Source organism: Vulpes vulpes, chromosome 10 (assembly GCF_048418805.1).
Source record: "Vulpes vulpes isolate BD-2025 chromosome 10, VulVul3, whole genome shotgun sequence".
Taxonomy (NCBI): Eukaryota; Metazoa; Chordata; class Mammalia; order Carnivora; family Canidae; genus Vulpes; species Vulpes vulpes.
Window position 1 is genome coordinate 7,556,829 of NC_132789.1, and position 52,367 is coordinate 7,609,195.

The window sequence follows — 52,367 nt, forward strand, 5'->3', positions numbered from 1 at the left end:
ATGATCTCAGGGTCCTGGAATCGAGCCCCACATCAGGCTCCCTGCTCAGGGGTGAGCCTGTTTCTCCCTCTCCCTCTGCTGCTCTCCCTGCCTTTCCCCCTGCTTGTGCTATTTCAAATAAATAAATAAATAAAATCATTAAAAAAAGATTTATCTTAGAAAGGGAAATGGCTTCCTCTTTACATTTCTGTATGAGCCTTTCTTTACTGAGCAGAGGCATCAACAATTCAGCCCAACACAACTGTGGCCAGTAAGTTGAAGCTGATCTGAACACCTTCTAGGGCAAGCAATGAACACCTTCATTGACAAGCAATGAATTGACAAGCAATGAATGTCATGATATTCAGGGGACTCACACAAGAAGTACATTCCCAGAGGCCACATGTGGTTCCCCTGGAAACACAGAGTTTACAGTGTTAGCACCTGCCCCCTGCCCCCAGTAGGGCATGTACTTATGTTAAAGTTGAGATATCAGGGCCCCTAGACAGGACCTCCCATCCTGGGGTTCTCACTGTGGTCCAAATAATTCCCTTGAGTTCTTGGCTTAAGAAGGACTACTTGAGGCCATCAGTTCCAAACTGCTTCTGCACGTCGGTGAACTGTGTGGACATCTGGACATGTTTGTGGGAAGTGCAATACCTGATCTCACCCTGCTGTTAGGGTGGGTCTTGGACTTAGAATCCAAATTCAAAGGGCTGTTTGGGAAGAGAGCAAGGGGAGCTTTCCTTCAGAAAGAAAGGAAAGCTTCCAGAACAGTTCTGAAAAAAACGAGACCAGTAATGCTCTCTCCTCTCCTCCTCTGAGCCTCCCAGTACTGAGGTTTTGTTTTTCGCTGTTGTTAAAAAAAAAAAAAAAAAAAGTCAGTATCAGGCACCTGGGTGAAAGGTTGAATGTCTGACTCTTGGTTTCCGCTCAGGTCACAATCTCGGGGTCCTAGGATCGAACTCTGCTCTGAGATTCTCTCTCCCTCTGCCTCTGCCCCTCCCACTCGTGCTCTCTTTCTTTCTTTCTTATAAATAAATATTTAAAAAATTCAGTATGCTCCATTCAGTAATTAAAACTTTAATTCTTTTTCAATCACTCCCTATCCTCACCCAGGCCTTTGTCTGGAAGGGTTCTACACAAGAAAGACAAAAGCATTTTCACAGGAAAAAAACCACAACATTTTAATGCAACTTATCCAGGAAGACTCCTTAGGTTCAGGAAATAGGGCAAAACCCTGTTTTTTTCAAAAATGTTCAAAATGGACTTATATGACTCTCCACCCCTTTTGCCCTGAGCATGGATCTGATGAGTCCCCTAGAAAAGATAATGTCTATTGGGGGGACAGCTGCATTTAGCAGACAGCCCCACTAAGGTGCGTGCAGGAGAAAGCCAGGAAGGAGAGTCAGGTGATGAGTTCACTGATGGAAATTAGAGCTAAACAAAAAGTCAAATACAAAATCCACAGCCCTGAGATGTCCCCCATCTGTCAGGAGTGGGTGGGAGGGTCACAGTCCTTGTGACATGCCCTCGCCCAACCTCCTGCTTTGGGCAGGAGTCTCAATTAGGAATGCAGCAAGTCTGCGCCAGAAATAGCCAATCAGCAGCTGGGTTTTAACTTGTGCCATCAGAAAGCAAACCTTTCATCACAGACATCTGCCAACAACCAGACAGTCCAGCAGCATCCGTAATGCTTTCACAGCATATGCTCCACAGAGGGGTGTCCCAAATCTGCCCAGTTCACCGAGTGCAGTGATTTCACCTGATTTTAGCTCCACAGGGCTGTGATGAGGCTGGAACAGCAGCAGGTGTCAGCTTGGAGGCGGAGCTGGGCAACCCGGGTCTGTGAATTCAGGATTCCAAAAGTCAGTGGTGAAAAGAAATGTAACTAAGTAAGATGCTGATGGATACACTGATTAGCTTGATTGTGGCAAACATTTATATATGATCAGTAGGACCCCATGCAGCAGGGTGAGATAGATGATAGATAGATAGATCTCAAAACATCACATTGTATAGCTTTATAGGCACTTTTTAAAGGCTATTTTTATTTGTCAGTTACACCTCAATAAAGCTGAGGGGGAAAAGGCACTGGCTTTTCTTCTGCTGCAGCCAAGTGAGACAGCTTTCCTAACCCTTTCTGTCATAACGGTCTTAGAGCCAAAGTGGATGCCCTCAAAAATATGCTTCTCACAGTCAGGCAATTTCACAAGAGCTCATTAGCAACTTTAAAAACCTGCTTTTTCAAGCCCCAAAAGTGTATCTCCATTTAGAGATTACCTCCCCTTCTCAGTTACCTTTTTCTCCCCCCAGAAGCTCCAAAAGGCAAAAATCATAGTAAGAAATCATTAGTTACAGAATATTATTTGGTTTTCAACACTCAAAAGATTTCAAATTCCAGGGGTACCTGGGTAGCTCAGTGGTTAAGCATCTGCCTTCAGCTCAGGTCGTGATCCCAGGGTCCCGGGATCGAGTCCCATATCAGGCTTCCCAGAGGGAGCCTGCTTCTCTCTCTGCCTATGTCTTTGCCTCTCTCTGTGTGTGTCTCATGAATAAATAAATAAAATCTTAAAAAAAAAAAAAGATTTCAAATTCCAAGCTGTCCACATGGCAAAATTCAGGAAAGTTACATCCCATTGACTTTTTTTTTCTTTCCTTCTTTTTTTTTTTTTTTTTTTTTTTTTTTTTGTGTGTGTGTGTGTGTGTGTGTGTGTGGTGGGGAGGGCAGAGGGACTCTCTAATTGGGACAATCCCTCTGGCACTTATGAAATTATTGGCATATAACACTTTACATCAATTTTAACCATACATCCAAATATAATAGCTATGAAATACAAAGGTATTTTAAAAATTCCTTCTCCTTAAAAAAAAAAATTCCTTCCCCTTAGATATTTGCAAATGACCTATCAGATAAAGGGCTAGTTTCCAAGATCTATAAAGAACTTATTAAACTCAACACCAAAGAAACAAACAATTCAATCATGAAATGGGCAAAAGACATGAACAGAAATCTCACAGAGGAAGACATGGACATGGCCAACAAGCACGTAGGAAAATGCTCTGCATCACTGGCCATCAGGGAAATACAAATCAAAACCACAATGAGATACCACCTCACACCAGTGAGAATGGGGAAAATTAACAAGACAGGAAACAACAAATGTTGGAGAGGATGCGGAGAAAGGGGAACCCTCTTGCACCGTTGGTGGGAATGTGAACTGGTGCAGCCACTCTGGAAAACTGTGTGGAGGTTCCTCAAAGAGTTAAAAATAGATGTGCCCAGGATGCCTGGGTGGCTCAGCAGTTGAGCATCTGCTTTTGGCCCAAGGCGTAATCCTAGAGACCCAGGATCGAGTCCCACATCGGGCTCCCTGCATAGAGCCTGCTTCTCCCTCTGCCTGTGTCTCTGCCTGCCTCTCTGTGTCTCTCATGAATAAATAAAATCTTTAAAAAACATTTGCTGAATTTAAAAAAAATAGATGTGCCCTATGACCCAGCAATTGCACTACTGGGGATTTACCCCAAAGATACAGATGCATTGAAATGGCAGGACACCTGCACCCCCAATGTTTATAGCAGCAATGTCTACAATAGCCAAACTGTGGAAGGAGCCTCGGTGTCCATCGACACATAAATGGATAAAGAAGATGTGGTCTATATATACAATGGAATATTCCTCAGCCATTAGAAACGATGAATACCCACCATTTGCTTCAGCATGGATGGAACTGGAGGGTATTATGCTGAGTGAAGTAAGTCAATTGGAGAAGGACAAACATTATATGGTTTCACTCATATGGGGAATATAAGAAATAGTGAACGGGATTATAGGAGAAAGGAGGGAAAATGAGTGTGAAAAGTGAAAAATTAGAAAGGGTGATAAAACATGAGAGACTCCTAACTCTGGGAAATGAACAAGGGGTAGTGGAAGGGAGGCAGGCGGGGGGATGGGGTAACTGGGTGACAGGCACTGAGGAGGGCGCTTGACGGGATGAGCACTGGGTGTTATACTATATGTTGGCAAATCGAACTTCAATTAAAAAATATTTTTTAAAAATTCCTTCTCCTTGAGCAGCCCTGGTGGCCCAGCGGTTTAGCATCTCCTTCGGCCTGGGGTGTGACCCTGGAAACCCGGGATCGAGTCCCACATCGGGCTTTCTGCCTGGAGCCTGCTTCGCCCTCTGCCTGTGTCTGTGCCTCTCTCTCTCTCTGTCTGTCATGAATAAATAAATAAATAAATAAATAAATAAATAAATAAATAAATAAATCTTTAAAAAAAATTCCTTCTCCTTTATTTTCATTGCAAATTTACTTAAACTCCTAGCAGTAAATTCAGCATCTGTGGAGTGGGGGTGGGGCCAGCAGTAGCTGGACTACCCCACCTACACCTTCTCTTTCCCCTCTGATTTGTCTAAAGCGTTGCTCCAGGTCTGAGAACTGATTTAACATTTTCACTCCCATTTGGAGGAAAGAATAATACAAACTTTTGACATTTGGGGTCCAACCAAAGCCCACCATTGGAAATGTTTGGGCTCTTTCTCCTCTTGCCTTGAGGATAAAACAAAAATCAAAAGCAGCACTCCCACTGAGATTTCCCCCACCCCCAATGTAATACTTTTTAAAGATTTATTAGAGAGAGAGAGAGAGAGAGAGAACATGAGCAGGTGGAGGGGCAGAGAGAGGGGAAGAGAGAATCTCAAGCACATTCCCCACTGAGCACAGAACCCCATGCTGGGCTCAATCTCCTGACCCCAAGATTGTGACCTGAGCTGAAACCAAGAGTCAGACATTCAAATAACTCAGACACTCAAATGACTGAGCCACTCAGGCACCCCCCTCTCCCTGCCAATGCAGCCAAAAGAGGCAAAGGGATCCAGCTCCTCAACTCTCATGTGGTACCATCTATTGAGTGTCAAATCCCAGAAGTAATTTTACTTCTTACAACATCTTCATCTGCAGCTCAAGCTACTGCCATGCACCATGGGTAACTGCACAGCCACCCAGGCACCAAAGCTTGGCTGACCATTCCAGAATGTCATGCAGGGCCCCCTGCCCCATGTTCCCTGCACAGGTACCAAGTGCTCAGCAAGGGCTTTGGAGAAGGGCTCAGAGCCAATGCCACCTTTGTCATGGTTCCAAGGAAAGAAGCTAGCCAGTGCTTACACAGCTAGGAATCTCATATTCATCTCTTTGAAAGGATGTCAGTGAGTCAGGATCCATTGAGCAAATCCTGTTGCTGCCATCACAGTGTTAGGGGTTCCTAAGCCCACTCCCATGTTCGTTAATGTGCTAGGAAGACTCACAGGACCCAGCATATGATCATGCTCATGCCATGCCTAAGATGTGTTACAGCTAAAGGACACAGAGCAAAATTAGCCCAGGGAAAAGCACATGGTTGAAGTTCAGAAGAGACCAGCTACATGATGCCAAGGGTCTTCTCTGGGTGGGATCACATAGGATACACTAATTTCCTCCAGCAAGGGTGTGTGTGGAATATTGTCTACAAAGGAAATTTGCCTGAGCCTCAGACACCAGGGTTTTTACTGGGGGCTGGTCACATAGACTCTTGCACAGCACATACCCAGATCCCAGACTCCCAGAAAGAAGGCACATGTTCAACATAAAGCACATGGCTTGTAGGAATAGTTTACACACAAGGAAACACTCTTGTCATTTCTGGGGATGCTGGGAACCTTCCTGAAATCCAAGTTGCTCAGTGCCAACAAAGGCTCAACCTTGCAAATAGGCCTTTCTGTGACCAGCAGCCTCCAGCCCGCAGCATTCATTCTTTTCTGCATGCTGGGGCACAGTGGAGGATGAGTCCAAGGGGTGCATCTGAAGGGAGGGCTCCAGAAGCAAGGTCTCTAGAACCCAGCTCCCTGCTCAGGCTGGACAGAAGGTGGTAACTGAGGAACAAGGAGCAGAGACAGCCATACCCAGCTGCTACTGACCTGTCATCCTACCGGGCCCAGCCTAAGGAGAATCTAGGAGGGAACATGGGGGCCCCCAGAGATGGGGCCCTGCAGGTTCTCCCTCCCTGGTTTCTGCCTGCCGTCATAAGAAGCACCTAGGAGTATATCCAGAGTGTGCCTGAGATCCTCAGTGTTTCTGGAAGCAAAGTCCAGAGGGCAGGACAAAGCCGCCAGCCTGGCCAGCTGAGCCAGACACTCACCTTCAGCACTCTGAGGCTGCCGATAACCTGCTCCCTGGATTTGGTAAACATTGACTATGTGCCTAGGACACCAGCCAGGCCAGGCTCCAGGAGGGAGGTTCAAGTTGGCCCCTGGGAACAAGGGGACGGCATGTTCCTTCTCACCTGGGAGGCTGAGTAGGCTGCACAGAGCCCTTCTCCACTGGTGGAAGCTTCTGGCCTGCGAGCTCCACTCTGGGCTACCTTCACACTGGTTTTCTCAATTGGAAACCTTGACACCGGGGGCTGAGGTGGACATTGAGGGCAGGCTGGCAAGGCACCCCCAGGAGGGGCAGAATAAGGAGGGGGGACACCTTGCCAGCTTCCAGACTTGCCCAGAAAACAGAAGAGAGAAGCTGGGAGAAGTTGTCTGGACTGGTGGAGCGAGATCCAACTTCAAAAGCAAATAGGCCAGAGTCTGGGTCTCTATTTGTATCAGCTCTGCAACCTTGCGGACACATATACATTCCCTTCCCTGGGCATTAGTCTCCCCATCCGTCCAGTGGGAACACGAACATCTACGTGCATGGAAGGCAGTGTGGCAATTAGAAGCGTGGGTTGTGGAGTCAGAATAACCTGGTTCACAACCCAGCTCTACTATGCCTCTTGCTAACTACATGGCCTGGGAAAGTTCTCTAACTGTCCTGAGCCCATCCTCCAGGGTTGCACGGCAGGGCTTAGCTGAACCTCAGACCTGTGGCTGGGACTGCTGACAGGGCTCCCTGGGGAAGACGGCAACTTGAGAGCAGCTCAGGAGGCCTGGCAGGGTTTGCTGTGGGAGGTGGGAAGCAGGAGCCTCCTCCCTGGCACAAGTCCCTCTCTGCTCCCTGGCAGGGAGGGAAAGGCAGGAGAGGAAAGACAGAAGGGAAGAAGAGAGTGGCCTCAGGCACTTTCTTGCTCTTTGTTACTTTTTCTCATCTGAAATGTGGGAATGTTGGACCAAATGATCCTTGAAGTCACTCCTAGACACGCTGATCTGTTTTTCCATATTAAAAAAAAAAAAAAAAAAAGGCCAGTGCAGGACATTTTGGGAGCCCAAGTGATGCAAGAGGGTAGAGGTCATACATAACACAGTCGTGGGTCAAGACTGTAAGCATCAGAGGCTGGAAAAAGTTTCCAGGCAATGACGATAGTCAGAAAGTCAGTTCCCTGGAAAGAGGGCAGGATGGGTCAGCAACAGAGTTTCTGGGGACTTGGGGTGGAGCAAGAGGCAGGGGGCTGTCCTGGAACCCTCAGGCGAATGCCATGGCTGGCCAGCAGTCACCATTCCATCTTTCTTTTTATAAGATTTTATTTATTTATTTGAGAGAGTGTGAGAGAGAGAGCGCACCGGCAGGGGGAGGGGTAGAGAGGAAGAAGCAGACTCCTCCTTGAGCAGGGAGCTGACACAGGACTCCATCCCAGGACTCTGGGATCATGACCTGAGCCAAAGGCAGACACTTAACTGACTGAACCACCCAGGCACCCCACTATTCCATCATTTAGGAATGTGAAACCTGAGGACTCGGGTGTGGGGTTTCCGGGAGAGCCCTGGCGTTCCTCTCGGAGCCTTCTGCTCTACCTTCTACCACTCTGCAGATACTGAGAACCTGGCACAGAGGGCAGGGCCATAACCTCTTTCCCATTACTCAGTCTGACAACACCAAGGTCCCCTATTCTCTATCAGCTGCCCAAAGCCCTAAAGAAACATAAGTAATCATAACCAACATTAGCAGAGATCTTCCTGTGTGCCAGTCTCTATTCCAAAGACTTATGTTTTATCTCACTTAATCCCAACCATACTATTATTGCTTCCATTTTACACAAGGGGAAACTGAGGCTCAGGGGGGTTCCATGACTTTCCCCAGTCACATAGTATATGGCAGGCCCAGGATTCAAACCCCCAACCCATACCTCTAACCACTATGGAGTAGGACCCTTTTAACTAATTATAAACCACATACTCACTCTTCAAACAGGGCTTCAAGACCAGTCCCTAATTCCCTCTCAAATTCTCCCTAAACAACAATTCTACAGCCACTACTGCACTCTGTGTGGCCTTGATTTCTGAGCTTTGAATTCTGGAGAGCAGAGATCACAGTCCCAACTTGGGGTCCTGGAGTGTGCCCTTGGCTCTTTGCCTTGGCTCTACCTCACTGGCTAGCAAGCCTGGGAGAGTCCCTCCCCTGCTCTGGTGACAACATCACCTTGTCCACTGAGATGGCAGCTGGATCAGAGGCTCCGAAGCCTAGGAGCTTTCATGGTTGGATCAGGTCCCGCCCACCCCTAGGAAGGCCAGGAGGCCAGGGGCGGGATCTGCTCTGTGTTAAATACTTCTGTCCAGCACTCCACTGGCCTCTTGTCCCAGTCTTAGAGGAGGACGTTTGACCAAGATTAATCATGGTAAGTGCCTGCTTGGGGCCATGGAAGCCTCCCCCAGTGATGATCTGAAGTGAAACTTCCAAAGTGCCTTATGTCTGAGCTTCCAAGTCTTACTGTCCTTTTCTTTCTCCTTAGACGACTTACAGCGACAAAGGAAAGAAGGTAAGCAGGAGGGGGAAATGTGGGGTCAGGGCAAAGAGTAGAAAAGGAATTTCAATAGGTATGTGATATCCAAGAGTCACACTCAGGTTCATCTGTGCTCACCCCCTCGTTCCCCTGAGATTGAGCTGGACTCAACCCGGTTCTCCTAAGAAAAACGTTACCTCTTCTTAAATTCCTGCCAATCTCTTAATCCTGTCTACAAGTTCTTTCTAGATTTTTAAAAAATTATTTATTTATTTATTTATTAATGAGAGACACAGAGAGAGAGGCAGAGACATAGGCAGAGGGAGAGAAGCAGGCTCCTTGCAGGGAGCCTGATGTGGGACTCAATCTCCAGACCCAGGATCACACCCTGAGCCAAAGGCAGATACTCAACCGCTGAGCCACCCAGGCGTCCCACTAGATTTTTTTTTATGTGTAACCTCTACTCACAATGTGGGGCTCAAGCTCATGACCCCAAGATCAAGAGTCACATGCTCTACTAACTGAGCCTGCCAGGTGCCCCTGGAAGATCTTTCTAAGGTCTAACTTAAATCCGTGTTGCTGTACCATATAGCAGTTCCCCTCTATGAAATCTGGGCATGCCTCCTAAGGGGGCTTTCCAATCCCAAACACCCAGGGGCTTGGTTTCTACATGAGAAACATCTTTTGAGGCTTGACAAGGCTGCAGGGTGTTTGGCTTCTCAGTTTTGGAATTGAGGCTGCGACAAGGAAAGTTGTTAGGGGACACCTCTCCATCTACACTTTTCTAGGCCCACATCCAGAGACAGCCTCTCCCCTTCTCTCTTCTTGCAGCCCGAGAGAGGCCGATTTCTCCACTTCCACTCCGTGACCTTCTGGGTTGGAAATGCCAAGCAGGTAAAAGCCGGGGCCAGGTATCAGAGTAGGAGAAGGCGGGCCTCCAGCTGGGCCTGTGATTGGCCCCTGTGTGGGGAGGATCAGAGCCAGTGTTGGGACCATCCCAGGAAAAACAGTCTTTAGATACTAATTACACAATCAGGCCCTCAGACCCCAGCAGGAAACTTAATCTGACGTCAGAATGGGCCAGGGAGCGGCCTTTCCTCCCAGGATGGACTCTGTACCTGGGGCAATGGGGCAGACAGGCTGAGGGGGACCAGAGGCCCTTAGCTGAGGGCAAGGGATGCCCAGGCTGGCTCCTTGGAAACCCGGTTGCAACTCTGTGATTCAGGCTGCATCATTCTACTGCAACAAGATGGGCTTTGAACCACTAGCCTACAAGGGCCTGGAGACGGGTTCCCGGGAGGTAGTCAGCCACGTGATCAAGCAAGGCAAGGTGAGTCCCCACCCCAGGACCCCACTCGCCCAGGAGGCCAGCTCATCTGCCCCTGCTGATCTCTGAGCCTCCTAAGGGCTCTGGTGCCTCTTGAGTGAAGTGGAACAGGAGGCTGTTTCTCCAGGCCCACCTGGTTTTCTCCCAGGATGTCTGGTGAGGCTGAGGGAGCATGAGCTGAGAGCCCCCACCAACCCCTCCACTGGCACCTTTGTACAACAGATCTTAGGGATCTTCGTTTTATCTCCTTCTTAGCCTGGCCCAACACTGGCCTCACAGATGTTTCGGAGAAGTTAACAGAGGCCTCAGACATCAGACCTGAAAGTCTGAGGAATGCCCTGATCCCTAGGAACCCTGGGGCTCTCTCCCATGGGCAGCCTGAGCAACAGCTCATCTCAGCGGGGATGTTGAGGCAGAGAAGGGGCTGGAACCCACAGTCAAGGGATCCTTCCTGGCTGGGAGGAGTGATGTGATCCTAATGCCCCACTGGGGTGCTTCATGGGTGGGTGGGGAGGAGGGGCTGGGGTACACCTGCACGTGCTAACCTGAACCACCAGCTACACCTCCTTTCTCCTCTACATCTTAGATTGTGTTTGTCTTCTCCTCTGCCCTCAACCCCTGGAACAAAGGTGAGGAGGCCCAAGGGGCTCAGGGTACCAGGGAGTGAAGACACGGTATGGTGGGTAGGGTCAGGGACAAGGGAGTATGTCTGGTTCAGCAAGGATTCCCCAGCCTAGAAGGAGATAGAGCTCAAAGGCTGACAGTAGAAGTGAGGGGGGCTGTGACTCCAGTGCCATGACCTCCCCTACCGGCCACAGAGATGGGTGACCACCTGGTAAAACACGGTGATGGAGTGAAGGACATCGCATTTGAGGTGGAAGATTGTGACTACATCGTGCAGGTGAGTGTGTACGCGGGCTGCCCTCTGTCCGCCACAGGAAGCCCTGTTGGTCAGGGCTGGGGGACCCGCCGTGTTGGAGTGACAAGCCCAGACACTCGTGTGATGCACACCCAGGTTCCAGGGATGCCCTGCCCCTTGCTAGCTGCCTGCCCTCTCACTCAGCCTCAGTTTCCACATCTGTAAAATGGGGACAATCACAGCACCTACCTTACCAAGTCTGACACAGAGGAAATGCGATCATAATTACCATTTCATGAGCACGACTCTGAACCAAACACTATATTCAAGAGGCAGCTTAGAGGTTCAGAGCATAGAAGCCAGAGGCACACTGCCCAGGTCTGAAACTTACTATCTGTGAGACTTTGGGGAAGTGACTTAACTTCACCACTTACAGAATGGGGACAAGAGCAGTACCTTTCCTGTAATGCTGCTGTGAGGAAGAAGGAGTTTGGTAAATATCTTCACCTTTGCCTGACATGTGATAAGCATAGAAATACAGTAAGGTTTCACTAAATAAATGCATGAGCCAGGCATATAAGGCACCCTGCAGAGGGTCTGACATAGGTGCTCAACCAATGCCAGCTCTTATTCTTATCCAACCACCTGGTTTACAGATGGGCAAGATGAGGACTAGGAGCAGGGAAGTGTCACAAAGTGAGATAGCAGAGGTGGGATACCCCCCCACCTCCCAACTAGTTTGTCTCTCATGCGTGGACCCAACTCTGGGCCTGGGCCTCAGTTTCCCTATCTGCCAAACAGGCACAAGGCATGGGTGTCAGGGGCAACAGTAAAGCTGGCTGTCATTCATGCCCAGGGCTAGGAAAGCTGGAGGAGCCTGTGGCAGGACGAAGTAGGGGGCCATACAGCAGAGGCAGGACCATGGGGCAGCCAGCCAGGGCTCTGGGAGGGTCCAGCACCTACTGCCTCTGAGATCCATCTTCTTTGTAGAAAGCCCGGGAACAGGGTGCCAAAATCGTGCGGGAGCCCTGGATAGAGGAAGATAAGTTTGGGAAGGTGAAGCTGGCTGTGCTGCAGACGGTGAGTTTGCTTGGATGCCCCTACCACTCCCACTGTTAGCTCCTCTGAGATGCCAGAATGCCCCACACCCATCCCTCTCCCCCCCAACTCCCTAATGCCATCCCCCCCTGGTGCCTCAACACAGACATTCTTCTTCAAGTCTGACTGTCTGTAAGGCTTGGCCAGTGTGCAGAGGCTGGTGGGAGCTTCCAGTTCCTGCTGGGTGCTTCCCTTCCTCCCCTGCAAATGGAGGGGAGGGGGAAGGTGGTAATGATAGCACAGGGATGTAACCCAAGGACAGGAGCTTTGAAGGAGGGAGCAAATAGGGTCTGGGGAAGTTCCACTCTGCTCTGGCTGTGTGACTTTGGGCAAAGTACTCCACCTCTCTGGGATTCATTTAAATGAGCAAGGACTGCAGCTGGACCACCTGTGTGATCTGCAACATGCCACCTAACCTTTCTGTGCCTCCAGTTTCTTCAACCATCACTGATCCAGGTTCATTGGTTGGGCCCAAAGGCTCAAATGAGATCATTCAGCATTTAGAACAACAGTGCTTGGTATATTGCAGACACCCAGCAAAGATTCCCAAGTCTATGCTCTTGTCATACAGAGACGATCACAGGTCCCACCTCCTCAAGATAAATACAACCTAAAGATCATTAAGATGATTGAAAGAACCTTTTTTATATAGATTTAATTTTTTTTAAGATTTAATTTTTTTATGTATTTATTTAGTCATTGAGACAGAGAGAGTATGGGGAGAGGGACAACAGGACTGGCAGAGAGAGAATTTCAAACAGACTCTAAGCTGAGCACAGAGTACAACACAGGGCTCGATCTGACGACCCTGAGATCATGACCTGAGCTGAAATCAAGAGCCAGTCGCTTAACTGACTGAGCCACCCAGGCACCCCTTAAGATACAATTTTTATGTAATCTCTACACCCAACATGGGGCTTGAATTCACAGCCCCAAGATTAAGTCTTACACTTCACAGATGGAGCCAAATAGGTGCCCCAGAACCTTTTGATATAATTTGATCCAAAGCCCTCATCATTCTCACTTAGTTGACACATTTTTATTGAGCACGCATAATGAGCCAGGCACTACCCCAGGTGCTGAGGGCACCATGATGAGCAAAAACAGTGTTCCTACTCTCCAAGAGATTCTGGTCCCCTGAGGCAGGCCAACTGTCAAAGAAAGTCCCGAACAAATGACAGATTGCAATTCATTTCAGAAAGGGGAATTGACTTGCCCAAGATCACACAGAGAGTTAGGAGTTAGGGTCAGAGCCAGGTGGGAACTGTGTTGGGTACCAGAAAAGTGGCCCAGTCTTGGCAGGGAGGGGAGTTCAGGGGCCAAGCCAGGCTGTTTTCCACCCACAGTACGGGGACACTACACACACCCTGGTGGAAAAGATGAACTATACCGGCCGGTTCTTGCCTGGATTCGAAGCCCCAGCATGCGTGGACCCCCTGCTTTCCAAGCTGTGAGTGCCCCTCGGGCTGGGGAAAGGAAGGGGGATAGAGAGTCCTGAGTGCAGAGTGGAAAGTGATGCCCTGATGCTCCATGCAGACTGGGCTTCTCTGAGGGGCAGAGCATCTGGGAGCCTTCTGAGGAACTCCTAAGGGTCCCCAAGGGTGACTTGAAGAGGCGACACAGAGGCTGAGCACCAAGGCTCTTGAACCAACTACCTGGGCTCAAACCCCAGCTCTGTCATCTTTTTAAAGATTTTATTTATTTCTTTGAGAGAGACAGTGCATACTTGAGCAGGGGGAGGGGCAGAGGGAGAGGGAGAAGCAGACTACCTGCTGAGAAGGGAGCCCAATGATGTGATGTGGGGCTCAATCCCAGGACCCAGGACCCAGGACTATGACCTGAGTCAAAGGCAGATGCTTAACTGATTGAGCCACCCAGGTGGCCTATAGCTCTGTCATTTTCTAGCTATTTAACCTTCAGAGTGACTTTATTTCTCTCTGCCTCAGTTTCCCATCTGTAAAATGGGGCTAGTAATAGCGTGCAAGTTGACAGCAACGACGTCCGTCTAGTGTGTGTCATGTCACAGTGAGCTGTCACTGCGGGGAGGTGAAGATTTAGGATGTAGCCTGTCCTCATCTCCTAACAGCTTCCCACCCTACCGCTAGGCCCAGCTGCAGTCTTGAGATTATTGACCACATCGTGGGAAACCAGCCTGATCAGGAGATGGTGTCCGCCTCAGAGTGGTGAGTCCCTGGCCCAACCCCTTGCTGTAAAGGAGACAGGCCCACTCCCCAATTCTTGTCTCTAGACACCAGAGTGGGAAATGGAGCACAAGCCCTCAGCAGCTTACCCTGATGTCACTTGAGTCATCTGTTTCCTGGAGACCAGAGGCTTTCAGGCTTAAGGTGATCCACAAGTCCTCCTTCTGAGGACCCTTGGGGAAGCTTGGCACAGAGGGTGTCACAGTCCAGGGAGACCTGGAAGAAGCCTGTCACTACCCCAGATAGCACCCTTTTGCAAATGAGAAGCATGTGCCCTTCTCAAAGCACTTCTATCTGTTGGACCATTGCCAAACCACAAAGGTCTTGTTATAAGACACTTCCCTTCCACCTGAAGGAAAATTGTAATAATAAAGATACAAGTCTACAGTGTGTGTGATGTGGATGGTGGTGGGTTCCTTTCTGGAGACTAGTCAGGGGACAAATTCTGGAAGGTGGAAGTAGGGACAAGGAGCCAGTCCCTGGCTGGCACTCAGAGCCAGTGTGTCCTTACGGCCATCCCACAGGTACCTGAAGAATCTGCAGTTCCACCGTTTCTGGTCTGTAGATGACACACAGGTGCACACAGAATACAGCTCTCTGCGCTCCATCGTGGTGGCCAATTATGAGGAGTCCATCAAGATGCCCATTAATGAGCCAGCACCTGGCAAAAAGAAATCCCAGATCCAGGTGAGGTCTTACCTGGACCATGAGTGTTTGGCTAGGAAGAAGAAAGCAGGGATGAGCTTTGAAGACTCTTGGGGGAGCAGAATGTGGGTGACAGGAGCTAATGACAATGTTTTCCTTGTTTCCCTCCCACAGGAATATGTGGACTATAATGGGGGTGCTGGGGTCCAGCACATTGCTCTCAAGACCCAAGACATCATCACAGCGGTTAGAAGCCCATTCTTGGCCCTAATTTCCCTTTCAACTCAGCTCCAGAACCAATCTGCAAAATGGAGGAGAGTGGGGCAGGAGGCAGGCAGGGAGGTAGTAGCAATCCTAGGCACCCCCCACCAGCTCAGGTGGCTGACCAGGATCTCTCACTGGTTCCTAACACTCTGGTGCAGGCACAGTCCCACCCCAGAGAGTTGTGTTTCTCTGCAGATCACTGCTGGCTTTAAAAGTAGCAGGTGCCAGAGTAAGAGGAAGCCTGGATTCTAGTCCTAGTTCTGCAAGTGATTTGCCGTGTGTCCATGGAGGATTCAACACCCTCTCTGGGCTTTAGTTGCCTCACCTTGAAAATGAGGATATTAGGCTAGGAGATTGATTAGGTCCTTAGAGCCAGGTTAAATATGCTGAGTCTGTGGAACCAGCCCTTGGAGAATCTGGGTCTTGGCTATTCCTGAGGTGGCAGGATATCAGAGTGGACAAGAGCCTGGACTGTCCCACTCCGTCCTGGCCTAACCAAGAAATCACTGGACGACCTTGGCAATTTCACTCATTCATTCACCCACTCACTGGATGTGTAGTGGGCACCTACTATGTGCCAAGCACCCTTTTAGCTACTTGGGATACATCAGCCAACAAGACAAGAGTCTCTGCTCTAATGGATACAGGAAACAAAACAAGTAAAACACAAGTGTTAGGTGGCGTGAGTGCTCTGGAGGAGCACCAAGCAGGGCGATGAGAGAGGGAGGGTAAAGATATTGCACATTTAAATAGGGCCATCGTGAAGGGCCACATGGAGAAGGAGGCATCTGAGAAGGCAGAGATGGAAGGAGGGAAGCATGTGGACACGTAGGAAAAGTGCTCCAAGCAGAAGTGACAGGCAGGCAGGGGAGAGTTGAAGGCACAGCAAGGAGATCAGTGCTGCTGGAACAGAATGAGTGAGGGAGAGGGTAGGAGATGAGGTCGGGACGTGGGAGTGAAGGCAGATGGTGAGGGCTTTCAATCTGACTCTGAGACAAGACACCACCATGGGGTGAGCAAGGGAGTGACATGATTTGACTTGTCTTTTTAAATAAAATCACTCCGCAACTATGTTGAAAATAGATATTTAATCTCTTGATGCCTTGGTTTCCCTAGCTATGAAATGGGGATAGTAATTGTCCAGATATCTCAAGAAATTACTGCACAGACATAGTGAGGCAATACATGGGAAGTACTTAAGACAGACACATAATGAGAATTCCATAAATGTCAGTGATTGCTGTTCTACCAACCAAGCCTACAGGCCCCAGGCGTGGAAGGGCATGAGGTCTGGGGGGGATGCATCCTGGCAGGCAGGGAGAACTAGGATAGGCACTCCACCTCCTCCTGGCTAGGGGTGCGGAGCAGGGAGCCAGGAGACTGACCTTGACCCTTCCCTGAGACAGATTCGCCACTTGAGAGACAGAGGCATGGAGTTCTTGGCTGTTCCATCAACATACTACAAACAACTGCGGGAGAAGCTCAAGTCGGCCAAGATTCAAGTGAAGGAGAGCATTGATGTCCTGGAGGTGAGGCTAGGGCAGGAGTGGTTTTTGTTGTTGTTTTTAACAGCTTTATTGATACAAAAGGCATATAACATATAAGGCACTCTTTTAAAATGCTCACTTCCGGGCTCCTGGGTGGCTCAGTCACTTGAGCATCCATCTGCCTTTAGCTCAGGTCATGATCCTCGAGTCCAGGGACAGAGCCCCACATCAGGAGGTCTGCTTCTCCCTCACCCTCTGTCCCTCCCCCTGCTCCTTCTCTCTCAAATAAATAAATAAAATCTTTAAAAAATAAAGTGCACAATTCAATGGTTTTTAGCTATTCACTATGTTGTGCAGCTACCATCAGAATCAATTTTAGGGCAGCCCCAGTGGCTCAGCGGTTTAGCGCCGCCTTCAGCCCAGGGCGTGATCCTGGAGGCCTAGGATGGAGTCCCACGTCGGGCTCCCTGCATGGAGCCTGCTTCTCCCTCTGCCTGTGTCTCTGCCTCTCTCTCTCTGTGTGTGTCTCTCATGAATAAATAAATAAATATCTTTTTAAAACTCAATTTTAGAACATTTTTAGCACCCAAAAAGAAACCTCACACCCCTCATCACCACCCAGTGCCACCTCCCAGTGGCTCCCTGCAGCCCTAGGCAAGAATTCATCTATCTTCTGTCTCCATAGATTTTCCTATTCTGAACATGTCATATGAATGGAATCACACACTATGGGATCTTTTGTGTCTGGCTTCTCTCACTGAGCATCATATTTGCAAGGCTCATCCAGGTTGTAGCAGATGTCAGCACTTCCTTCCACTTCATGGCTTAATCATAGTCCACTGTGTGGGTATATCACAGTTTTTTAATCTACTCATCAGTTGATGGACATTGGGTTGTTTCCACTTTTTGGCGATAATTGTGAGTAATGCTGCTGTAGTCATTCGTATACAGGTTTTTGTGTGGACATATGTTTTTAATTCTCTTGGGTTTATACCTAGGAGTGGAACTGCCAGGTTGCAGGTAACCACCCTGTGTTTAACCTTTTGAGGAAGTGCCAGTTTTCCCTAGGGGCTGCAACCACTTTACATATTCCACCAACAACATAGGAGGGTCCTGATTTCCACCAGAGGATTTTAAATAGGAAGGATACGATCTGATTTGTAAAAGATCCCTTTTGGGGTGTTTGTGGGGAGGGTGGATTGTAAGGAGGCAAGCCGGAAGCAGGGGGACCTGTGCAGAGACTACTGGGGTGATCCAGGACAACCTTGATGGTGGCTTACACGCCGCGGACTGTGGCGGGAAGGTGGTAATGGGAACTTTAAGGATCTGCTTGGAGGTGTCTGGAACTGCGGGAGAATTGGGTCTTTTCTTGGCTTTCAGGTGCAGGAGCTCTTACGGGGTTTCTAAAGACTGCACCGTGTCAGAGTAGAGTGTGGACCAGCTGCCCCCCTAACCCAGCCTCCTGTATCCTACCTACCTAGGAGCTGAAAATCCTGGTAGACTACGACGAGAAAGGCTACCTCCTGCAGATCTTCACCAAGCCCATGCAGGATCGGCCGACGCTCTTCTTGGAAGTCATTCAGCGCCACAATCACCAGGTAGCAGCAATTCCCAACCAGCCCCCGAGGGCAGGCAGGTAGCCTGGCTGGCTCTGGGGCCCGCCGCTCACTCTCGTCTCTCTCCCCCTCCAGGGCTTTGGAGCCGGCAACTTCAACTCACTGTTCAAGGCTTTCGAGGAGGAGCAGGACCTGCGGGGCAACCTCACCGACTTGGAGACCAACGGGACGATGCCAGGCATGTAAGGCCCTGCGGAGACACCGAGGCCCCGCCCACCTACCGGCGTGCGGCGGGCCACGCCCCCAAGCCTGGAGCCCGCCCACCCACCGCGGACCACGCCCCCATCGGTGGGCCGCTCCCTGCGCCCGCGCTCGCGAATAAAGCCGACGGGTCCTCTGCGGGGACGTGGTGTTTGTGCCGCCCTTTGGCCTGCAGGGGGAGCTCCGGGCCCTAACGCTGCCGCACGCCTCCGAGTTCTGGTCTCAGCCCTACCGAAGCCGGGGAGGCACCGGGTGCACGCGTTTTGTGCTCAGTGGGACCGCGCGGGTCAGGGAGAATTCTGGAACCAAGGGGTGCAGAGGGATGACAGTCTAGAGGGGAAGACAGTATCATTTCACAGAGTGGCAAATGCTGTTATGAAGGTAAAGCGGTGATTGGGAGATTGTGCAAAGGTACCGCTGGGAGATGTTACAAATTTCGGTCGAGAGAAAGCCCCTCTTGGGGAGGGAGGTGAGGGAATCAGCCAAGGAAGAGCCTGCGGAGAGCACACTCAGGAAGGGTAGTAAGCCTCGAGGTGAAACCGCCCTTGACAGCATCCCCTCTGACGGCTTTACGAGAGCTAAAGATGAGCTCTCCCCAGGTTTGCTGCCCTGCGCCCACCTTGGAGAGGGGAGAGTGTCAGCCAAGGGGCTTCGGCGCACTTGCCTGCTGAGCAACCTAGGGACACGGCTCCTGGTCTGAGAAGGAGAGCAGGTGGGAGGGACCTGAGCCCTTAGGCTTCGGCCCTCCCGTTTTAAAACCGGAGAAAGGAATTGGGAGCTTCTGATACTTGTCAGATCTTCCTGCGAGTGAGTCAGCTCAGAACTGGGAGCAGACGGATCTGAGTCTAAGGAAAAATTCTAAGTTGATACAATAGGGAAATTGGGGATTTCCCCCCCCCCCCCAGCAGATTATAGAAGTCAGGGCTTCTGGGATCATGAACTTCAGAAATGAAAAGAACAGCAGTGAGAAGCCAGAGGAACAATGGCAGCCTCAGTTAAAAATACCTTCCTCTGTTTTCCCATGGCTTATGCAAAGCAGAGAAATTCTGTATCACAGAAGGTTGCAAACTGGTGGCTCATGGGCCAAATCTGGCTCACAGATGTATTTTATTTAGTCTGTATAGTTTTAAATGAATTTGAGTCATCATTTCAGAAAGTTGGGATATTTCACATACAAATTCTAGGATTCTGGTTCTTCTTGGTACAACCAAGCAGTTCTGGGCTGGCTTCTTGTGGAGCAAGAATCAGCTGGTGCCAAGTGGTGGTGCCTCCTTAGATCGCACATGGGCAGAGCAGACCCTCATTAGCTGAGCACAGACTAGGGAGCAGGATTGCCCGGGTTCACAGCCCAGATCAGCTACCTGCTAGCTGTGTGACCTTGGGCAAGCTACTTGACCTCTCAGTGCCTCAATTTTCCTTATCTGTTAAAGGGAATGGTAACAATACCCAACTCCTAGCACTGCTGTATGTTTAATAGCAGAAGTTCACATCAGTGGCTGGCATGGTGTCAGTGCTGTGTTTGCTCTTATGATTTGGGGAGAGAGAGGCCTCGGTGAGGGGTCTTTGCCAGAGTCTGCATGGCACTTCCTCCTCCCCACCCCATCCTGGTCTACATGCAGATGGCTCAAGTTGGGGCTCCCTCGTTGGCCTCCATAGCAGGACCAAAGAAGAAAGGACTTGTCCTATGGGACTGAGGAGCAGAGGGAGAGGTAGATAGATTTGAAGAAGCAGGGAGGAAAAGAACCATCTCACTGGGTGGTGGAGGGAAAATGAGAAGTCTGGGGTTTCTGGGCTTTGAGTTTAGGTAACCAGCCACAGCAGAGTAGGTGAGGGGAGGAATAGAAGTGTCATTGACTAAGGTGGAGGAAGAGGAGGAGGTTCAAGAGGGAAGATGAAGGAAAACTCAAATTTGGGCATTTCCTTTCTGTGCCTTGGGCTAGATGCCCTAGTTTGTCTTTATGTGCCCTGCAAGGCCCTACAGCATCTGCCTCCCCCTCTCCCTTACTTGGGACCTGTCAGACCTCCTTTCCCTTACTCTCCCTTCCCTCATTCAGCTACAGCCACACAGTCATCTGTGCTGGTCTTCAAATACACCAGGTGGCTTTCAGCCTCAGGACCTTTGCACTTAGGGTTCCTTCTGCCTTCAACACCCTCCCTCCAGGTGTCCATGGGGCCAGCTCCTTGATCTCCTTTGAGTTTTGCTCACATGTGGGCTAAGCAGTTTCCCCTACTGTATTCAAAATCTCATACCCTCTCAATTTATACCCCTTTCTTGTAGATATTTTTCTCCTTATCATGACATGTATTCTTCAGGTTTGCCTGGCTCACTCACAACACAATCACCTAAAGACAGGGAGTGTTTTCTCTACTCCTATGTCCCCAGTGCCTAGAGAACTGACACATAGTAGATGCTCAATATTGGTTGAATGAACGGAATAGCCAGCAGCTGCTTCCTTTTTCCTTGTTCAGTTTCACCCTCAGCTCTTCCTGTCCACATGAATCCACCCTGGGTAACATTCACCTGTCTGGAGGTACAATTCCAAAAACCAGCCTGCCACCAAAGACATCTCCTTGCAAAGTGAGGCTACAAAGAACATCCTTATACATACTGTTGCCTGCTTGAGGCTGTCAGGCTTGATTCCAGACAGTTGAACATTTGTGCCAAAGTTTATGTGCAGTTTTAACTGATTGTTAATATCTAATTATCCTCCTAAAGGTTGTGGCAATGTAAGCTTATGCTACTGATGCCCAAGTGCCCAACCCCCCCCCCGCTGGCCAATATTGGCTATTTTGTGTAGAATCTACATTTCACTAGTAAGAAGGGAGGTTGGGCATTTTTTCTAGCCACGCTGCTTATTGCTGGGGTTTGGCATCTGTCCTCAGGGGTAAGCAGACATCTAACAAACTCTCCATTGGGCCCCTTGGCCACCCTGCCACTGGATCAGGCCGATTGAGACCCATAGGGGCACAGCAGCTCTGGAATACCAGAGACATTGGATCCCGAATGCTTCTCAACTGTTATATCAGTCCCCTCCCCCTCAAATGCAAACCAGGGGCCTGTCTCCTTGAAAGGAATGGCAAACATCTTTAAGGTATGACCTTTTTCAATTTCTTCCAGTGAGAGCAATAGGATATTTGAATTTGTTTCCCAATTGCAAACCTTTAGCAGTGTCAGATCCGTAAGATTTTATGAAAAGTTGTAGAAGCAAAACTTAAAAGCAAAACAAATCTTAAAAGGTCTAGTCTGACTATACCTTGGCCCAGTACACAGAATCCACCTAATAGGCTTAGGGTTTAAGAGCCACTGGTCTGAGTGGACCACACCACGCCTAGCTCCTTGTACCACCTGAGCCTCGCCAGACCACCCTCCCTTTGAGCAGGGTGTGCCCCATCAGAAAGAAAGGAGAGGGAGAGGAGAGCAAGAGAGACGGCGTATCTGTAAGAAAAGTCAGTATATTTATGGTTTGCTTTATAAAAGTTACTATAATACAATGGTACATAGTATTGAATTCACAAAAATATGAACAAATATTTACAGCAAGACACACCCACAACGGAAACACTTCTCTTCAAAACAAGTTACATACGGATGACAGAGTCTATATGCACAAACATCCCTAAAATTTATGGGTTTTCTTCTTCGCAGGAGGAGGCAGGGTGGGAGGGACAAGAGGGAAAAAAAAAAGGCAGAAACCCCCAAGTTTTCAAAAGCAAAGATTTGTTCAATGAAAACGAAGGCATTGAAAGAAAAATGAGCCATGTTTCTGGATATGGCAAACCATTTTGGGGGTGGGGTGGGGGTTCCTGGGGACAGGGAGGATGCAGCCCCTCACCGGTCAGGCAAGGTGAGGCCAGGGGGCGGGGGGAGGCAGGCCCCCCAACCCTGGTTTCCTCACACCCCCCTCCACCTCTTCTCCAGGGAGAGGGGTGAGAATGAAGGCAGCCCCTTGGGGGCCGCACAAGTGACTTTAAATCAACCATCTCTACAAACTACACATTTCCTCATGTGAAAAATAAATATTTCCTCAGTTGCACAATTAGGCAGAAAACCGCAAACGGAAGAGAAGGTCGCCGCTATGCCCCGTCCCTCCTCTGTGTCTTAATGCCACCAATTTCATCGACCTTGAAACCCTGAAACCGGCGGGCATAATCTCAAACAGGGAGGGCGTGGGGTAAAGAAATTAAAAAAAAAAAAAAAAAACACCAAAAAAAACCCACAACAAAACCAACGACAAAAAAAAAAAATAATAATTCTTTGTACAGAATTTACATGATAACAAGCTTGACACAAGCTGAAGATACCAGAGGCTCCAGGCCTGCATCCGCAGGGTGGGGGTGGCCCCGTTGGGAGCTCTCCCGTCTGGGTGAGGAGGACTCCTGGTCACAACAGTCACTTTCCAGAAATTATTTACATGCCTGCTCTGCTGTCTGGGGTGCGAGGGACTTGCCTTGTGTGTGTGTGTGTGTGTGTGTGTGTGTATGTGTGTGTGTGTGTGTGTGTGTGTGTGAGAGAGAGAGAGAGAGAGAGAGAGAGAGAGATTTTTGGAAATACAAAGAAATGAGCAAAAAAATCTTCCCACATGTTTCTACAAGAAACAATGTTCCCGAGAAAAAGTCCTTTATGGCAGCCTATATACAGAAGTTGGTTCTGAACTTCAAAAACCTATTTCTTCCCTTCGTTTTGATTTTATGCACGCACAGGAAAAAAAAAAATCCATAGAAATAAACCTTGAAGAGGATGATGGGAAGGGAGTATAAAAGGTTAAGGAAAAAAACAAAACCTGTCAGACTTAGATCTGAGTTTTAAAATCTTTTCCAAGATTTTCCTTTCTCTGGGAGAATAATCTTCTCACTCCAAAAATAAATATGCTCTTGCCTTCTTGGGATGAGGGGGCTGCTGGCGGGTTAAGTTGGGGTGTGGGCTAAGGGCAAGCAGGTGAAGCTTATAAACGAAAAAATGCCACATGCATATGGTCAGAGACCCGTAGTGGCAGGACTGGAGGACCTGCCTGCCCTGGGAGGCCCCCCCGCCCGGGTGAAGGTGAGGGCAGGAGAGAGTAGACAGGACCTTTCCCAGTACCCCCACGCCCACACCGGGGCCTCCAGGAGGCTCCCTCATTGCTGGCATTTGAATGAGAAAGTAAACATCGAACCCAAGATTTTTTGGGGGGATGGCAGGGCATGGGGTGGCAGGGAGAGCCCAGGGGGTAGTTCCTGCCTGGGATGCGCTTGGCTCCACCAGGGTCTGCTCAGGGAAATAGCGCCCTCAGGCTGCTGGGAAAGGAATGGAAGGGGGGGGTCTTCTCCTCACTGAGTCGTCACCAGCAGAGAGGGGGCCTTGCGTAGTGTTCTGAGGTCAGAGCCCAGTGGCCAACCCCCTCCTCTCTGCAGCACCTGGCCCAGCGCCCTGGCCCGGGGGTTCCGGAACGTGGGCCGACACACCATCACACCAAGGCTTTTGCGGCCTCCCCTGAGGGTCCCCGCTCTCTGGTTCTGCTTTCACATTTCAACGGTTAAAATGTCTTTTCTTAGGACAAGGAAGAGAGCAAAGAGAAGACAAAACAACATAGCAGCATTCATAGGAAGAGGCTGGGGAGGGAGGGGGAGGAATATGAGGAAAGAGAAAGACAAGAGACAAAGAGATGGAGAGTAAGAGACATGGACAGAGAGAAGTTTACGCTGGAGTTCAACAAAAATCCTGAAGGGAGCATTTTAAAAAACCAAAGGGCTGTGGGCTGAGAGACGGAGAAGCCCTTTCCCGCTGAGGGGCTGGAGCTGCGCTGGGTCCTGGGGGTAGTGTTGGGGGCGCCAGGCCCTGACGTTGCCGCTGGGTAGGGGGCAGCACCTGAAATGGGGGTGGGAAGTGGGGCTGGGCCCCGGGCAGCCTTTTGCGGGGCGCCAGTGCAGGACCTAGTTGAGGGTCCCCCGGCAGTTCTCAGAGCCGCACAGGCAGGGGATCTTGACGTCCTCGATAGGGAACTTGTAGTCATAGGTGATCTCCTCATTGACGTTGATGTGCTGCTTCGAGTAGATGACAATCTTCTTCTGCGACTCCACTGTGATCACCTTGGCATAGCAGTTGGGCTGTGGGTGAGGCAGGAGGGGAGGGTGAGCCAATGACTCACCTGACAACCCACCCGGGCCCTTGGCCACAGGGCACCTGAACCTGACTGGGCTCCACTGGAGGCCTGATTAATCTGCAGCATGACCCCCCCGCCCCCATGCCTCCTGGCTACCCATGCTAGCCTCGACTGCTCCATCTGGGTGACAGGGACCCCTTCCTCGCCTCTGATACTAAATCAGAAAGATGATGACAATAATGATAATAAATTATTCCACAGGGCTTCAACTTCCATTTATACTACAGGTGACTCCCACAGTTAGTTTGTGGCCCAGACCTCACTTCTGAGCTCTAGAGAAGAGGTTAGCCAACTCCAGCGCTAGCTGCTTGTTTCAGCAAGCAGTTTTACTGGCACACAGCCATACCCATTCATTTACATACTATCTACAGCTGCTTTTGTTACAATGGCAGAGTAGTTGCTAAGAGATCCTCTGGGCCACAAAGCCAAAAGTATTGACTATTGGGCTCCTTAAAGGAAAGGTTTGCCAGACCCTGCTCCAGACCCAGAAATCCAAGTACCTGCTTGATGTCTGCCTTTGGCAGCTCCAGAGGCATTTTTGACTCTGTAAACTCAAACCTAAACTCAAGGGAGTGGCTCCACCATCCAGCCAGGCCTCAGCCTCCCGCACCTCCCTCTCCCAGGGCTGGATCTGGCCCCACTGCCATACCCAATGGGTTCCACCTCCAAAGGACCTAAGGATTCTGTCTACTGCTCTCCCACTCCACTGCCAGTCAGGCCCCTATCATCATTCGGTGGGCCTTAGCCGCATCCACTACCTCTTGGTGCACTGAGAAAACCTACTCCTGACCCAGTGGCCAGGGAAATCTTTCCAAAGGAACAGCAGATCCTGTCGTCCCATGACTTAAAACCTTCTAGTAGCCTGCTTGACTTTTAGAGAAACTTCTCAGCTCTGCCTGCAAGGCTGAGTGATCTGGCCACCCTAACCCTGCCAACCTCATCCTCTTACCTGCCCCCTTTCCCCCTATACTCCATCTCTACTGCCCATTTAGCTGTTCTCTCCTCCAGGGCCTCACTGAGCAGAATGTATGCTCCACTCACTGCCACCTGGGGGATTCTGTCCTAACCCTCAGATCCCATTGGAGAGGCAAGACAAAGTCCCCACTGGCCCAAGTGATGATGCAGCCATGGTTGTGAGAGCTAGCTGTGTCAGCACTCAGAGGGCCTGCACTCAGGAACACATCTGGTTCTCTCAACAACCTACAGGGAGAGACCGTTACCACCCATGTTTTACAGATCAGGAAACTGAGCTGCTGAGACATGATGTAACTAGCCTATGGACACTAGCCACATAGCGATGTCACGACTCAAAACAAGAGTTTGGCATCTTTGCTCTGGAACTAGCTGCCTGCCCCCTGTTTGAGGCTCCCCGTGGTTGTCTTCAGCATGAGAATCGTCCTCATTATCAACACTCCCTGGCCCCTGGACCAGCGCCATCCACCACCATCACTAACTAGCCACGTGTGACTATTTATGTTTAAATTAAACTAAATTAAAAGCCACATTTCAAGTGCTCACCCCCACATGCAGCTAATATTGAGTCAGTGGACGGCACAGACGCAGAGCATTTCTACCACTGCCCAAAGTGGTAGAAATTGGCCAGCACTGCCCTAGAACGAACGCTCTGAGGGTTGAGCCCAGCACAGAGGAGGAACTCTGTAACAGTGAGCTGAGCAGACTACTTCTTGAGCACTTTATCTCACTGTGCCCATTTTTCAGAACAGAAAACACCCTACCCGCCCCCATCACCCTTGGGCAACCAGAGCTTGGGAGGGAGGCCACACTGATTCTGTGCCAGAAGCTTCTGGGTCCTTCAGGCACAGGTAGGAGTGGCAGTGGACCCCTGACAGGCACTCACATTGCAGCTGTGGTTAATGAAGCGTGCAAAGTTGCCGCACTTGGTGGCATCGATGATGGTGTCATGGTCCACCCGGAACATGTAGCTGCTGCCAATACCCTCGTCCTCATAACGCTTCTCTCGCATGTCCGCGATCACCTGGCCAGGAAAAGGCCTCAGTCTGGGCTGGCCCCCCTTCTCCCACCCCTGCGCCCTGATGGCCAGGCAGTGCCTACCTGGCGGATGTTCTGACCCACATATTCGATGACCATCTCGTCAGCTGCAATGGGCTCCATGGCGAACAGGCCCCAGTCGTGAATGTGGCTCTTGCAGAATTTGAGCTTCTTCTTCCGGAACTATGGGAAGGAAGGAGCTCAGAGTTGAGAGCCCTGGTCTCTATCTCTGTCCTGCTGCCCCCCACCCCTGCTACCCTGGGCAGGGTCTAGCCTTACCTTGAGCTGGTTGAACTTGAGCAGGTCACTGTCACAGCTGCCAGTGAAGGAGGACAACAGACGGCGCTGCTCGGAACGCCGCTCTGAGCCGGCCCGAGTGGAGGCGTGAGGCTGCGCGGGGATGCTCATGCCCTGCCAAGGACAATGATGGATCAGGAGAGCTGTGGCTGCCTCAGGGGAAGCTGGCCCACTCGCCGTGGTCTGGGGTACCCGTGTCCCTAGCACATCCTTGGCGACCCTGTCTTCCCAACTTCCTTGCTCTGGGCTTGTCCGCGCCTGTCCCATCCCTACTTGTTAACTCTCTTCTTCACTTGTCCTTTTTTTTTTTTTTTTTTTCCAGAGAGAGAGAGAGAGAGGCAGAGGGAGAAGTAGGCTCCATGCAGGGAGCCTGACGTGGGACTCGATCCCGGGTCTCCGGGATCACACCCCAGGCTGCAGGCTGTGCTAAACCACTGTGCCACCGGGGCTGCCCTCACTCGTCCTTCCTGCCAGACTCTGAATGTCCTCAACATCCTCCAGGCAAACACAACAACACAACTTTCCCTTTACACTTGCTGTCTTTCCTGTCTCGGCTGGAAGATCTGAAGTACCTCCACTTTCAGGAGAGAAGATGGTGAGTGTCTATTCACCCCGACCCCTGTGGCTCTCATCATGGTCCCTTCCTTCCCTGGGCCACCTTTGTCCTCTGCCCTCCTCCCCACATGCCCTCTCCCTGGGTGAGCTCGTCTTTGCTGTGACCTTCCCTTAACACTTCCACCCTGATGACCAGAAGGCCCCCTCCCAGGTTCTCTACTGCACTCAGAAATCCAGCAGCCTAACCCCACTACCTGGGTGTTCCACAAACCGCCAAAGTCCAGCTTCCCACCTCAGTGCTGGGCATCCAGCCAGACCCAGCAATGTCCCAGCCAATTCCTTTGTCCCCTGCAGCCAATCTGGCCCCCAGTTCTGTCCTTTCGGCTTCCTAATATTCTACTATTTCTAATAGTCTTTCAGGGCAGCCCTGGTGGCCCAGCGGCTTGGGGCCGCCTTCAGTCCAGGGCGTGATCCTAGAGACCCGGGATTGAGTCCCACGTCGGGCTCCCTGCGTGAAGCCTGCTTCTCCCTCTGCCTGTGTCTCTGCCTCTCTCTCTCTCTCTCTCTCTGTGTGTCTGTCATGAATAAATAAATAAAATCTTAAAAAAAAAAAATAGTCTTTCAAACACAATTTTTTCTCACAGCAAACCCAGTCGAACCTACTTAAGTGTCTGGACTGGGAACTGCAGCAACCATGCTAGTCTCCCCTCAGGACTCCTGCAGCCAACTCTCCACAAAGCAGCCAGTGGCAGCTTTGGAAACCACGGGTTGAACCATGTCACCCACACCCATGCAGCTCACTGTCACACACAGAACACAAATCTAACCTCAACGCCACAGCCTTCAGGCCCTGATGACCTGTTCTCTGTCTCTGGCCTCAGCTAGACTTTCCTTCCCTTTTTCATGCCACCCAAGATCCTTCCCATTTCAGGGCCTTTGCACATGCTATTCACTCTGTGCATGATTTCCAGACTTGGCGAGTACCTCTCCTGTTTTAACTTTTTAAGTAGGCTCCACATCCAACATGAGGCTTGAACTCACAATCTCAAGAGTCGCATGCTCTACTAACTGAGACAGCCAGTCACCCTTCTGTTTTAAGTTTTTATCGAAGCCTTTTTCTACTTTTCTGTGGCCTCTCCCAGTTATCTGCGTGGCTCATTTCTTTACTCCGTTCAGATCTGGCTGAACTGTCACCGTCTCTGACCCCTCTGACTCGCCAATCCCTGACCTCCTTTCCTGCTTCTCCTACTTGAAATGCCATGTTTATATGTTCACTTGATTATTTCCTACCTCCCTACTAAAAGGTAAGTTCTGTAAAGGATTTTCTTTCATTCCCTACTGTAGACCCAGAACAGTGCCTAAAATCACCAGCACTCAACAGACATTTGCTGAATCTAAAAAGGAAAGAATGAACTTTCTGGAAACACAACTCCACTATCCTCACATCCCTGATGAAAAACTCAGAGGCTCCCACTTTCCATCCTCGCCTCTTTTCCAACCTAAGCAGCCTGGTGAGGGGTAACACCCTCTGTGCCAGCCCAATTCCACAACCCCTCCTATAGCCCGGCACCCCAGCTAGGAAATCCCCCTGCCACTGCAGCCTGGGTGGCTCCGGTGTGTCTAGGTGCCTGATGGCAGTACCTGGGTGTCTGTTGGGGGTTCGTCGGTGCTAGCGCGGCTGCTGTTGAGGTATCTGAGCTTGTCCTTCTTGTCGATGGTATAGAAGCCCTCACTGCGGGCACAGCCCGTCACGTGCTCACGGATGCCATCATCCCGTTTCTTTTTCTTAGCTGAAGAGAGGCTGGTGGGTGGGCGTGGGTTAAGGGCCACATGGACATTCTTAGAGAGCCCCTCCCAGTCCTTCCAGAGACCAGTCCCACTGGGCCCAGCCTCTACCCTAAGGCCTAACTCCAGGGGGTTCTTCCCACCCCTGGAACCTAAGCCACCTCCATGAGGCTGCCCACTGGCCAGCTCTGATGGACAAAACTCTGCCAGGGGTACCTAGCTGCATGGCCCTGGCTGTTTCTTAGCCATTTCCTGCCTCAGTTTCCCCATCAGTAAACTGGGGTGATAACAATGCCTCTCTGCATGATCATGTGCTTACAGACTTCCTGCAACAGAGGAAGTGTTCAGTAAATCAGTTTGACATAATGGGGGTGATGACTGCTCCAACCTGATTGTGCTGCCTGTGGTTATTACCAACTATCAGGGCAACATCATGGTTAAGAGCCCAGATTCTGAAGGCAGACTGGCCTGGGTTCAAATCTTAGCTCTGGTACTTCATAGCTGTAGGACTTCAGGTAGGTAGCTTAACCTCCCTGAGTCTCAGTTTCCATATAAGATATGAATAACGGCCCCCTACCTCACTGAGCTGTTGGGAAATTAAATGAGGTGATGAGGGGGAATAGGAAGAGTGGGCCCTGTCAGTCTCTGCTGCCAGGATGTTGTACAATCAGCCCTGAGACCTGCTAACTCTGGGGCTGAGATGAGCCTGACACAGAAGGTGTGTCTAGAAGTGCCAGTGAGGACTCCATATGGAGTCTGGTATGGTGCCAGCACAGATGCTGCTTGGTAGGAGATGGGCATTTGTGCTAGTGCCTCCACGGATGTCCTGGGAGATCGGGCCCAGAGAGGGGGATGAGGACCCCGCCCTGTCGGCTAGGATATAGGGATGGTAGACCCAGAGGGTGTCATTGAGCCAGTCCATGCCGTTGTCCTGCTGCAGCAGCCGCTCGTAGGTGACACACAGGAAGCGGATGTCCTCCTCGTCGATGCCACCGTTCCAGATGTCATACAGAATGGTCATCTCCTCAAACTCGGACCGGGGCCGGAAGAGGGGTTGTGGTGGCGAGAGTTCAGGTGAGGCTGGGGCCACCAGGTCCTCGTGGCGCTTCTTAGGCGGCCGGCGCCAGGGCCCCCGAACCTTGGCCAGGTCCATGAACTCCTCGGTGACCTCGTCACGCCCGCGAGGGCCTGGAGGGATGGCCTCGGAGGGCCACTGGTTCTCTAGCTCCTTAAAGGGCAGCTTGGTGGGCTCAACAGGGGGTGGAGGTGGGGGTGGAGGAGGCTGGGGGGGCAGAGGTGGTGGGGGTGCTGGGATCCCCGCGTTCCGGAAGTCCAGGGTTACGGCCCGGGGGTCATGGGTACTGGGAAAGACAGGGGTCTGTGGCTGACCTGGCAGGAGGAGGAGGTCCCTGCCAAGGGCAGCCCCCGCCGGTGGTCGGACCAAGGGCCCATCCAAGGAGAGCACAGCCGGCGGGGACCGCCGGGGCCTGCCCGGCTTCCTCTTGATGGGGGGTGGGCAGGGGGTCAGCGGCGCTGGCAGCAGAGGTGGCAGCTGGGCAGGGGCCCGTGTCTGGGCCCGCAGGACAGGTACGGGCAAGGCCAGGGGCAGGGGCAGGGGCAAAGGCAGGGGGAGAGGCAGGCCTGTCTCCAGGAGCACCGGGGAGGCCAGGGGGCCAGACCGCTCATCACGTCGGCCAGCTGGGAGGGGACAGACAGGCAGGAGCAGGGGCCCACCAGGCTCAGGGAAGGTGGGTGTGAAGCTGAAGTCCCGACCAGGTGTCCTCGGGAGACCCCCGCTGCTCAAGCTGGGGGACTGGGATGGGTAGGAGAAGGGGCTGCCAGGCACCTGTGGGGAACTCAGGGACAGACCGCTGCTGCCCCCTGACAGTGGGGGCTCCCCACTCGGTGTGGCTGGCACCATCTCTGTGCTCTGTGATTTGGCCAGGCTGCCACAGAGGCCGGGAGTACGCGGGGGCTGCTCCTCCGGAGGGGGCTCCAGAGGGGCAGGTGGATGTGCAGGGTCTGGGGTATCGGGCTCTGGTGGTGGGCTCGGCGGCCGGGGTGGTCGAGGGGGTGGTAGTGGCGGCTGCAGGGGTAAGGAGAGCAGCGGAGGGGGCTCCACTTCCAGGTCATCCTCTGCAAAGAGTTAGGCAAAAACCCGACTGTTACTATTCCATTCAAACAACTCTTGGTGCCTTATTTATGCTGTCCTACTATGTGCCTAATACCTGACCTCATAGTCCTCTGAGCCTCCTGGAGTTCTTTGAGTACGGGGACTGTCCCCCTATAGCTATACTACTAGTATAGTAGTAGCTATACTACTCAAGGCTTCTCTGTGCCCAGCCCAGGGTCAGGCACACAGTAGATGCTTGAAAATGAAGGTGGGATAAATGAAAGACATAGGAGACATGGTTGCTAGCTAGCATTTGGCATTATGTCCTTAGAATGGTGATGTCCTGTGGATCAAGAAAATGAGCTCTGCTACTGAATAAAATAACTTAAATAAAATAATAAAATAAAATAAAATGTAAAAATTCAACAAGTCCCTTTTCTGCAGGACTTATCAGAGCCCTTCTCCTAGCATTTATCTTCACTGTCATATAATACATTTTTTTAGCTTATCTGCTGTCATTTATCACCCAGCCCCAGAATGTAAGCTCCATGAAGGCAGCTATTTTTGTCTGTTTGGCCCACTGTTGTATTGTCAGTGCCTACAACAATATTCAAGACTGTGGTTCTATAGCCAAATAATACAGAATTAAACAAAATACAACAGGTTTTTTTGCTAAAAAACTTATCAGAGGTACAAACTAACCACACATGGTTATGTTAAGTTTAAATTAATTAAACTTAAATAATGTTACAAATTCAGTTCCACAGTGGCACTTGCCACATTTCAAGTGCTCTTAGCAACACTGTGTCTAATAGCTATGGTACTGGCCAGGGCAGACAGAGGGCATCTTTATCACTGTACAAAGTCCCACTGGATGGTATGTTAGAGCTTTTAATACACTTTGTGTAGTGCCACAGAAGTGGTGGTGCCCACAGCCCCTCTTACTTGGCCCAGCATCCCGGAGCCTCCCTCACCTGCCTGTCACTACAATGACCATGCATGCCTGCTCTCCCATCCCCCACTTTTCTGGGAGCATCCCATAGGGACTAATGGGCCAAGGACCAAACCATGGGGGGAATACTGGCACTGAGTACCTGTGACAGCAGTGGTTCCCTTAAGGGACTAGCACCTTCTGGCTAAGGTGCCAGGCTCCATGCTGGCACACTGTGTCACCTCACTTTGTCCTCCCACAGGACCCCATGGAGGAGACACTAGCCATTGATCCCATATTACAGATGAGGAAGCTGGAGCTCAGGAAGGTTCAGAGATTAACCCAAAGGAGCCTGGGCAGGACATCCTTCCTCCATCCCCACCGCCCCACTGGGGGCTGCAGGTATTACCTGGGGTGCACTCTGGGGAAGGCAGGGGTCGGGCCTCCACCTCTCCAGCAGGGGGTTCTGGAGACAGCAGCTTGGCCCCTTCCTCCTTCAGGCCTGGCTCCTCGGGGGGCTCCTTGCAGCTAGCCAGCTCCTCAACACACACAGGCAAGGAGGGCTCTTCCGGCACTGGGGTCCTCTCCTCGGGAGCTTCATCCTCAGCCTCGATGTCCACTTCCTCTTCCATGACCGAGGACTCCGTTACAGGTGCCCCTGTGGCCACATTCTCCTCAAAGTCCTCGTCAGGAGCCACAGGAGCCATACTTTCATCTGCTGCTGCCTCTTCCTCTTCCTCCTCCTCCTCCTCTTTCCTTCTCTCCAGCTCCTCTTCATCCTCTGAGGACGATGAGGAGGATTCGGAGCTTGATTCAAACTCAGAAGACTCAGAACTCTCGCTGGAGGACCCAGCTCCAGCCTTGGAGGTGGGGATGCTTACAGTCTCCTCTGGGCAGGGGACACAGGCAAGAGCCCTTCAGTATCTGCTGTGCTCCAGCTAGACACTTCACCAAAAGTCTCAAACTAGGGCCCCTGCACTGAATGGGGGCCTTAGACATCTGGGGGGGGGGGGGTACGTGTATGTGCACACACTCACATGTACTTGTGTGTGTTAACTAATCACCATTTTTAAAATTTGAGGTGAATCCACAGAATGTAAAACTAACCATTTTAAAATGAATAATTTAGTGGCATTTACTACATTCTCAGTGTTGTACAATTACCTCTAGTTTCAAAACACCCTCTGAGCTCAAGAAGAAATCCAATACCTTTAGCGTGATATCACCCCTCTATCCTCCCACCTTCAGACCCAAGCAACCACTGGTTTACTTTTCATCTCTATGGATCGACCAACTCTAGATGTGTTAATATAAACAGAATTGTACGGTATGTCACATGTGTGTGTTCTAATGACTTCACATTTTGAAGGCCCCAAAAGTATTGCTGGAAAGCTCCTCAGGCTCTGCTCTGCAGAAGGACCCCAGGCCAGACCAGGTGCCACCACCTGTGCCACTCACCTCCATCTGAGTCCACTTCTTCCTTCTCACTCGCCTCCGACAGGGCTACGTCCTCATCGTCATTCTCAGACTCATCCTGGTCCTCACTATCTTCATCGTCATCGTCATCGTCATCCTGGGGGAGAAGGATGAGAGGCCAGGATGAGCCAAAGGGGCCCCCTCACCTGGCCCATCACCCCAGGCCTCCCCAACCCGAATGTACCTTATCTGACGTAGATGAGGTTGAGGAGGAGGAGACCTGGCTTCTGGGGCCTTCCTCCTCCTCCTCTTCCTCCTCCTCCTCTTCCTCTTCCTCCTCTGCCTCCTCTTCCTCCTCAGTGCTTTCCCGCTCCTCCTTGTCGGAGGCAGAGGACGAGGGTGAGGTCGTGGAGGAACCCGAGGACGAGGATGCCGATGACGATGAGGACACTGACAGTGACTCCTTCTCGTCCTCCTCCCCACCACTGTCCAGCTCCAGCGGCCGGGCTGGCCTTCGCCGCACGCCCACTCCCTTGGGGTCCCGCTTGGTGAGCTCGCAAGGGGCGTCCGCCATGTCCCGGTCCCGTTCACGCTCTGACTCTGCAGGAGAGAAGGGTGTCCGAGCCAGGTGGAGGAAACGCCGGAGGAGACTCCCCCGTACCGGGGGTCGGGGGGGGGGTTGGGCACCTACCTTCATCTTCCTCATCCACAGAGGTTGAGGGCCGCAGGCGCTTCTGGTCACCAGCAGAGGCTGTGTCTGGTGGCTCTTTCCTTTTGACCTTGAAGGAGGGCAGGCGGATGGCCCCACGTAGCCCTATGCCCAGGCCAAGGCCTTCATAGCCCAGGCCCTCACCCTTGCCCCACGACTCCAGCAGGCATGAGGCGATGCGGTCCTTGGGCTTTGGCCTGTCCTCATCCTTGTGCTCGCCTGACTTCACCGGGGTCAGTGAGGCCTGCAGTGCCAGAGAGGAGGAGACTGTCACCCTGGTTATGGTACTGCCAGTGACTCCTGTCGGGTGGCCCTTTCTGAGAGGCCTACCCTCCCCCAAAAGTGACAGCCACATAGTAACTGATACTTCCTTCCCATAAAACTGGCTGCACTTGGTGCCCACTGCTCCAGACATTCCCTGCACCCCTCTCTGCCTCACTGAACCTCAACTTCCTCACTCACACACAAGCTAAATGCAGAAACTATGCATCCATGTCATCACAAAATAACACCCATGCTGTCCTATTGGAGCAGTGACTCTGATAACATGTCTCGGGAGGAAAGAGAGTGCTTGCTGCCCACCTGGGGAACCCCATGCACCCACGGCCTACCTTGGCCATCCGCTCTTTCTTGTCCCACCACTCGTCGAAGGCCCGGAAGGCCACTACCTCCACCATCTTGCGGTTCAGGTCACGCTTCATGATGGCCTTGAGCTCTTTGAGCACCACCAGCAAGACGCCATCCACAGTGGCCTTGTGTGGGTCCTCCTGGCGTGGCACATAGCCTGGTGGCGGCACCGATGGGTCAAACTTGGGGAGGGGTGGCCAGGGCTGCCCGCGGCCTGGTCCGCTGTTGCTCAGGGAGAACGGGCCCCGGTAGGGTGGCAGGTTGACAAACTGCAGCCCAGCTGAGGCTGCCGCTGCCGCAGCAGCCACAAAGGGTGGGTAGGGGCAAGCGCCCTGGCCAGTCATCAGACGGCTCAGCATCTGCGTTTGCATCTGGAAGGACATGGGCATGCCGCCCCACTGGCCACCCAGCACGTGGCTCATGTCCACTTGCATCACGGGAAACAGCCCTGGGGGGAAGGGTGGCAGCGGTGGCAGGATGGGTGGGGGTGGGACACCAGGCGGGGGCGCTGGGAGTGGAGGGGGGGGCACTGTCACAGCGGGGTGGGCTGGGGGGGGTGGGGGTGGGGGTGGTGGCAGAGGTGGGGGCATGGGGAAGCCTGGCTGTGGTGGGGGTGGTGGCGGGGGTGGGGGCAGTGGTGGGAAGCCAGGGGGCGGGGGCAGCGGCAGGGTTGGAGCCAGCACGGAGGGGGCTGCCACGGCCGCTGCCCCTGGGGTCACCACCATGGGTTTGGGGCAGTCGGCGCTGGTGATGGGGGCTGAGGGCATCTCATCATCCGAGATCTCCATGTCCTCGCCTGAGGACTGCTGACCCTGCAGAAAGAGCCAGGAAAGAGTGGTAAGGTGAAGCCTGGGAGGCCAAGCTGGCTTCTAGAGCCCTTCCAAACACCAGAAAGTCAGAGAAGCCTTCCATGAGACTAATGAGCAACATGGTTTCTGAGGCTCAGAATCTGGTCCCCTCCCTTATGGACTATGTGGCCTTGGTGAATCACTTAACCTCACTAAGCCCCCAGTTTCCCCATCTGCATAATGGGCATCACACTATCTGCCTCATGGTTATAAGGATCCATTCATTCACTCAACAAACATTTGTTTGGCACCTGCTGTGGGCCAGGCACTATTCTAGGTGAACAAGACAAACGGAATTCTTGCTCTCATGCAGCTAACCTTCTAAAGGGAAGAGGCAAAGGATAAGCAGAATGAAGATGTGAAATACATAGCCCACCATGGAGGAAAAGGAAGCTGGGAGGGAGACAGGGAGGTGACACTACAAATGAACACTTCTATAGTGCTTCCCACATCCAACCATCTTTCTAAGGACTTGATGTATATATTAACTCAGTCCTCAGACTGACTTTACAAGGTAGGTCTGTTATCTCCATTTTTACCAAGGAAACTGGAATGCATAAAGCTTAAGTAACTTGCCCAAGGCCACAGAGCCAGTAAGAGAGGGAACCAGGATTCAAACCAGTCAGTGGCTCCCCAGCCCGCATTCCCAGTCAGCCTGCTGTCCTCACTGCAGCAAAGAGGGCCAGGTGGCGAAGGTGATGTCTAAGTAACAAGGTTTAGCAGTATTAAGGCTGTATCAATAGGAGGTATGTCTTTATTTTCCTTAGTTACTCTTTGCATCTTGTCTTGAGGCTGCACATAGTGTGGGCCAGCATGGGGTTGAGTGTTGTGGGTATGAGGTGTTTTATTTCTTATCTGCACTGTAGCCTTGCAAGGTGGGACTTGGCTCTGATCCCTCTGACAAGTGAGGAAACAGCCAAAATCCACTGGCCTAGGAGGCACAGCCCTTCAGAAAGAAGGCTGGGACTCAGCTCAGTATGCCTGCCTGGACATGGTGCTAAGTGGACAGGGGAGGAGCCAAGGATGACCCCAGCTCTGAAATGGGCATGGACCCCTTTATACTGGGACACAAGGCTTTGGGGAGTTGAAGACACAGGCCTGGAATCAGAAGGAGGTATTTTAGTGTACATGGTAGAGATGGAGTGAAAAGGCAGGGCAGGGGTAGGGGAGATGAGAGTTGGATCACCCCCAGGCTCTAGCGTCAGGACACAGGTGAGAAGGTGGCTCAGGTCCTGCCCTAGAAGAACTTGGCTGAACAGACAAGAGCCTTTGTAGGCTGGAAGAGGCAGGGAGTACATTTGAAGGCTGAGGGGGGAGAGGTCTGTAGAGGCTATAAGGTCAGAGGTCAGATCCTCAGGAAAGGGACTGCTCAAATGGAAATGGGGGGAGCGCTGTGGGGAGGAATACCAAACTTTCAGCAGCAGGAAGCTCCGGATTTCGTCAGACCCCCTCTACACATGCAGGCATCCGCACGCGCACACACCCTCCCTCCTCTCAGGGTCCGCACGCACGGGCTGGAGGCTGCGGGCAGGCTTAATGGGATTCGCACCGACGTACCGGAGTCAGGCCGGGACAGCGCCCAGCAAGGCGAGCGCAGCACACCGAGGGTTAACCCGGCTCCGCGGCCAGCCAATCACGAGGAGACCCGGATCCGCGCTCCTCGGCCCTGCCCCTCCCTCCGGCGCCTGGGGGTGGGGGTGAGAACCAGCGGGAACTAGCCCGGCGCTGAGAACTCGCTCCAGCCGCGCCGCCCGGCCTGGCCTTGCCTTGCGGCGCCTCACTTAAGCCGTAGACAGAGTAAGGCAGGTACTTGCGCCGTCCCATTTCACAGACGATGAAACTGAGACTCAAAGAGGGAGAGTACCTTACCCAAGGTCACAGAACCCGTAAGTGACAGAGCTGGGTCTCCAGGCTCAAGGACTGGAGCCTGAACCTTTAATCACCAGCCTCTGTGAAGAAAGGGAATGGCCCTCGGCGGTACGCCCTGCTCTCCCCGGGAGTCTTCAGCCCGGGTCGGGGCTTAGGACTGCCTCCCGGTTCCGTCTGGGAACCTGGGTGCTGCTCTCCAGGCTGCCAGCAGGGGGCTCCCGAGGGCCAGCGTGGCCGTTACCAGTACTGTGGTCTTCCCAGGGCTAAAGTCCTGAGGCATCCCGACCTCACCTCTCTTGGGCCTCAGTCTCCCCCTCCCTACAATGACAAGATGGGAGAGCCCCGTCCCTCCGGTTACTCTGGGCTTCCCAGTCCTAGACGAGCCTGCCAGCATGGTAAACAAACCCCTAACCCCCGGGCAGCAGAGAGGGAAGAAAAGATAGCAAGGTCGCTAGCCCCCCACCCCTGCACACCTGTTAACTCCTTCTGCTCTGAACCCTTGGCACCAGAAACCACTTCCCTAGAAACGCCTGGAGGCCCTCTGGAGCCCCAGCCACCTGCAGTCCCCTCCTGGGCAGGCCAAGTTCCTTTCTGTTCCTCCCTGAGGCAGCCAAATCTGCCTAATCAAAGGGCCTGGGAAGGGGGGAACCCTTCTTCCTGCCACCCACGGGGCCAGAGAGCTCTGTCCAAGTCCCTGGCTGCTCATCCCCACTGGGCGCACAGGTTCCAATCCAGGCCTTCAGGAGGGCCATGACAGGTGCCTGGACCAGGAGTGGGGAGCAGAGCCAAGGAAGGTGACCTGAGCCTTCCCTCCAAGGGACTGCAGCACACAGTAGCCCCCACCTCAACCCTGAGGCTGGATATTTGGGTAATAAGACCCCAGATGAGGATCTATGAGTGAGGATGGTGAAGAACGGTCAATTTTGCCTGTTTCTGGCTGTGGCCCTCCCCCTGGGCTAACCCTTAACTCCTTCACTCCTGGAGACAGACGGAGAGGACTAAGGGAAATTTCAATGCCCTCCCTGCCCACCCGCAGCTTCCCATCTCTTTAGAGGGCACCAGATTCTAGGAGCCAGTGCTCCAGAGCTCCCCCTGGCCTAGCCTAAGAAGGCAGTCTCTAGCTAATCCCTCTTCCCAAATAAGCTTGAGCTGCAGGATCAGCCCTGACCACCCTCCAGCCACCCAACAGAGAAGGGAATCCAGAACCATTAACCACAGTCCGTACTATCTGAGGTCTCAGCAAACTCCAACCAAAGAAGCCCAAGTCAGAACTGATCCCTAGAAGATGTCTTCCCACACCTAACAGAAGACCCGACAGAACTAGGTCAATGTTTCCCTTCTCTCTATGGCTACTAGGTTGCTCAGAGCCAAACCAGCTGCTCAATCACAGCTCCTGATGCTTTTTTCATTCTCTTTTTATTCTCTGTGTTTGACCTGTTATTTTAGCTGCCCTAACCCTGTTGCTTCTGCATTTTAGCTAATCGTCCTAAGGTGATAATGTTTCAGAGGAAAGAGGGAGACACAGAGACAAAACCAATCCAAGACAGAGGTGGACAGACATGGTGGTACCTCATCCATCTTCTCTGAGGTTGGGGTCCTGTCTCCAGCCAGGTCCAAGGCTACCTCAGTTGTCTGGCCCAGAAGACCAGAAGGGTCCGGGGGGCCTGGCTCCGGAGGGGGCCGGGGCCCTGAGCCCAGGTCAAGCTCATCATCCTCATCTGAGTCAGGCAGTGGCGTGGGGCTGATATCCTCCAGGCCAGTGCTGGAGGGGCGTGAGGATGGTGGTGTGGGGCCTCGAAAGCCTGGCTGGGAGTTGGTGCCAAAGGGGGCCAGTGGGGAAAGCTGGGAGGAGGAGGAGGAAATAGGGCTGCCCTCCATCTGCAGCTCTGTATCTGAGTCCTGCTCCCGAAGGAAGGGCAGCTTGGTGCGCTGTTCCTTCAGCAGCATCTCGATGCGGGAGTCCAAGCTATCATGGGGCTTCTCCAGCCCAGCTGGGGATGATTCCAGCGTAGGCGTGCCGGGACTGTCGCAGGGTTCAGGACTCCAGCCGAAGGTGGGCCGGCCACCCAACTCCATGCTGTTGGCATCGGGAGGTGGTGGGCCAGGTGGTGTGCCCGGCTTCTCCTTGGTCAGGGGTTCGGTGGGTGGCAGGGGTGGTGGCACAGGCGCTCTCCTGAATTCCCCACTGTCGCGGGCCCCAAAGGTGGTCGTGGTGGTGGGCTCCTCGGGCGGTGGGGGGAAAGGGGGCACAGGGGTCTGATATGGAGAGAAGGTCGACTTGAAGGTGACTCCAGAAGTGGGGGTTGCTTGGGCAGGTGGCGGAGTGTGGGCGAATGTGGCCGAGTCCTGTGGTTGGGCCTTGAATGGAGGGCCACTGTTGCCTCCACTGCTGCTCACTGCCCCAAATGGGAGGTCCACGGAGCCCCTGAAGGCTGTGGGGGCCCCTGCCACTGTGGTGACCGCACAGGAGTTATGGACGTAATGATGCTCGTGGCGGCGGTTGTAGGCATCTGTGAACTTGCTTTCGTGACGCCTGGTCTTGAAGGTCACTGTGGGGTCCTGGCTGAAGAGGTAGGAGGGTGTGGGCTGACGGCTGGAGTAGCTGGAGTCCTGCGAGAAGGGGGTGCCCAGGCGCGGCGTGAGTGGCGTGCCCTGTCCGTAGGAGTTGGGTGTGTCTAGGCGGCAGCTAGAGTACGCGGTGTCCTGGGAGAAGGGGGTCCCTCCGCTATTGGGGGTGACAGAGGATGAGCCAGAGCCACAGCCCGCAGACAGGCTACCATCCTTGAGGCGCTTCAGAGCATCTGACAGCTAGGGAGGGAGAAAGAGAGGGGGAGCCATGTGTGAGGTTCTGCAGTGGAAGGAGGCTCTTCTCCCTTCTCACTCTGGGGATCTTAGAGCCAAGCTGGTCACTCTAGAACTTCAGCACGGTAAAAGGAATGGGGGAGGGGAGATGGAAGAGGAGTTTCTGGATGGTCCTAAGTTTTCTTTAATCTTAGGATAGCTGGTTATCCTCAAGGAACCTTGAGGACTTCTTATAATCCCTAAACAGAGAAAAGAGAAGATCCTGACAGCTTGGTTTGAACTGGGATTTCCTTCCTGTCTCAGATTGTCAGAAATCAGACCTTCCAGCAGGATGAACCATGGTTTGGGTAGTGAAGGGGTGGCCCTGTTCCCTCTGGTCTCCCAATGTTGTAGGAGTTTAATAGCATGACATGGTTAAAAGTGCCTAATGAACAACCTAGCAAGTCAGCAAAGACTCTTCATTCTGGAAGTGCTACTCCTGAGGATAGTTGAATTGTTGCTGGGAAAGAGCTGGATTGAGCACCTCCCCATGTAAGAGCGGTTTAGGTGGAAGGCAGTGGTTGAATAAGGAGTCAGTCTTGCTCTGGAAAGAAGGACCTATACCCTGCTTTCTAGGGGTGGGGGAAGAGCAGTACACAGGGCATTAGACACAGCAACGTTTCAGCATCACCACAGAAAGTGAGTCTTAGTAGGCTGTGGGTCTGTGGGAATCCCAGCCTAGGTGAGCCAGGCTCTGTTCCCTGCTAGGCGCTGGTCCGGCACTGGAGGTGGTGGAGTGGAGGTGGGGGGCATATCACAGGTTGGTGATGAGAGAGAGAGAGAGAGAAAGAGAGAGAGAGAGAGAGAGAGAATGTGTGTGTGTTCGTGTCAGGGGATGGGTACTGATGGTGATAAACCCACCTGCAGGGTTTCATTCACGATTGGAGAGACAGCATCCAGCTCACCCACTGGGAGGGTCTGGGGTGTGTATCGGCCCGTGACCAACAGTTCGTAGAACCGCATGCGGGTTTCCCCTGTGGGAAGGACAAGGGAAGGAGAACTGAAGGAGGCTCCAGACCCCCCAGTTTGGCTTCCTTGTGGGCCCCTGTGCCTGAAACCCCAAGCCTGGGAAACCGTGTGACCCTGACTGGGTAACCACCTCACTGAGAAGTCCTGTCTGTTCAACAAAGCTGCTAAACTGTATGAATCTTTTGACCTTAAGTCTCAGAATTTAATCCTCTGTGGGGCTGGGACTCCCCCCAAAACAGAAATGCCACCCCAACACAAAGCCTCTTCCTATCACTTGGGCCACGGCACCAGAGCAAAGAGTTAGGTTTTCTCACTTAACGGCCAGAGCCTATAGCAAATGGAGAGACCCAGGAACCCAGAGGTGACAGTTTGTTGCTAATTATCTGGGGCTAGGTGACCAGCAGAGTTTGTCCAACACACTCTAGTACCACACTACTGTGAACTCCACCTGTCCCTCCTCTGGCAGGGCTGCCCTGGCTCCCCAGCTCTGCCTGGGACTCAGTTCCACAGAGCCAGTCTGGTAACCCTTCCTCCTCAGCAGAGAGGCCTCTATAGACCAGGGGGCCCCAGATTATTGATATTTATAGAGCCCTCTGAGGCAGCTGCTTACATATGCAAAGGAGACGCATTCCTTGAGCAACACTTTACACTTTACCGGTCTCTTTCTTGAAATACAAAGTTAGTTGGCAGTCTCTGAGGGCCTCCCACTTTTTTTATTTTTTGGTCTTTTCAGAAATGAAATTTTGGTGAAAGCTGGTTACTCCTTAAAATGGGCATGTGATGGGGAGACGATTCCACATTCAATTCTCAGGGAGACATTGGACTGCAGCCACCCAAGGGATATGCAGATCTGGAAGGGTCTGTACTCCCCAGAGTGAGAAATTAAGAGAGAGGGGGGTGCTGTGGCTTAGGCAGGAACCTGGGCTTGTGCTCTGAGGAGACTCAGAACTAGGTACAGGCTTGGCAAGACTTTGTGGGATAACTGTGCCCACCCAGTTCTAGTAAGATCTTAGAGACCCAGTCAATGTACATTCATTAGTTATTAAAAGCCAAAAAGAAGGGTTTGGATTTTCCTGTTTGGATTTGATGTGCCCTGGTTGCCCCTGAACCCTGTGCTCACAGAACTCCTGGAAGCTGCCCATCTATGCCCTCCCCCGGCAGTATCTCCCAGGAGGCCCCAAGAGGCACTGGACCCACCAACAGTGCCTGCCCAGTCACAGGGCAGGCTGCTCCTCAGGGCACCCAGCACCTTCTTCTATATTGGTGGGAACTGCCCTAGAGAGGCCACAGGCGAACTTGAGGGGGATGCCCTACAGTCCTAGTCCTGAAAGCCCCTCCATTCAGCATCCAGGAGAAGCCTCCCAGGAACCTAAGGGAGGAAGAGTGGCTTCTCCAGCAACACTCTCCCAGCAGCCAGCTCAAACTGAGCACATAGCAGGATTCCGGTGCATGGGAGGTGCTGCTGTCTCTTTAAGAGAGAGGAGGGAAGGCAGAGTGTCAACCCTTGAGCACCCAGAGCAGCCCGCCCAGCTTCCGAACATCATCAATGAAACCAAACTCTGGGCCCATATTGGTTCCCACTTCCAGAGGGAAGGGATAGTATTAGGGGGGTGGAGACCCTGGATTCTTGGAGGACTCTCTTTTCAGTTGAAGGACCTACCCTTTACGTATTTAAAGGCATTCTAGTGGCTCTCCCTCAGCCCCTCACAAATAAACAAACCCTGCCTCCTTCCCTAACACAGATGGCAACACTGGGGACTACCTAAACCCAGGCCACCAGGGCTCCGAGAGGGGCCCACAGGGGTGTCAGTGGTGGGGAAGCCTCTGGGTGGTCCCTGGGGGTACATGCAGTAGCCAAGGACAGCACATTTGGTAAATTATAGCTTGTCTCCTAGCAACCGACAACACATTTAGCTCCACGTGACTCTACCCTCAGGAGGGGGCAAAGAAAAAATAGGGTTGGGGGGGCAACACTGAAAGAGGGGCTCTGGGAGGAAAGGGAGCCATAGTGACAGGGCCTGCCTCTGGCCAGGGTAGGCTGTCCTAAGGGGCCCCCACTCACCTTTGGTGTCCAGCTCCACGTGGATGATATTGCCCATGACAGAAGTGCTATGCAGGTGCTGAACTGCCTCCTTGGCTCCCCTGACCGTGGCAAAGACCACCTTGGCAATGCCCAAGTGCTTCTTGGTCTTAGGGTTGTACAAAATCTCCACCTCCTCCACCTCTCCATACTTCTTGCACATGTCCCTCAGGAAGTTTTCTCGGATGTTATCATTTAGCTTGGCAAATGTCACCTGCTTCGGAGGCACCGGGCCCACGTAGAACTCATCGATCTGGCAGTGACGAGGGGGAAGGGAGTTGGGAGAACATTGAAACGGAAGGGAAACACAACATTCCCCAGTCCCGTGCCCGTTGAAAACAATGAAGGGTGAAAAATAATTTTGGGGGGTGGAAATGCACGCGGGCGGGCCCGGGAAGCGGAGGATTAAATCGTTTGGAACGTGGAAGTCCTCTGGGTTCGAAAGGAAAGGGGAAAAAGAAACAGTTTCTCTTTCCCCACCCCCCATTCCGGCCTCCTCTCCCTGCTGCCGGGTCAGGGGCGAACCTTTGGTCTAGGAAGTTGTCCCCCTTAAGCCACAAGGCTGGGAAGGGGGGCGGGTCCTGGGGCAGAGCCGCCTGGCCCAGAGGAGCCAGGTGGGGACCCGGAGCCCCCAGCTGGGCCGGCAGGACACTGTATCAGTCCTTGATTACAGTTCCACCGAGCGTTACTCTGTTCACCGCAGCTGAGAGGGGACACCCCTCTGGCTGCCATCTCCCCCTCCCCGCCAAAACTTGCCCCGGCCGTGGCTGGCGCGGGAACTCGGAATCAGGCTGGGCTCGGTCAGGACTGGCGTTATTTTCGAACTCGGGAGTGGGGAGGGGTGGGGGAGGGCCCGCGGGGTCGGGGGGAGGGGTCCTACCTTGAATTTGGGCACCGACAACTCCAGCTCCTTGTTTTTGGTCCAGATCCCAACGACCCGGGGATCCTCGACAATTTCCACCGGGCGGTTGCTGGACATCTGTGGGGAGGAGTGGGGGGGCGGGGCGGAGTGAGAGGGCCGGTCCCACTCCCCAGGGGCAGGGACAGACCCCCCTCTCCAGGCACTTGTCAAACTCCAGGGCCGGGGACCCGGCTGACAGTTGGCCGGGTGGTCGGACGGGGGTGCCGCGGGCCCCTCGGACCTCTTGCCCCCGCCCCCGGCTCGGCTGGGGGGGATGGGGCGGCGGGGAGGCGCGCCGGCTACTCACCGCCAGGCTGAAATGCTGCCCATCGTAGCGGTACAGTTTATGATGTCCCTTTTTCAGAGCCGGGTCAATCATCAACTTGTAACTTCTCCAATGGTGGTTCCTCCTCTCGCCCGAAGGGCCGGGCTGCGGCGGGGGCTGCTGGTGGTGGTGGTGGGGGGGGTGACTGTTCTCCATGCCGTTAACCCAACCTGAAAACGAGCAAGTTGTTGTCGTCTCCGCCGCGACGGCGGCGGCGGCGGCCGCTTCTACACACACGCGAAAGAATCAAATCGTCCAGCCCCCACCCCCTCCCACCTTACCAGCGCGCCCCGAAAGGGGCTGTCTAGCTGGCTCCCCCCAAAATAAGGATAGAGCGAGAGAATAAGCCTTCCGGGAGAATTAGGAGCCCGCCCGCTCGGCCACCGTCTCGGGGCGGCAGCGGGGGGCTCCCGGGGGCCCCCGGTGCGTGCTGGCGGGGCCCGGGGCGCCCGGAGGACGCGGGCTCCGGCCCATGGTGCTCGTCCGGCCGCCCGGCCGCCCGGCGTGGCGCTCGCTCTCTCGCTCGGCCCGGCTCGCGCGCTGGGCTCGCGGCAGGCCTGGCGCCGCCCGCCCGCCCGCCCGCCCGCCGGCTCGGCCGGGGCCGGGGCCGGGGCCGGGGCCGGGGCCGGGGGCTCGGGCCGCCCGGCTGCCGCCCGCGGCCTCTCCCTCCCCGAGCCGCGCTTACATCCCCGCCGGGCGCCGGCCTCCCTGCGCCGCCAGCCAGTACATGGTGTCCCCCGCGGGAGCCGAGGCCGGGGCGGCCGGACGGGGGGCCGGGAGGGGGGGGCGCCGCCGCCGCGGCTGCCGGGCCCGGAGCTGCTGCTGCCGCCGCCGCTGCCGCTGCTGCTGCTGCTGCTGCCCGGGAGGCGGCTGGCGGCGGAGGCTCGGCTCCCAGTAGCCGCACATCCCACAATACACCGCTAAGGAGCCCGACCCGAGCGCTCACCCTCCTCCTCTTCCTCCTCCTCCTCCTCTTCCTCCTCCCCTCTCCTTCCTCGCCGCTTCCCCAGGCACTCTCCCGGCGGCGGCAGCTGCGCCGCCAAAGCCCCGGGCCCCAGCGGCCCCCCACCCCTCACTCGCGCGCTCCCACACTGCCTCCCCCCTCCCCGGGGGAAGGCCTTTTAATTTATTTATTCTGCTGGGACTTAGGTGGGGGGCTTGGCTGGCGGGGGAGGGGGGTCTCCTCCGGCTCTACCTCCCGCGGCTGGGGCTACCCTCCGAGCCGCGGCCGCCGCGGCGTGCGCCTGGGGCCTCCAAAACTGTTTCCAAACTGCCAAGACCGGAGGTGGGCGCGTGGGGGACCGGGGCAAAGGGCTGGGCTTTTTTTTGGGGGGGGGTGGGGTGGGAGGTGATTGTGTGTTTAGACGCTGGGAACCGTGGGGGGAGGCAAGACGACTCAAGGCGAGTTGCAATCGAGGTATCTCTGCTCCGGCTTCCTCTTCTGCCCCGAGACCCCCTCCCCTTTGGAGCTGAGCTAGGGAGGGGAAACCAGGATTTTTAACCAAATTAGCATTCACATTCCTGGGAGGATGTAGCCCTCGCCTGGACCTGGGTGATAGAGGCTTTTTGCTCCGTTTTTATTTTTGGAGAGGAGCGCCCTGTAATTGTCCTATACACATGCTTCCCCCCCCCCCCCTTCTTCCTCCAGCCTCCAGCAGAGGAGAGAGAGTCCCCCTTTTTTGCATTTATCTTTTCCTTCCCCTTTCTTTATTAAAGGTCCGGGAGTGGCGGCGGCCAATCAGCGCGCGGCTTCCATTTTGTGAGTTCAACTCCGAGGCTCCCGGGCTTCGCGAGGACGCATTTGCAGCCCCCTCTACCTCTCCTCTCGGGCGGCCGAGACGGAGGAGCCGCCTTGCTGGGGCTTCGTGGTGGTGTATTTTATATTGGGGCTCTTTTCGGGGTTTGTAATTTGGCCGTGGGTAGGTAATTGGCTGGAGCAGGGCGGCAGGGCGCGGCAGCCAATCAGCGCGCGGCTTCTATAGGGCTTGAGTTATTAGACGCTGATCTCAAAACATCGTTCATCAGACACCAAGGAGAGGCCAACAGATGAGGGGAGCCATTTTTCTGCAATGGAATTAAATGGCCAAGTGGGTTTTTCCTTTGTTGCAAATGGGGAATGTTTTTCCTTTGACTCCACCATCCAGTTCAGGACGCCTCAGTGTTGTGTTTAACATTTGTCAACAGGCTAAAGGACTCACAATTGGAAGAATGAAGAAGACTTTTTAAAAAGATCTGGATTTTTCCTTATGACTTGGAATCCATCTTTGTCTTGTATAACTAGGTCATAGCACACCATTAATGTCAGCAGTTAACAATTTTGAATTCCAAAAAACCTAAGTAAACGACATATTTAATTTTTTTTTCCTCTTTTTTTCTTGGGTGGGTGGGTGGGAGCTTGGAGCTGTCTTAATCTGTATTCTCTTGACTGAACAATAAATTTTTAAATATATATAGTTTCCTCTATTAAACACTTAAACCTGGCCATCTTATTAACTCCTTCTGCTCTCTTTTTAACAAGGTAATGTTTTAAATGTATAGCTGTAGGATTAGCGAAATGGCAGCAACAAAAAATTGTAAGCAGTTGTTATTCTTTTAAGTTTTTAAAAACCTTTTACATTGTAAGTACCCAATCCATTCTGTCCTTATGCAGTGCAGTTTCTATGTTAATGTTGCTGAGATGTCCTTAATTTTCTGAACCTTCATCTGCATGTATGTCTTTGTCGCTCTTGTCTAATATAAGCGTTTAAAAATGCTTCTAGACGATTTTGCTTTCTATAAAGCTAAGGTTTTAGCCTTTAAGCTTTTGAAAATGTTTACAGCAATAAATGCTAGTCAGTTTTCTTCCCAGTAACATGTACACTTTTCTTTGAAAATCGATCTATTTGAAGAAAAACAGCTCTGTTTTTCTCGTCTTGGTAGGGGGGTGGGTGAAGGAAAGGAAGACCTTCTCTTTGTGTACAGAGACTAAAGCCGTCACAGGAAACTAGATTAAAACTGGAAAACAAGTCCTAGCTGGTTCGAGCCAAACACCAACGTTAACTCGCGGGTATTTTCTATGGTGGTTGGGATGGCCGTGCTGCTTTTGCCTTTTGTTTGATTTGACTGTGTATTTTCGCCTTTTGTCTCTTAATGACGATCACACCATTGCTATATCCAGAGCAGTAAACAGTCCTCAGCGAAGCCGCCTTTTGCCAACCCAACCCTGGAAAGTTTGCAGAAGTGGAAGGAGCAGAAAATGCCATGAGAGTATAACTTACAAAAAGGTAACAACAAGAAAAGACACCACCATTCCCCTCCAATAATCCTAACTAAACAACCCCCCCCCCCCAAGATATTTTTTACATAACACGTCCAAAACCTACGCCCAGCTTGATCTTCCAGACTCCATGGCACCGGGCTGAGCGGGTAAGTTAAAAAAAAAAAAAAAAAAAAAAGTGCCTTTTGCCCCTTCGAGGAAATCTTTTTTCGAGCAGGCCAAGGGCTGCAGATGTTTGGGAGCTGAGGGGCGACGGAGGTTTCTGGAGCTTTATGTTTGGCAGCGGGTGGGGAGGTGTGGGGGGGCGAGGGCTCCGCAGACCCTCTGCCCCTTCTGCCCAGGAGGCGAGGGGAGGGTCTCCCCGGCGAGCTCGGGCATCCAGGGAGCCGCCTGCGGTCGTCCCTCCAGCTTTGCTAGGTCTGAGCCTTGATGGGGAGGAGGAAATTGAAGTGTTTTTGGAGGTGGGGGGCTCAAAAGACGAGGAAGCCTCCCCGCCCGGCCTAGGACCTCTTTCTCTCGTGACGGCGGGGCTCGCACGCCGAAGCCGGCTTTTCGGGGCTCCGGGGCGTGCCTGCGCTTCCTAAGCAGAAAAGGACAAAAGGCCGGCGTCCATGTTGGCACCATGACGCAGCATCTCTCCCGCCTGCCACCGAGCGGTGCCTGTTCTCCCGGCCGCGCTCGCTCCTCCCTCCCAAGCACGAGTTTTATTTTCAGGTTCAGAGCTGAGCCGCCGGCCGGGGCCGGGGCTGGGGCCGGGGCCGGGGTTGGGGCCGGGGCCGGCGGGCGGGCGGGCCGGGCTGCAAGTGCTAATGGCGGCCGCCCTCCTCCGTCCTCCCTCCTTCCCCAGTTGTCGTTGGGCGGTCCGGGCGGACGGCGGCCCCTCGCCGGGCCGGGCCCGAGAGCCCGCAGGGCGTAGCGCCCCAGGCCGGAGGGTGGTCGCGGGGACTGAGGCTGGGGCCGCGAGCCCTGGGGCGTCGCGCGCGCCGCGGCTCCCGCGCTCGCCTCCGCCGGGCGAGGCGGCCAGACGGGCGCCATTTCGCGCGCCGCCCGCGGCTCGGGCGGTGGCGGCTGCTGCGCGCCAGACGGGAGGAGGGAAGGAGGCGGCGGGGCCGGGGGGAGGGGAGGCCGGCGCGCCGCCGCCCGCGTTCCAGGCCGCCGCCCGCATGGACGCCCCTGGCTGGGGAAGGCCTCGACGACGAGCGCGGGCTCCGCCGCCGCCCCGGACCCCGCGCCGGACCCGGGGGCCCGCGCGGGCACGAGGAGGCCTCCCTGCGAGGCGCGGCCGGTCGGGGCCTCGAGGCCCCCCCACTCGGACGGCGCCGCCCGCGGCGGGCGAAGCCTCCCTCGGGGCCCGGCCCTGACCCCAGGCGGATCCCCGCAGCCTCGCCGCCTGCCCGGGCCTCGGCGCCCGCGATGGCCGAGCCCGAGGGGCGGGGGCCCCCTTGTCCCCACTTGGGCTCGAGGCCCCCGCGGAGGCCACCGACGTCCCGCCTTGGCGGCTCCGGGCACACCCTCCGACCCTGTGCCCTGGAGGCCGGGAGGGGGCGGGGAGGAGCGCGGCCTGGGAAAGCGGAGCGGGCCCTCCCCGGGACCCCCCCGGGCGGACGGCTCGGGTTAAGCCCTCGCGTCTCCGGCCCTTCTTCGGGGAGGGGATGCGGACCGGGCGGGTCTTTGGGAATGCAGATGAGCCGCCTCCTGCTGCTGGTCGCCGGGGCTGAACTTCGTGACTCAGCCACCCCCACCCCCACCCCCATCCTTTCCAGAGTGAGGGCCACGGGGCAGATGAAATAAGGGGGGGCTTTTGTGAGGCGACTTTTCCCTCCAGGAGACCCTGCCCGGTTTGTGGCCGTCCACTCCCTAACAAACCCTCCGACTTTTTCCCCTGTCAGGCTCTTGGCTGGAGAAAAGGCAGCTGCCTGGCACCCCCAGAGTGAACTATCCTCCTTTGGACAGCACGAGCAGGCCTAATGTCACTCTGACAAGAAGGTAGGTGTGAGTCCTTTCCCAGCCTGCCAGGGAGATTCGGGGGGCTTGGGAGCTCAGGGAGGGTGAGGGTGAGCACCCCAAACCCGCTGGGCTGGTTCTGCAGCCTCTCCCCCACACAGATGTGTGGGACTATGTGTGTGAAATCGGCTCCCTGCTAGGTCCATCCATCCCCGCCTGTCAGCTTCTGTTGTCAAGAGTTTGGGGTGTGCAATTCTCTGCAGTCTTGAGCGGCATAGGAGGCTGCATTTGCAAGTATTTACCAGTTGTGTGTTTTGTGGTGGGAGAGGGCCCTGGGTGCCTCTTCTGAAAGGTAGTGTCTGCTGCCAGGAAACCCGGCCCTGCTCTGGCCCTCCCTTCCTGCCCAGAGTGGGGGCGTGTGGGGTGACTGTGTGAGCTGGCCTCTTCCCCTCGGATGTCTAGCTGCTAGGGAGGTGGAGAACACAAGTACCTGAGTTTTGGGCCAGCTTCCTCTGAGAAAGAGGTTTCTTGACTCTTCTCCCCATTCCTTGGAATTCCCACGGATTCTCTGCACCATCACCACCCTCAAAAAGAATACTGTTTGTAAAATCAGACCCGGGATTTGAAACCTGGCTGGCACGTAAATACGTGCTGTGACTTTGCATGAGCTGCTTGGTCTCTGAGCCCGTTTCCCTATATTGCTTAAATGGGGCTAGGTCAGTGATTCCCAGCCCTGAGCCTGCTCGTTACAAACGTCTCCCAAGGCCCAGTCCAACAGCTTTTGATTCAGTAGGTGAGACCTGAGAACTTGCATTTCTAACAAGCTCCCAGGTAATGCGGATGGCTGCAGTCTGAGGACACCTTTTGAGAACCTCTGGGCTGGGTAACACCTGGAGGTATGGCGAGGATGGCGTTAGTGCACTTGAAACCCCATGCTCCGTGCTTGACAGAGACGTTAGCTTCCCAATAATGGCAACTCTCTCCCTATTCTCCTGATACAAGCTGGCTGCTCATACATAGTTAACTACTGTCTCCAGGAAACTCCACAGCTGGAGGTGGCGTGGCCCTTGATCTCTGATCCCTTCCCCATGTGATCTCCAGTTAGGGATTACTTTGATGAACCATTTGGGTCCAGGTGCCACTGATCCCCACCACTCCCCCCATTTGGGCTGAGGTTTGGCTTCCTTGTGGGATGAGCCCTGCCTACTTTTGCCCCACCCCTCAATGTGAAGGCTAAACCAAAGCTTGGGGGAGGGGCGGGGCTTGACCTGGAGATTTTGTTGAGAGCCATCCTGGCGGTTAATCTAGGGAGGCTCTAAATCCTGTGGCTGTTCTGGTGACCTTGGGCGAGTCTCCAGTGTGAAACGATAGTAAAGATGCAGAGTGGAAACGGGAGTGGTAGGCGTAAGTGTGATTAGGGGGCTTGGCCTCACGTTCTGGCTGCACATTAGTTGGCCTCCTTTCCCATGTGGCTGCAGGGAGTGGGGGCTGGGCTGTCTGCGAGCTCCTCCCCCACCAACCCACCCCCGAGGCACGTGGCAAAGCCTGGGGCAAAGGGGAAGACTGACTCCGTAGGCAGGGAGCCAGCACCGTTTTTCCTTCTTTGTGGTTTGAGTCGGAATGGTGGCCTCTCCTCAGCCTCACCGACTGCCCCATAATGGGGTCATGATTTGGGGTCACTCCCCCAAAAACCCAGAGAATAAAAGTGACGCACCCAAGGTCACGAGGCCACCAGTGGTAGCCAGGGTGGAGTTCCAGGTGTCTTGACTTCTAGCCCATCACCCGTGTCCATGGCACCCCCTCCCACCCCAGCTGTCTGGGTTATTTTGGGCTTCCTCTCGTGCCAGCTGTCTGCTGGCATCACTGCCAGGAAGCTGGGAAAGCAGTCTGGTTGAAAGTAGCCAGTGTGGTGCTCTTCACTCCTGGCCCCCTTCCCTTGGCTCTATGAGGGTCTCCAGTCCCAGATAAGCTGGGGTTGGTTCATCTTGTCCTTTGCTGTGGGGGGGAGGGGGAGGAAGGAGGCTCCCTCCCGTGCACCTGGCACCACACTTCTTTGCCCTTATGCGCAGGGGGGCTGGGGGGGGGGGGGCACTTTCTAAAAGTTGATGAGGCTCACGTTCTTAATATCTCAGGGGCCTCTTCCTTTCACACTGGCCTAAAATTTGAGGTTTAAATTTGGTTCTGCTATTGAGTTGATTATTCATTCAACCCCCTTGATCCTCAGGTGACTGGCGTGTTCCCTGAGGGTGTCCTCTGACCCTTTAGATAGAGTCCTTAGGGTTCCCAGAGACGGGGGTCTTTCTGTCCCATGGGCGTCCGGTGGCTAAATAATTGATTTAAACTTCGCCTCTCCCAGCCCCAGGCTGGAGAGCCATAGCCGGCTTCGGAACTATT

At 53.5% G+C, this 52,367-nt stretch overlaps 2 protein-coding genes and 2 long non-coding RNA genes across 4 annotated transcripts in view; 2 read left to right on the forward strand and 2 right to left on the reverse strand.

Annotated features, from left to right (window-relative positions):
- Positions 1-1,046: 1,046 nt before the first annotated feature.
- LOC140594138 (uncharacterized) lies at positions 1,047-6,126 on the reverse strand. The gene is made up of 2 exons (XR_011994633.1): positions 5,934-6,126; positions 1,047-1,825 (listed from the first exon to the last, which is right to left on the reverse strand). It is a non-coding gene; the product is annotated as an uncharacterized lncRNA (long non-coding RNA).
- A 2,224-nt stretch (positions 6,127-8,350) lies between these two features.
- HPD (4-hydroxyphenylpyruvate dioxygenase) lies at positions 8,351-18,495 on the forward strand. The gene is made up of 14 exons (XM_026018887.2): positions 8,351-8,554; positions 8,669-8,695; positions 9,491-9,553; positions 9,885-9,989; positions 10,573-10,615; positions 10,805-10,887; positions 11,836-11,925; positions 13,290-13,393; positions 14,049-14,126; positions 14,669-14,831; positions 14,964-15,035; positions 16,460-16,582; positions 18,022-18,138; positions 18,232-18,495. Exons 1-14 carry the CDS (start codon positions 8,552-8,554, stop codon positions 18,340-18,342), a joined length of 1,182 nt encoding a protein of 393 aa, XP_025874672.1. The 5' UTR covers positions 8,351-8,551; the 3' UTR covers positions 18,343-18,495.
- Positions 18,496-21,792: 3,297 nt separating this feature from the next.
- On the reverse strand, positions 21,793-45,640 carry SETD1B (SET domain containing 1B, histone lysine methyltransferase). The gene is made up of 17 exons (XM_072722778.1): positions 45,459-45,640; positions 44,756-44,943; positions 44,428-44,526; positions 43,530-43,800; positions 41,360-41,472; positions 39,227-40,465; positions 34,925-35,752; positions 34,296-34,557; positions 33,849-34,204; positions 33,647-33,761; positions 32,598-33,077; positions 30,027-31,280; positions 29,001-29,167; positions 26,787-26,918; positions 26,571-26,690; positions 26,356-26,493; positions 21,793-24,441 (listed from the first exon to the last, which is right to left on the reverse strand). The coding sequence occupies exons 2-17, from the start codon at positions 44,927-44,929 to the stop codon at positions 24,268-24,270; spliced, it is 5,922 nt and encodes a 1,973-aa protein (XP_072578879.1). The 5' UTR covers positions 44,930-44,943; positions 45,459-45,640; the 3' UTR covers positions 21,793-24,267.
- A 2,172-nt stretch (positions 45,641-47,812) lies between these two features.
- LOC112935181 (uncharacterized) overlaps positions 47,813-52,367 on the forward strand; it is a 6,456-nt gene continuing 1,901 nt past the window's right edge. The window contains exons 1-2 of the long non-coding RNA XR_011994634.1: positions 47,813-48,036; positions 49,919-50,015. This is a non-coding gene — a long non-coding RNA (uncharacterized lncRNA). The remainder of the gene's footprint in view (positions 48,037-49,918; positions 50,016-52,367) is intronic.

Bases quoted from the DNA above. Each gene is read 5' to 3' on its own strand.
- SETD1B (XM_072722778.1), bottom strand. From the start codon at position 44,929: ATGGAGAACAGTCACCCCCCCCACCACCACCACCAGCAGCCCCCGCCG. The intron at 34,205-34,295 runs GTAGGTGCCCAA...TCTCTCCTGCAG, and splicing joins TGTGGATGAGGAAGATGAAG to AGTCAGAGCGTGAACGGGAC. The intron at 33,078-33,646 runs GTGAGTGGCACA...TCCCCTGCCCAG, and splicing joins AGAAGTGGACTCAGATGGAG to AGGAGACTGTAAGCATCCCC.
- HPD (XM_026018887.2), top strand. The intron at 9,554-9,884 runs GTAAAAGCCGGG...TCTGTGATTCAG, and splicing joins GGGTTGGAAATGCCAAGCAG to GCTGCATCATTCTACTGCAA. The intron at 14,832-14,963 runs GTGAGGTCTTAC...TCCCTCCCACAG, and splicing joins AAAAGAAATCCCAGATCCAG to GAATATGTGGACTATAATGG.